At 26.0% G+C, this 72,089-nt stretch overlaps 4 protein-coding genes across 23 annotated transcripts in view; 2 read left to right on the top strand and 2 right to left on the bottom strand.

The window, feature by feature from the left end:
- The window catches only part of LOC129606639 (protein pangolin, isoforms A/H/I/S), a 220,703-nt gene extending 184,334 nt beyond the window's left edge, over positions 1-36,369 (bottom strand). For 2 of the 18 annotated variants that reach the window (XM_055517197.1, XM_055517204.1), the window contains exons 1-6: positions 33,715-33,884; positions 8,520-8,989; positions 6,220-6,419; positions 3,254-3,541; positions 219-267; positions 32-129 (exon numbers count right to left, since the gene is read on the bottom strand). In XM_055517197.1, coding sequence (XP_055373172.1) covers positions 32-129; positions 219-267; positions 3,254-3,439 — 333 coding nt within the window. In that variant the 5' untranslated portion in view covers positions 3,440-3,541; positions 6,220-6,419; positions 8,520-8,989; positions 33,715-33,884. Of the gene's footprint in view, positions 1-31; positions 130-218; positions 268-3,253; positions 3,542-6,031; positions 6,420-8,519; positions 8,990-33,714; positions 33,885-34,355; positions 34,734-36,100 lie in introns of those variants that run through there. The other 16 variants (XM_055517090.1, XM_055517122.1, XM_055517105.1 and 13 more) reach the window with 16 other exon arrangements.
- Positions 36,370-44,005: 7,636 nt separating this feature from the next.
- Positions 44,006-47,072, top strand: LOC129606490 (UBX domain-containing protein 7). The gene is made up of 6 exons (XM_055516835.1): positions 44,006-44,213; positions 44,493-44,564; positions 44,679-45,622; positions 45,683-45,868; positions 45,970-46,459; positions 46,522-47,072. The coding sequence occupies exons 2-6, from the start codon at positions 44,516-44,518 to the stop codon at positions 46,767-46,769; spliced, it is 1,917 nt and encodes a 638-aa protein (XP_055372810.1). The 5' UTR covers positions 44,006-44,213; positions 44,493-44,515; the 3' UTR covers positions 46,770-47,072.
- A 2,775-nt stretch (positions 47,073-49,847) lies between these two features.
- LOC129606181 (vacuolar protein sorting-associated protein 53 homolog) lies at positions 49,848-53,640 on the bottom strand. The gene is made up of 8 exons (XM_055516333.1): positions 53,167-53,640; positions 52,556-53,062; positions 52,311-52,497; positions 51,872-52,243; positions 51,599-51,770; positions 51,256-51,519; positions 50,925-51,162; positions 49,848-50,859 (listed from the first exon to the last, which is right to left on the bottom strand). Exons 1-8 carry the CDS (start codon positions 53,335-53,337, stop codon positions 49,918-49,920), a joined length of 2,853 nt encoding a protein of 950 aa, XP_055372308.1. The 5' UTR covers positions 53,338-53,640; the 3' UTR covers positions 49,848-49,917.
- A 1,992-nt stretch (positions 53,641-55,632) lies between these two features.
- LOC129605934 (plexin-B) lies at positions 55,633-71,862 on the top strand. Of its 3 annotated transcripts, XM_055515982.1 has the most exons (10): positions 55,633-55,787; positions 61,354-62,230; positions 62,297-66,472; positions 66,524-66,768; positions 66,834-66,967; positions 67,127-67,824; positions 67,934-68,490; positions 68,558-68,740; positions 69,102-69,225; positions 69,592-71,862. In XM_055515982.1, exons 2-9 carry the CDS (start codon positions 62,119-62,121, stop codon positions 69,207-69,209), a joined length of 6,213 nt encoding a protein of 2,070 aa, XP_055371957.1. In that variant the 5' UTR covers positions 55,633-55,787; positions 61,354-62,118; the 3' UTR covers positions 69,210-69,225; positions 69,592-71,862. The 3 variants fall into 3 exon arrangements, with proteins under 3 accessions (XP_055371957.1, XP_055371941.1, XP_055371950.1); XM_055515966.1 differs by having other exon boundaries at positions 62,297-66,768; XM_055515975.1 differs by having other exon boundaries at positions 55,633-55,883; positions 62,297-66,768.
- Positions 71,863-72,089: the final 227 nt, after the last annotated feature.

Below are 72,089 nucleotides of genomic sequence, written 5' to 3'. Positions count from 1 at the left end.
AATATTTAGAAAAGAAATTTTTTTGACTTACCATTGAAACCGGTAAACCTCCTGCCGCCCCATTTGTGTAAGAATAAGGAGAAACTAAGTAACCCATATTAAAACTAGACGCATGAGATTCAACTTTACCTTTAAAGAATTTGAAAAAAATAGAAAAAATTAAAAATTAATTTTTTGTTTTTTTTTTTATTAGAAATAAAAATTATATTAAAACTTACCAAAAACAGGACTAGGTTCCGATCTTGATGAAAGTTTCCCACTTTTCTCCTTGAAAAGAGATGAAAAAAAATTTTTTTAATTTTTGTAGAAAAAACAATGTTCATATTGGGGAGGAAGACCTCGAGTGTGTCTAAGTTAATATAGTTTTGGTAAATGGTTAAAGAAAATCAGATTTACAAAATTCTATCCAAAAAACAGCTTCGAAGATTTTGAAATTAGAGCGAATTATATTTTACAGTCTTCATTTTATATATTGCTAATGAATTAAAATTTAATTAAAATTTACAATAACAGAAACATGATTCATGGCTTGATGTGCAAAATTGTGCACTTACCCCAGGATGATTGTATATCTTTGATTTATAAGTACCTTGTACTTACATTTAAAACTTCAAAAATTTCTGCAATAATGAAAAATAACTTTCGAAATTGTATGACAGCTATCATAATCATTCATGATATCTTAACAACTTTTATCGAATATAGCTGCCATTTTACCACATTATTTTGGGTACTGTAGGTTGAACACTTTTTTAAGATATAGCCAAATATCTTTTCAGGTTGTAGCTACTAGAAGGAGCCAAGCAATTTTCACGATTTCCATCACACACAATGGCCTTAATGATATATTCGTTTATACGAAATTTCAATAGCCTGCCTTCTATATTTTCTGAGATATAGCCAAATTAATTTTCAAGTTGTGTGGCAGCTACCCGAACCAGTACCTTTATCATATCCAATTTAAACAATGTTCGGGAACTTACAATAATAAATTATTTAGCGAAATTAGCTCAATTAGTGTTTAAGTCATAGCATTTTTCACAAATTGCATACCTTTAGGATGAGGAATGTTGAATACATAGCGTTACAAACGGTAAGACAAATTTATAATACCCTATCGCACAAACTTTCGTACGGATATAATTGAAAATATAAAAAAAAAATTTTAACTGAATTTTAGAATTCGTCATCAGACTACAATTATAAGCTACAATTTATTTTTCATACATATATAAAGATTTTCGTATAATTTTCGTTTGAACAATATATTTCTTACATGTAATACACAAATTGTGTATTGCCTAGATTTACGATAAAAAGAAATAACGTACACAAAAGAAAAAAAAAAGAAAAGGGATAAGAGTTCTCTATTCTCATACATCCTATGAATATCGCATTCGTAGAATCGTATCGTATAAAGTTCAAATTGGAATATTAAAAAATTCATTCACGAATTGAATAAGCCTAATACGCAATAAAAGCCGTTACATATTAATCATTCTTAAAAATGTTACAAAAATTTTCTGTAAACTAAATTAAATCAGCGAAGAAATATAATTCGTGATTAATGAAATAAAGTTGTACTCAAAGATGAGAACTGAGTAAATTTTTTTTACTTTCTTCTTTTACTTATAAGTTTAAGTTACTTTAGTAAACTTTAACTTAAGTAATCAAAAAAGTTTTACAGAACTTTTCTCAAAAAATATTGTTTAAAAAAAAATCATACACCCTATGTGAGAACTCGGAAGTCTGGGGTAGTTTTGGAGGTTTAAAAAAATTGGATTTATCCGACGAAAATCCATTATAGCTTCGAAGCTTGAAACTAAAGCAGAGTTGTTTTTGGAAACTTTTTTATGAATTACATAAATTTTCACAATAAAGTGGTGAAAGTAAATGTAACGCATTGGAAAAAAATTACATTTAGGTGAAACCAATGGTTTTTAATTTAGCACTTTTCCCTTCAACAAGTGAAAATACTGCTTATAAAAACAATATAGGTATGTACTTTATTATTAAAATTAATTTCAATAATATACGAACATTTTTCACAAATTGCATACCTTTAGGATGAGCAATGTTGAATTGCAATAAATTTGAAAAAAATTGAAAGAGGCGTTAAAATAATGCTCGAATTTAAGGGTTAATTGCGAGTTAAGAAACATAATTATATTTCTTTTATTGGCACGGCATTTACCGTTAGCTTTCTGCATTTATAGAAACTTAGAAAAGCTTACAGTTTCGGAAATATAAGGTACCAAAAATTCGTATTTTACAAATTTCGAGAGGCGACAACTTAAGAGAGGATAGAGGTTGAAAAAAATTTTCTTCTAATGAAATGAACTAGTTATTAGTGTCTAAAAGCTGCTTACATTTCAGACTTGTACAATCTGGGGTGTAGAAAAAAACGACATAAAAAATTTGGGAAAAAACGGATTTTAGATCACGATAAATTTGAACGAGCACTTTCTTTTTTTAAAATTGAAATATCTTATCCCGCGGTAGAAGAAGCAACCCATTTTCACTTTTAGGATTTTTGGAGGGTACAACTTTTTCCGGGGGGGGGGGGGGGGGATGGGGGGGATATTAATCTATGTACATATAAAATTTCCGCTTTCTTCAAGGGTGTAGAAATTTTGTACTCGTAAGCATTTCCATGGACGGACGGGCGGCAAAAAACTTTTTCAGCTCTACCAAATTTTATTATTAAACTATTAAATTAACTTCGCCGGTTGACATATTGTTGAAATTTTACTTTAAGCATTTAATAAAAATAAATTTCAACACCAATGATTTTGCTTTTTTGTTGGATAAGTTAGAAATGTCAAATTCGAACTACCAAAAATAATTTGTTGCAATAAAGCATGCCATCAATCCCGGTTTTATGCAAAATTTTGTATACGAAAGTTGATATGCAAAAGTGTTTTTTTTTTTATCATTAATTAATTGTTACCGGTTGGTTGGTTGATAACCGTATCAAATGCATTTAATATTATCAATTACACCTATATAATTTGTAACAAAAAAGAGCATTCTATTTATTCATTATTATAGGAAGAGCTTTTTTAAGCTTTAAATTTAAAATAATAATGTAAATAAAAATTTGTAAAATACTGTAAATTACATGAATTCACCTGAAAAATTGAAAAATTCGAATACCGCAAAAATTTTTATAAATGTAATCATAAAATGAATATGAATATGGAGCAATTAAATTAAATTTTATCATTATCTACTTCATTCCTAAACTACTTACCTCACTTTCAGTTAAATCTATCAAACTAGATTTTTCTTCTAATAAATTTTCGGATGAAATTTTTTCATCTTCACGATCACCTTCATCTTTAAATATTTTAACTTCATCAGTGCTGCCTAAATCATCACCAGATGATCCAGTATGTGAATTATGACTAGTACTTATTGATATATCGTTATGTTTCATATTGAATCAAAAATAATTCAAAAAATAATATTATTTTTTGTTTGTTTTTTTTTTTTGGATTTTGATTTCGTTTTCTTATCTCTTATTTTTTATAATATTTTTCTGTTTTGTTTTATAAAAAATATTTTGATTTTTATTTTGATTTTTAATTAAAAAATTTTTTAAATTTAATTTTTTTTTTTTTTTGTAAATTTTAATTAATTTTTAAATAATAAAAATATTAAATATAAGGCCTCCATACTAAAATTAGTAAGGTAAAATTACTATTCTCCTAAAGAATTTCTGTCAAAGGATCATGTTTTTTCAAAAGCTTACCGAAAAGTATAAAAAACATTACCGTTTTCGCAACTTTTAAAAGGGAAGTTAATTAATATTTAATGACAAGAGAACACTTAAATAATATTGTTTAGCGCTGTATCAATGTATGTTTTATGTTTATAACATTATTTTACAATATAATTATAATATATAGGTAGATTTACATGTATATGTATATGTTTATCAGCTTTATACGTGCTTTAATTATCATTAGCTTTACTTTTTTTGAATTATTATCAATTACTGAAATTTTACTATGAAGTAAAGAAAAACGTGGATTGTATCCGAATTATTTAAATTGGAAGTATTATGACTATTGTAAATTGAATCATATTGAGTAATTACCTAGAATTTTTTTCTGTAATGCCAAAAAGGCGATAAAACGACAAATATAATTACTATCGTTAGATTTTATGAAACAAAAATTAAAAAAAAAATAAAAAAAAACATGTATATATATAATATATATATATCTAAACATCTATGTGTATATGTATCTTCTTCTAATTTTTTGGTTGTTGTTTTGTTTTTATTATTTTTGATTAAATTTGTTTTTTTTAATTAAAAAATTAAAAATTCAAGGGGGGGAAGGGGGCGGGGGGTGACATGTAGATATACTCGTTTTCGAGCTACAGCCTATTGAAAGAAAAAGGTAGCAGATTTTTCTGCATATAAATAAATGCTTATAACTGCGGAAGTATACAACAAAAAAGCAATAATCGAAAGCTTGTTTTCCAAGCAATTGATCACTCCTACTTTCGGTCTTTTAATAAATTTGATCTGAGTCATAGTTTTTTGATCTGAGGCATACAACTTCTTGTCAAAGTCAGAAATTTTTTTTTTGTTTTTTTTTTTTTATTTAAATTTTGTTTTTAAAATCTTTATTGTTAAAAACTTTTGTTTTGCCCCCCCCCCCCCCTTTGAAACCAAATTTATCAAGAATTTTGAACCGGTTTTCTTACACAATTATACTTTAAAGAAGAGACTACACTCTTAAATATTATTAAAATTAAGAAAATTAAATAGAAAATTCAAAAGATTTCAAAAAATAACTACTTTTTTTAAATTACATAAATTACGAGTATAAACCTACATACGTATAAGATCTATCTATATACTAATTAAATTAACAGAGATCCAAATCTGCCGTGATTCAAAATGAATGAGTAACACGAAGTCTATACAATTTATATTGTAATACAATAAATATTGTAAAAATGTTGCGCCTTTAATCCTTATACTAGGCTGTACTTGTTCAAATTATAGCGTTCATATATAAAAAATTATTATCGTATTACTATGGGGTTTAATTAACGTTATATGTTTTCAAATTGAAAACAAATCGTATCGTTCATTAACCGTTGTTGCTTATTTATTGATTTTCCGGAAATGGCAAAATTTTTTTTAGCCCGCCCTTTCTAATATTTTATAGTGGCGTTTCGTGCACACGATATACACAGATTTTTTTTTAAACGTATATAGTTACACTGCTATATATATATATATATATATATACATGTTTTTTATATTTTACATAAACATATATATGTATATGAATATATGTGTTTTTTATATTTTATTAAAAAAAAAAACTAAAATGATTTTGGTCTATTAGTTATTATTCTCCAAAATTACATCTATGAAAATCCAAAATATAAAAAAATAAATGAAAATAATTCTTTCCCGGAAAACTTTTTTTTTCAATCAATTAAAATTAGTATCGAATGGATACATTTTGGAGAGGGAAGGGGAGAATTTGATTTTTTTTTTTTTTGGTCAATTTACCACTACAACTCGATAACTCCATTTTTTTTTTTGTTCATATAGTAAAAATTTCATGAAATTGTGAAATTTTCGAGATATCGGGTTGTTTTTGAGTGGAAAATTTCTACCCAAACATGGTCTATCGATTATGTGTTTTAATAATTTACATATTTTTTTTTTAATTTTTATTTCTTAATTAAATGCAATTCTTAATTTTTCTTGTAAGAATATATTTTACAAAAAAATAAGGTGCATAATCGATAATGTAAAATGCGGGTTGAATTCTTTTCCAGCATAATTCAATTAACAAAAAAGTAATATGACAACTTTTAGTGTTCGTTAGCAGCGGTCTACATTTGTATACAGCGTAAACCGATAATTAATTTTGCACCGGTATCATATTGTTAATTTTGTTTTTGTAGTTTTGTTAATAAACAATGAATTTCAATAGCGCTGATATTTTTTTTTGGAATATTTTGAAAAGGACAAGTATAAAATGCAATTTCATACCATAAAAAAATTGTTGCTACAGCATGTGTTGTCAATCTCGGTTGTACGTTAAATTTTGCATACAATTAATTTGTTGCCGGTGGTGAACGTCAGATGTAATTTTTGTTGTCGACTGAGGGCATTTGACATTATCGATTACACCTACATATAATATATTTTTTATATAAATGTAAATACACTATTATTACCGTTTTTTCATTTTTAAGAAATTTATTTGTTAATTTTAAATAAAACTGCATATTGCTGTTCTCTTTTTAATAAATATTAAAAAAAAAAAATATTTTTTTTTTATAAATATAAAGAATTTGTTTTTTTCCTCTCTTCAATAAAAAAAAAAATCATGTTCTATAAATTTTTAATTTATACTCGTATTGTTGATTTATTTTTACTATTTTTTATTTAGTTTTTATTTAATTATTATGTTTTTTTTATTTATTTTAGTTTAAAAACAAAAAAATAAGATTCTAGTATTCCAAGTTGGTAATCAACAGTAAAACACGATTAAAATAATGAGAATGATCATTAAATCAGAAAACAACAGGAAGTTTAGAATGGGATGGAGGGAGTGATTTCAAGTATGAAGTCTTCGATGGATAACAATATGAAAGAGAACAAAAATTTCTTAAGTTCTTCATAATGTACGTGTATAATAATCATTTGCTATCTAATGTTCGTTAACCTTCACTCAAGATCTAAATAATATAGAGACTAAGAGTACCTACCCACCTGGCATTTTAAAATAATATTGGACAATCAAAAAATATTAATGTTCTTCTTGTAGATGTTCTATATATAGATATTTAAAAACCGATGTTTCTTGAAATCATAAATACATACTTCATTGATTTTAATTATAAGTCAACAAAATTAATAGCAACAATTATTGCGAGAGTATTTAGCAGCAATTATTAGAGAATTGAGAGAGTTTTTTAGAATGTTCCCTTTAATATAAGAGGTGTATGACCAATGCATATTGGCATTTTGAATGCAATAATGTATTTTAATTTTGCATTGAGTTTTTAAAAGATGATGTCAAGTGCATTTTTAAATATCTTGCATAATCGCGTTCTAAAAAAGCATTGAAAAATCTTTGAAAAAAAGTTCTAAAGGATTCATTGTTATAGACAACTTTTGTTGTGTGATATATGTATCACATCTATTACGAGTATATTCAACAATTGCCACTGATTCGAATTTTTTAAAATTTTGTTTCATTTTAAATTGTATGTTTCCTAATTGTCCAGAACTATATAAGATCAGAAATTTTGTTTTTTTTTTTTTTTGTCAACGACACACTACACTGTCTAAACAACCGCAACTTAGACATTCGATGTTTACATAGGTCCAAATTTTGGAAATCAAAAATTTGTATAAAATCGACAACTTTCATAAAACTTCTCTTATTTAAATTCTCTAAAAAAGAAATTTATCCGAATAAATTTTAAAATATAAAAAATCCTTTAAGATGTTTAAAGAGAGGAAACATTCATAATTATAATAAAACTAGCATGTTTGAGGGCGCCTGAGGCACCCGTCTTCCGTGTTTAAGGAATCGAATCGAAAGACAAATTTTTTTTAAGGAATTTTTTTTTCTGATAATTTAATCATAAACAACAATACATTGTAGATATATTGCAGCATCTTAAAAAAAAGCAAATAAAAAAAAACTTAGAAGTCCCCGTATCGCAGGAGGAATCCTACAATTTAAAGAAACTAAATAGTTAAAGAAGCATTAAAATTTTAGGTTTTTTCTTCCCTAAACAAATCAAACTTTTCTTTCTAGTTATTTAACTTTAAAAAAGTTGATGTTTCAAAAATGTTCACATTGGAATAAAGTTATTTTTGTGCTCACCGTTGAACATGGGCTGATTCATTTGAACTCAAAGTGTCAAAATATGAATAGAGTATATAATATGTATAAATACACATACATATTTATACAAATATATATAAATATGAATTATACCTTGCCCCTTAGCAATCTAAGTTTAAAACTTGTTTTTGAAATATCTAGGATTAGCTCTCATTGTTGTATACCAAGTATTCGAACCTGACAAACAATTCTCTAGAAACTGCATGAATATGTCTGACCTATAATTGGACACACAACTGCCAAGTTTTATGAGCCTAACTTTATTATTTTTCCAAATATTTAAAATTAGCTTTTGGAAGCTACCCAAACCTGCCAAAACTGACCTTACTTTGGCTAATATGTTATTAATAAGATAATAAAAGTTTTCCAATTTAATTAAATTTATTTTTTAATGAGGGAATAACTACAACACTTTTCGAATTTCAAAATTCAATTAAAAATTTTTTAAGCTTGGTCGTGTTTTACTGTAAATTATCAAAGAATCAAAAATGAGAAAAAAATAAATAAGATTGGTTGGGCCCGCGAAATTTAATTAACAAGAGAAAATGAATTGTGGTAATAAATAGAATTTTTTGCATGTCGCATGATTTATGAAGACAAATAAATAATAAACACTTTAGAATTAAAAAGCTCTCTTTCTCTATCCCTCTCTTTATTTCTATATTCCTTTCTCTTGTATTTTGATATTTGAAAATTCAAAATTAAATATTTTTATTATTTATTTAATTTGCATATTCTTTTGTTTTTATTAATTTTAATAGAAAATTTTAATTTTTAATCATCTATTTAGCATTTTGTTTATTTATATTTAATCATTTTTAATTTTATTAATAAGTTTTAATTATTTTTAATTAATGATCACACACACACATCAACAATTTTTTCAAATAATTCTTCTTCATGTTTTTTTTTGTTTTTTCATTTTATATCTCTTCTTTTTTTCTGCTCTCTGCTCTTCTACTCTTGTTATAAAAAATTGTGTTACCATCTTGGTAGTGTTTTTTTTTAGTTTTATTTTATTTTGATTTTGAATTTGTTTTTATTTATTTTTTATAGTTATTTCGTATAATTTTATCATCGAAGATCTGGAAAAAATAAAAACAAAACAAGAAATTAAAAACAGATATATTAATTTAAAAAATTAATAAGCATCATATGTTTCAAATATGGGGCAAAAACAAAAAAAAAAATCTATAATTAAAATTAGATTATATTTTGTGAAAATTAATCCACATCGGAAAATCTCCTCTAAACCACCGGATGTATGGACAATTAATCTTCTATTTGCGAAGGCTCTACTCTAGCTTGAAAACAGAACCACAGCAGGTGACCCGCAACAGCGAATGATTTTAACCGCTGTAAATTCAAACTAGCAGAGCGAAACGGCAAAATCAACTGTGCAATATTTTGCTCCGCGCACATGGAAAGGCATAATGTCAAAAAACTGCCGACGGTAAAATTCGGAATTAACGCTATTTTATGGCTCTTATTTATGTTTTGAACTTAAGTCGTAAACATTTCCGGACTAAGGAAAAATCGCAATTTCGGTAAGTATAAAATTTTTTAGGCAAAATTTTCAACAAACATCTCTTTTTTTTTAATTTATTTTGTCGTATTACAATTATTATGATAATACGCGTTTTGAAATTTTTCAACAAACAAATGTTCTTAACAAAGAATTCCAATGTTTTTCCAATCATAGGACAATTGAACAGGGATTTGCTTGCTAAGTGTTCATAAATAATAATATCTTTGCTAACATACATAACTTGTTCGAAAACATATGGCTAAATTTACGCAATATAGCGAAATTATTATTACGTGTATTTAGCGCATATGAATTGTTTTGGTTTTATACGTGACGGCATGTTTTTGCAGTATTGCATTTTACATATTTTATTTCGCAGTGTATTACGGTTATGAAAATCTCTATATAGCATTGGGCAATCCTTATAGAATCATTAACAATTTTGTCTATAAATATACATAAGTATATGTATAATATATACATACATATGTATATGTGGTTGGATGTAGTGCTGTTTTATATTTTGTTAAAAAAATGCAATGGCTGAAAAGGAAAACCTTATATTTTTACCGACCGCATTGTGTATACAATAGGTAGGTTATGTGATGGCAACAAATTTTGCATATCGATTGCTTGGTGGGAACGCACTTCTTCATGGTAGGGAAGTATAAATTAACTATTTTTAGCAACCTGTCGATCTGTCGGTCTGTCTGCCTGTGTGTGAACGCGTATATCTCAAGTTCGACTGAACTAATTTTGATGAAATTTTATATGTAAGTTTATTTTGACTATGGCATGGATTAGTCAACTTTTGGAATATATCAGACCTCGGGAACTGCACTTTTTAACAGGCCTGTTTTACATTTTTGATCAAATAAAGAAAATATTTTTTGATCAAATAAAGAAAATATTCAACAGATTTACTTGAAATTTTATATATGTATAAGCTTCATTCGACCATACGAGAAACCTTCTATCTTTTGGAAGATATGAGGCGTCAGTAACTAGACGTTTACTACGGGCCAAATATTCATTTTGGCGTATATAAAAAGAAATAATCAACCGATTTCATTGAAATTGAATAATTAAACTCAAGATGTTAAAACAATAAATCTGTTAATCTTTTGAGAAGATCAGGGCTCAGAAACTAATCTGAGGGCCGATTTTACATTTCTTACCATATCTACGGAACGAATTGATGGAATTTCTCGAAATTTGATATATGAATTCTGGCTGTTACCGAAACTAGCTGACGAGCTCATGACATTTCAGTGAATTCGGGTAGCACAAAGTGGATCCCTACTAATAGCGAAGTTATATTTTTCTAGGTATGTTAACTATAAGCTTACTAATACCCTAAAAATTAGAAAGAAGTATTTAACAGGCATTTTTGTAATATTCTATAATACCTTCACTTAACTAGACAATACGCATTGAAGTCGGTTATGTGCTGACCAGATCAAATTTTTTTTGTTGTTATTTATTTTTATATATGTATTTATTTTTTTATTATTTTTGCATTTTTTAATTAAATAAATTTTTTTCAAGAAAGTTTTAAAGCTTAACGTATGTACCGTAATATTTTTGTTTTTGTTTCTTTATATACATACATATGTGTGTATTGTGTGTATATGAAAAAATCTCATAGAATTCATGGATTTTTTTTACTTATACATAAACAAAAACAGAATAATATCTATGCATATATGCACATCCATACATATATATATACATACATAATGTATTTTAGTTAGTCATAAATTTTGAATCTGCATATACATATATGTAGTATGTGTGTGTGCTACAACTGTTACGCGTGTAGTGCTCATAAAAAATGTGCAGTTAATCGTGAAAACTACAAAAAAAAATTAAGAAAATAAAAGAATTTTTCTCAAAATGAAACCTTGTGCACACACACAGCCACACACATTTAGCGCAAATCCATGCGTATTCATGTTTATATATATATATATATAATCATTATATGATTGAGATATTTTTTTAAGGATAATAGAGATGTTGGCCTTTTTTCCCTTGTTTCTTGTTTCTTCTTCTGTGTTTTTCTCTGCATTCGTTTTCTTCCTCCTTCGTTCTTTCTTTTATATTAATATGTATGGGTATATGTATATATTTATATATATAGGGCTGTGTAGTATAGTTGTTGACGGGTTATTTCCATGTTTTTTTTAAAGAACTATATTCTGCGCATACACCACATAAAAACTCTTATGTTTGTAATATTTTGTATGAAAATATTGTTATAAGAATACATATAAGAAGGATTTACACTATATATTATACATAAATAACATGAATACATACCACATACACATAAATATATATAGAATAAGCCCGATATGACGACGTTTCCCTCTACATGCAGTCATCATAACCTGTCTATATGTGTGTTTATATGTACACATCTAAGGATGGGAATTTTTATATTGTTATTTATTTATGTATAGAGTCTATAAACAAGTGTAATTAATAACAAGTAAAAGCGTTTCAGTCGGTATAAACCGACAGAATAATACCCTGTCGAGTTTCATAAACCTACCCTTAATATTTTTCCAAATATTTAAAATTTTCTTTTGGAGTTGTATGACAACTACCCGAACCTATTAAATCTTACGACTTCCAAATTTCATGATTTTTGCTCCATTATTTTTTCGAATATTTTAAACTAGCTTTTGGAGCTCTATGATAGTTACCAGAACCTGTCAAGCCATTCGACAAATAATTTCAGAGTTATGTCTGATCTAGAATTGGACACACGATTGCAGAGTGTCATGAATCTAGCTTCATTGTTTTTCCAAATATTTAACATTAACTTTCGAAGTTGTATGGCAGCTACCCTAACCAGTGCAGTCGTTCTATTAAGATCTTCAGAATATACATAGGTAGAACATAATTGCACACACCTTTACAAAATTTAATATTAATACCTTTATTCACGAAGGTAGCTGCAGGATATAAAAAAAAGTATATATATATATATATATATAGGATGGCATTATTGTTCGTCGTATCTTTTATTAATGCATGTACATTGTGTCTATCAGCGAGAGTATACTTTAAAAGACGCAAATATTATTTGCGCGTAATTTAAAAAAAAAAAACTGATTTAATTTCTTTTTCTTTTAGTTCTTAAATTTTTTTTATTACAAAAATTGGCCACTTTATGTACATATATTGTTTTGCTATTACTCCCGACCAAAAGACCCCCATATGGGTGGGTCATTTTACGAGCTATAGTAACTATAGTTATAGACTCGAATTTGAATCTTCAACTCACTATAATATTTTGAACATTTTTAAAATATTAAAAAAACTTTCAGCCCATATGTTTAAGAGTACTGTCAATCAGTACGTCGATACCCTACATCTTTACTGATGATGGTATACTATTCCCAGTAGCACTAATTCTCTATTTTGGGAATAAAATTTCGTGTGTACAAAAATGTATACGATAGTATAAAGATATATAGTATCGTAAACTTTTGATTAATAGGACGTGATTATAAAGCTTTATAACTAACCCCTTATAAGTAATTTACATTTCTTTTAAAGGCTATACTCAATTTCAGGAATTGAGACAGCATGCTTCAAATTTAAGTTTCTTTTATGCGTCTTTATACTGTAAGTATATTTCTGTAATTAATAAAATTTTTCCTAAATCTATACAAAATTATACTTGTGACAATATTATTTATTTATTTATTTAATTTCAGACAATATCTATAAAATTGTGTATAAGAAATTAAAATCTGCAAACCAATCTTAAGAACTAATTTTACTAAGACACACGTTCATTCTGCATACATTAATTTCTTAAATTCTTTAAATATTTTTTAAGCCTAATTTTGAAATCATTTAAATTTTTACAATTCCTTATTTGATTTGATTTGACTGCATTTTTAACTATATAATTTCATAGTTGAAATCGCTCTAGGCACCAATAAATGTCCTCTTGCCTTGCTTACAGATTTACTTGAAATTTCATATATAAGAGTACGCAGAGCCTCCTAACTTTTGGAAGAAATAAGGTGTCAGCAACTAGAGGCTTACTACGGGCCAAATATACATTTTTAAGTATATAAAGAGAAATAATCAACCGATTTCCTCGAAATTTAACAATTAAATTCGGGGTGTCAAAACAATGAATCTATAAATTTATTGAAAAGATCAGGGCTCGGAATATCTTAAAATTCGAGTTTTTGTTGCTACTGAAACTAGCTAGTAAACTTTTCAGGGGATTCCGATGGCACAAAGTGAAATTCTACTAAAAACCAAATTTACACTTTTCTAGCTATGTTAACTAAATATCGCAGGGAAAGAAGTTCGCAAGCTTTTAATTAACATGCCTAGAAAAATGTAAATTAAAAGGAAGCGTTCAGGAAAATACAATATATCTTTGACATCGATATTGTACAGTAATGCTAATCTTGACTTCAAATTTGCAAAAATAAAGTATTAATACATAATTCAGTAGTTAAAATTCATAAGCTGAATTTTGATACCAAAATATACAAACCAACAATTACTATTCATAAACTAAATTATGATATCAATATCTACAATTCAGCAATTACAATTCATTATCTAAAATATACAAGGCAACAGAAAACAACAAAAAAATCTATACGTTAAGCATACAAATTCAATAACATTCAATTTGTTCACAGAACAAAATTTTGATTATTTTATATTTTTCGGTATATTGCAAAGTACGATATTATAACATGAGGAACATTATGTTATGAACTGAACTGAAGACATATACTGAATGAGCTGAAGACATATTTTCAGCGGCGAAATGTGTGTATATAAATGGAGCTTCCCAGAATAGAGCGTAGTTTACAGTTGGCGTTGAACGAGCCTAAAATCCCGTTATGCCGTTTGGTTTTGTTTTTACACTTTGATAGAGTATAATTTGCACATGGTGAGTATTTTACTTCATTTCAAATTATTACTAATTGATTAACCACTGCTGGTTTCGACTTCTTCATTAGATTGTGTATTTATGCACATAATATTCACCTATTCATATTTTGACACGTTGAGCTCAAATGAATCAGCTTATACGCAACGGTGAGCAAAAAAATAGCTTTATTTCAATGTGAAAATTTTTAGAACATCAATTTTTTTTTAAAATTGAATAACTAGAAAGATAAGTTTAATTTGTTTAGAAGAAGAAAAAACCTAAAATTTTAATGTTTCTTTAACTTTTTAGTTTTTTTTTAAATTCAAGGATCCCACCTACGATACGGCGGTGACTTGTAAGTTTTTTTTGATTTGCTAACTTTTTGAGATGCTGCAATATATGATCAATGTATTGTTGTTTCTTAAATTACAAAAATTTTTAAAGTATGTATGTGTAGTAGTTTTAATGGTCCGATTAAATGATCAGAAAAAAAAATTACTTAAAAAAATTTGTCTTTCGATTCGATTCCTTAAACAGCGAAGACGGGTGCCTCTGGCGCCCTCAAACATGCTAGTTATATGTATATTCGTCTATATTATACTATATTTTATTCGGAAGAATAACATAGAAAAAGAGAACGAAAAAAAAATTTACGCTGAATTTCCCAACATTTTAGGTATGTATATCGTATTATAAATTATACACAGATTTATTGCAGAACTTTTTTATTTTTCGTGTTATGTTTATTTTGTCATAAGCCATTTTCGTAGTCTTATGCAACATTTTAGCTAAACTAGCGAATGTCTTGGTGGGTTATGTGTTGACAATATCACATTTTTTTTAATGTCAATCAACATAATGCCTACAATAAATATTATATAGATAGCAAAGGTTAGATAATATATATTAAGCTTATATAGAACGTAATGTGTATATGACATCTGTATCTTTAGCTTCATTTCAATATGAGTTTATTCTTGAAGAGCATTACTGTTTTCATACTAAGCAATATAATAAATATGAAAGTTCTACTTTTTCTTTTGAATTTTAAGTTAATGTTCATTTCAAATCATTACTCATTGATTGGCTATAATGAGGTATATGGCTCTGGTATTGCTGGTATATGGATGTAAATTTTATATTTTGCGAGTCAACGACTTATCTTATCTAAGTTTTTATTTTTCTTCCTTCATCAAAAGAATTACTAATGTACATATATTAACACGTTGAGTCTCAATGTACTATACCGTGCATAATTGCAAATCTAAAATGCTAAAAATGGTGAACATAAGAAAACTTTTATGCATTGAATTATTGTTGAATATACGAATAACTAATGGCAACTCTTACGTAGAGATAAATTGGATTTCTACAAAGAAAAAAAAATCTTAAAATTTTGTATATGCAGCTCTTTTACTTATGCATATAGTTAGTTTCCTTAAATTGTACGATTACACCTGTTGTAAAGGGATTTAAAGTAAGTCGCTCACCTGTGAGCACTACGTAAGTATTGCAAAAACAATGAAACTCAACGTAAGTATTTTTTATATTTTTTATAGTCATGAAGCTTAACGTGTTAATTTTACTTTAAAATTTTCAAAAATATTTGAAATTAGTGCGATTTGCACTATGGGCTTCTAGTGACTCTAAATTATATTGATGCTTCTAGTGACTCTAAATTGTATGTGAATAATCATAATCCAATTTTTTTTCGGTAAATAAACACAATTTTATAATCAAGTAATAAATTCCGTGCAAGCGTAATAAATTTAAAAAAAAAATGACAAATTTGGATAATTTTTTTTATTTTGTTTCCTATTTATGTATGTACTAAGAAAATAAACCGTTTTTCATTCAAAAGAGAAATTACGTGAGTGTCCTGTATACAGTATACAGTCTACATATTTGTTTTTTTCTTCTATTGTTTTCTCTTTTTAACTCTTCTTTATTTTCGTAATATATTACATTTGCATGTACACATATTTTATAATATTGTTTTAAAAATGATATGAATGACATTGTAATAAAAGCAAAATGAAAAAGAAGGGATATGATGTACATAATAAACAGTGATAATGTATAATATATAACTGCTCTTATAAGTGTACCGATTTAAAAAAAATAAAGTTGGGTCAAACCAATGGTTTGTATTGTAGCACTTTTCCCCTCAACAAGTGAAAATACTTGTTTTTGAATGCAGTCTATATGTATACCTACCAAACTATTAAAATTATTTTCATTCATATATGAAACTACTTCTAGGATTGCATATATTTAGGATCAATTTATGTAGTCGTTGAAATAATGAAAAAATTAATTTAAAGAGGAGTAAACATAATGTTTGATTTTAAAGGTTACTTTTGTTAGTTAAGAAAAATAATTATATTTTTTAATGTCATCGAGTCTACCTTTAGCTTTTCGCGTTTATAGAAATTCGAAAACGCTTGCGCTTTCGGAAATATAAACCGTCAAAAATTCAAATTTTATAAATATTAAGAGGCGATAACTTGAGAGGGGATGAAGATGGAAAAAACTTTTCTTCTAACGAAATAAACTATTTGTTAGTGTCTAAAAGTGCTGAAATTTCAGGCTCCCACAACTTGGAGTGTAAAAGAAAATGTTAAGTTAGATTAAATTGCTGCTAGTTTATAAAATGTTCAATTAACAGTTATCGAAAAAAGAAATCGGAGCCTTCTGACTTTTCCATATGAAAAGCTTTGCCGACAAGGTAAACATGTTCTATAAACAATTATCTAAAAAGAAATTGAAGCTTTGTGATTTTTACATTTGAAAAACCTATCAACTTTTTCATTTGAAACTTTAATTAATCGAAGTCGGAATCTTCGATTAGGTTTAGCATTCACAAAGCTCTTAAAACTTTGACATTTAAAGCAGATGTAGTAGGTAAGCTTTGGAAACAACACAATCTACATAAAGATATTTTGCCACCAAGCAGAACAGACGTTGGTTTTTATTTATACTTTGACTTTCATAATTACATTATTACAATTTTTAATCCAGTATCCAGGTATATTTTAATAACTATCTATGAGTTACGATATCAAAATATATAAGGGTTCGCAAAACATCAATCTGACGATTCTGTGTCAATCACGTCAACCGTTTTCATTTGCGCAAATGATAGATACTCGTATATATGCAAATAAAGCTACTTTTGTCAACTGCTTGTCTTTTTACTTATTAAATAAAAATTAAATTTTTTTTACCAGTATTTTACTGGAATTAATGACATTCTCGTGTCCAGAAAATCGTTGGTGGAGTTCATGAGAGTTAATTATTTTACAAATTAATTCAATGAACTTCCCGAGAATAGTGCCCGGATTTTGAATGGAGTAAAACTTGTTGAAATATAAGGAATCGAAATTTTTTTGTAGCTCAAATAGTTTTCCGCGATGTTGCAACAAGTTAAAAAACAATTAGGTATTTTTGTTTAATGGTTAAATTACTAATTCTTTTCATAATTATTGTACCTAAAATTAAAGTATGATTAAAATTTTAGTTGTACTTGTATATTACCAATTAAATTACGATTATATACGTGTATGCTCCCCGTTCCGTTATCATAATATAATATACGCAATAACCGGCCAAAATATAATATGAAACAATCAGTAATGACATTTATACGACAGAAATTTCACAATTTCCGGCATATTGTCAGGTTGTAAATACGTATGTGAAATGCCCCAAAATTTACAAAAATTTCCTCCTTGCGTTTTGCAAGTTTTTTTCCATTTTTTAACATAGTTTATCTTTAACAAGTTTTATTGTACTATTAGAATACTAGCATGTTTGAGGGCGCCAGAGACACCCGTCTTCCATGTTTAAGTAATCGAATCGAAAGTCAAATTTTTTTAAGTAATTTGTTTTCTGACCATTTAGTCATAAACAACAATACATTGTACATATATTGCAGTATCCTAAAAAAAAAACAAATCAAAAAACTTACAGGTCCCCGTAATGCAATCCTTAAATTTAAAGAAACTAAATAATTAAAGAAGCATTAAAATTTTAGGTTTTTTCTTAATAAATACGATACGAATAAGACATAATATGTGCAGAATTGAGAATACATTGTTTTTCGTTTTCTGCATGTTATTCTTTTCCGTTTTTTTTGCGTGTTATTTCTTTTCCACGCGTTTGAGATCTTATTTGGGCTAATATTAATAAGAAGATTAATAAGTACTATATAAAATTCAGCTGCAATTATTCCTGAAATTGGAATTGTAATAATACTGTAATAATGCCGAATTCATCTTATATATTATGCCAATTGCTGAATTGTGTATCAATACGGTCTTATTACAATTCCGATTTCAGAGAATTATTAACAAGCTGAGTTTGTGTTTCCAATACCTCTCTTGTTATTTGCTCTGCAATTCAGGCAATTTCTTTATCATATATTTTTAAATAAATTTGTGGAAATAAATTAATACATAATAATCAAGGTGTATTTAACATATTTTTTTTTCTAAAATACATATTAATGTAATTATATTATATATACGAGTATATATACATTTATATGTAATAGAAATTTTATAATAAGGTAATGTTTTTCCTCCACCTACTCCTTATAAAGAATTGTATTCACAAATGTATACGTACACAAAATTTATGTACAAAGTCTATGTATATATATATTATATATCATAATAAAAAAAATATTTATATATGTATGTATGTATGTATGTTGGAATATATTTATTATCCAACCAAAAGTGAAACAAATATACGAAAAAATTCTTAAATAAAAATTCTTAAAAGGAGAAAAAAAACAAAAACAACAACAATAACAATACAGTAGTACAACTATAATAGAATAAAAAAATATCCTTATGCACATATAACACCGGGGTGGGTTATAGTAAAAGTAAAGGTATAAAATGGTAACGGCATCAACGACATCAACGACAAAAACAAAAATATCAGACATCATTAAGAACAAACACACACAATTACTTTTGGAAAAAAAAAAAGTAGTAGAAAAACAGCAGCACCCAACATTTTTTATTTATTTTTCATTCATTCATTTTTGTTTTTGTTTTTTCATTGAAAATTTTTAGCTTCTTTATATTTATATATATATATGCATAATATAATAATGTATGAATATCGGGGGTTTCATATTCAATAATATGAGCGGTAATCACTTTTCAGATGCAGAATATTGTACAGAAATAGATTGCTTAGGTATAACAATTGAACTCCTGACCGCAAATACTATACCTACTGGCAAAGGCAATTCTAGATAATTTTACTAACTCAACAATTATGTATAACGAATACAGCTGAATTTGTGTATATATTGATTTCGTGTTATTACGATTTTGAACTAAAAGTTTACAAATGTATTAATTAATCTGGATAGCCTGATAAAAGTAGAACATAATAAATGTACATTCCGTTTGACATCAGACTCTCATTTGTCCTGTAACAGCAAATAATATAGAAATCACTTTACATTCTTATCAGATTTCAGACGATCAGATTTTTTTTAAAGTAAAATGGCGACAATTAATTTGAGATAGTTTTGGAACCAGTGATTAGCTTATTATGGTTATAAATTTTCTTAACAAAATTATTAAATTTCAGACGTTATGTCTGAGTGAATGCCTTCAGTTATAATTTCAGTTCGGTATGTATAAACACAGCAATCATTAGACTTTATCTATACGATTTCATCTTAGATTTTGTCGTATAATGTAAATAGAACCTAACAGAGAAAACAGGATAACGATTATTAAAGAATTATAATTTAAAGTATTATAATTTTGTTAGAATTTTAAAATAGACTTAAAAGAAAAATTATCGGAATTCTATGCAATTTCAACAAATTTTCTTATGGAAAATATCTGAAAAGTAAATAAGAAGGAGAAAGTAATCAGGTGAACAACACTGATATGAAATTATTAGAAAATTTTTCTGATTTCTGATTTCATAAAATACAATTATGGGAGTATAAAATGGGGTTAAAAAATTTCTGAATTATATTTTAATAGCTCGTTTTTATTAAAATTTTGAATTTAAAAAAATAATGAAGCCTCGATTATTTTAAGAACACCATCGTATCTAGGACATCCTGTATATATCTATATAGTCATCATTGTTATACTTACATCATCCCCTTTAAATATTTCGTTGAAAATCGAGTTTTTTTATAATTTTCTTACTTTACCAATATAAAAAAAATTCAAAGACCTAATAAATGATTAGAAATGTATATGTATGTATAAATATAGCATGCGTTTAAATTTTCCAATAATTTTAAAATTGATCCAATAAATTTAAAATTTTTTATAAACATGAATTTCTTATATATAGAATTAATAGTTCGCAAAAAAATTTTGGTCCAATGACTGAAATTGTAAATAGACTTAATAACTTGAGATTTAATTTTCTATATTTATATTATATATATATACATAAGTACTAGCTGAGGATCGAATTTGGAATCGATTTATAAGCATGTCATTTTTAAATCCGTTTATCTATAAGTATTCGTTTTCTGTATTCAAAACATTTCCTCTTAAAAACTTATTCCCCTTGATTTATATAATTATTATTCAATCCCGTACTCATACTTATATTTTCAAAATCGCGACATATACTACTGTTCTCCTATACTACCATGGTTAAATTAGGCCTGCCATATACCGGAAGATAATTTTAAAGTAGCAAATTTAATCGTTTGTTTTCACTTTCCTTGGAGATTAAATTTTGTTAGAGATTGCGGTAAAATAAATTTCACAGAAAAAAAAAATTTTAAAATAAATAATCGTGCACTCTGAATTTTGTTTCCATTAAAACATCTAAAGAATTAGTAGCCAAATCGAAATGAAACATACCCAATTTCCTTTGTAAATTTTAACTTACCAAATATAATATTATTCCCATGCTTGAGATCTATGTATACACATCTCAAAGAATCTAATAATTTTCTTTAAAATAAAGTTGTTAGTAATTCTAGCCAAGTATATAATTTCAACACACACACACACACATTTTTCAAAATCCAAATAAAAACTGCAAAACATTTTTTAAAATTTCGTACCAATAAGTCTTGGATCCAGCTGCGAAAAACAATGGCCGTTATCGAAAATCCTTTTTTTTCAAATTTTTGATATAATTTTTCTTCTAGACAACTCAATGTGTGTACTAGAACACTAACAAATAATTTATTTCATAGAAGAAAAGCTTTTTCCAAAATTTGTAAAACTTTTATTTCCGCCATCTTATATTTCTATAAATGCAGAAAGCTAAAGTTAAATTCTATGTCATTAAAAACATAATTACTCGTATTGTTCTTAATTGACACAGTTATCCCTTGAGTTCAAGCATTATGTTAACGCCTTTTTCAAATTTTGTTTTTGCCTCATCCTAAATGCAGGCAATCTTTGAAATAACATATTTTGATATATTAATGAAGGTGATTTAAATAATGTCTTAAACAATCTATTGTTTTTGAAAGCAGTATTTTAACTTGGAAGGAAAAAGGAAGAAACGTCCTTTTGCATTAACAAACCCTTTAACAAAATTTTTCAAGCTTGGCAGTGTTTTGGATGTTATGAAATTAAATTATTAAAAAAATAAACTCCCCACCACCTCAGCTCCCCTATCATCCTTCTTCGCTTCATTTACCTCGCTTCCTCTTCCTTCCTGGCTTTTCAAACCCCCTTAGGTTTCTTTTAGGTTTCTATCCTCTCCCTCCTTCCTTTTCTCTACCTTTCTCTAAAATAATGATAAATTCTAGTCCGTTTTAAGAACGAGATGTTTTTCTGTGAATATATCATTTCTGCAAAAATCGTAGAAGGAACCAGCAGAATAACGTATAATAATGAAATCATAAAAACACGTGCAATATGTTGTTTTGCAAAGTACGAGTGAAAAATCAAGAGCTTCAAAAAATAATTTTAATATTAAGAAATTGTTATAGTAAGAAAAGGACAAGAAATACAACACAAGTAATGGCAATTCATCTACGAGTAAGTGTACAATAGAACAGTAAACGAAAAAATTAATAATTAATTAACATATGTAAATTATAAAATCGAATTTTTGCAAATCTATCGACAATATTATTTCGGACAGGATTGAACATTTCAACAAAAATATTAATATTTTGGAAATAGACCATATTATTCTCAACAAGCGTTATATGTATATGTTTGTATACGTATATTTTGTATGAGTAAATATTTATATGTAATTATGTACAAGATTCGCACATTTTTAAAATTAAAATTAACAAAAAAAAAGGAAAAACAAAAGGACCTTTTTTTTTTGTTTATATAAAAAATTATAGATGTCGCTGACTACACAATATTTATGATTTATATTTTGAAGGTATTTGTGTGTCTATTTACATTTATGTAAGTGTTTATATAATAGATATATACAATATAATAAATTTTTTAGCCCTAACCCATACACATTTACACAATACATGTAAATGTTTGTTTGGGTATGTGTGTCTACGAACATATTATTATATTATATATTTGTGTTTTTGCCCTAAAATATTCAAAATAGTACATTATGTATGTAAGTAAGTATATATATATGTATTTTGGGTCGATAAAAACAAAATTGATATATGCATATATTTTGTACATGTGTCAACATTATACATTCAAAAATACATATAATTTGTGAAAAAAAAGAAGTGAAGAGAATTTTAGTAATAATTTTAGTAATACAAAAAAAAAACAAAAAATAAGAAAAAAAGGAAGAACGTGGAAACAAAAACAAATAAAGTTGGGACAAACCAATGGTTTATAATGTAGCACTTTTTATTTCAACAAGTGAAAATTGTGCTTTTAAAAACAATCTATGTATCTACTACATTATTAAAACAACTTTCATTCATATACGAATATATTTCAAAGATTGCATACATTTAGGATGAGGACTGTATACAATCTTTGAAATAAAATTGAAAAAGGCGTTAACATAATGCTCAAATTTAAGGGTTAATTACATGAATTAAGAAAAAAAATTTTTTTCTAACAAAGTGAAATATTTATTAGTATATAAAAGTTGCTGGAATTTCAGAGTCCTGCAGCCTTAGATCTAGAAGAAATAAAAAATTTGGAAAGTGATTTTAAATAACGGTAAATTTTAATGGCTATTTCGTTTTTTTAAAGTTCAAATATGGTATGCCGCGATAAAAGAAATCAGCCACTGTCGTTCTACGTTCGCAGGATTTGAAAAATGCTTATTTCTACGGAAATAAGTTTCTAGTAAAGATCTGTGTACGTATTAAATTTCAGTTTTCTATCTTTAACGGTGTAGAAGTTTCGTAAACATGTCCACAGGCGGACTGACGGACTGATGGACAGAGTGAAATTAATAAGCACTTTTTTTCAAAATTTTTATGGAAAAGTGCTAAAAATAAACTAAAAATGTTTTGTTAAGACAGAAGAATAGAAATAGTATGCAAAAGAATAAGAAGAAGAAAAACAACTATTGTGTAATGAATATGTTTAAATTATGTGCGTGTGTGTTGATATATATATAACAATTGCATTTTATTTTGTAAATTGAAATATAATAGTTTTTAATAGTCTACTAAAAATAATATATAAATATGCATCTACAAAATAAAACTGAATTATATGTGTATGGTTATTGGGAAGTGCAGTGAAGAAGAAGAAAAGAGCATTAGTTAATTGCATGCACGCGCATAAACACACACACACGCACACATATAATATACACGTAACTCGCAAGTTATAATTCAACATTTAAGCACATAAGATGAAAAAAATATTTTTCTTTTCCTGCCTCTTCTCTTGTTCTTCTTCTTTAATTTTCTTTTTTTTCTTTTGTGTTTTTGTCCTTCCTCATCTTGTTTTTATAAAACCCCCCCGTACATCTATGTATTCATATATGTATTCATTTAATAATTTCTAAGCATTCATCATCCTACGTATATATTCAACACGAATCCTAGTTATAATTATATACATAACATAAATATACTCGTATACACTATACATACATACATAATTATGTATTTATTTTATACTATCATGTTTATATAATCATGGAATTATAAGTACAGGGTGCTGATATATGTTTCCCAAAAAATAAACAACAATCTTTGGTGACATACACACATGTGCACACTATTGCCTAAGGTCCTTGATTACGAATGTCGGCATTTTGTTCGTCGGAAGAGTTGTGTGAGCCGAACTATTATCTTAAAAGATTTTAGAATTTACGTATTCAAGAATATTGAACTTTCTTACGATAATTATTATACTCGTATTAGGTTTGAAATTCGAATTGAATCTCAGAATTAGCCCCCCCCTTTTGTAGACTTGTTAAACTTGTGTAGATTTAATTCTTTCTTATTTGTAGAATATCTTATTTATTATCTAGTCTAGTAGTATAATGCTCATACACGATAAATAATTTTGAAAAAGAAAAAAAAATCAAGAGGGGTGTCTACAACACTCTCGTTACACGTTTTTTTGAGTATATACATATAGATATATTCATAATTTCTTGCATATATACATATTTAACGTATAATGTTTGTGCATGTATTGTTTTTTTTCTTGTTTTTTCTTTTTTTTCTTGAAAGTTCACCCTTTTTTTATCATTTGCATTTTCTTATCTTTCTATCTCCAATTCTCCCCGTTTATTTCTCGCTCTCTCTCTCTCTATCTATCTAGGATTTCTCTCAATATATTATGTAGAATAATCGAAAAATTTTCTTTATAGCTTTTCCTTTTCTATTTTGTTTTGTCTCTTTTCCCTTTATATATGAATTCGATTTTTTTCCTCTTTTGTTTATATAACAATTCTCGTCGTTTTTTTTAACTTTAAAGTTTTCTTTTTCACATTTGAATTTTTTTGTTCTCATTTTTTTTAATTTTTATTTGTGCCCTTCCACCCTCATCCTTCCCTTACTCTCTTCCACCCCACTCCATTCCCTCACTCTATTCTGAATATAAAAACTCACCCTTCTTTCAATAAATATGAGTACATAAAATATTATATATATATTTATGAGTACATATATATATATATATATATATATATATATATATACATATACAAAGGTAAGTATATAAGCCATATTTATTTATATTTTAGCAACGATTCGATTTGTCCAACTTAGAAATGGCGTCTAAAACGGATACAAAAGGAAAGCAAAAAAGAGAAAAATTTTGTGTTTTTATTTATAAAATTTTTAATTTTTCCTTGTTTGTTGTTGTTGTTTTAAACATCGTTATCCTTGGTTGAATAGTTATTTTAGAAATTATGTTTGTTTTTATATCTATATATATGTATATATATATATATATATATATATATATTGTAAAAAGAGAGATCGCAAATCAAATGCAGCAGGGGAAAAATTAAATTTGTGAAAAAATACACATTTTTTTTGCTGAGGTAATTTTGAGAAAATGAAAAATTTTGTTGACAAAATGACGATAATATGAAAATAAAGAGAAGAGTGGGAGGATAGAAGATGACAAGAGAGATGATTTAATGAATGGCCGAATGAATAATAAAGTAGTAGAAGAGGTAAAAGAGGAAAGGATTCTCAAACATAATATATGGTAAGAAGAGTGTCACATATACACTAAATTACATTAATATTTAATAATTTAACCACTTCAATTAAGTTTTTAGGTGTATAAATATTTTAAATTAATTATCCATTTGTACAAAATGTAAATTCATACATATATACATATATATTTATATCATTTTAATATTGAAATCACGTGATGACGGAATAGATTTAGATTTTTATATTATATATTTATAAATAATATAAATTAGTAATTAATTAAACATACAAACATACAATATTGTCGCCCCGAAATTGTAACTGTTGTATTTTATAAAATGACAATAATAATAGTTTCACAGTTTTTCTTGTAATTCGTTAATACACGCCTGTAGAATATACGAATAAGTTATATCACATTTTCATAGTTCATTTTCGCATTGAATTTTTTGGCGCGTAATTTTCGATTTTTTTCATATATTTTCAATATTTTGTTAAGGTACGATATAATGGAAACTTAGGGTAACGTTATACGATGATAACAACTACATTCACCCATGTTCTAGTAAATGAAAGAAACAACAAAATTGAAATTTTACATTCTCCAGAATGCAAATCTATAGTTTTCCAAAATTCTCCTGAATTTGAATGTTTCGATTCCACTTTCGAAATTCAAAATTTAGAATGTTTTCGAACCTATCGCACTTCGCACTAAAATCTAGTTTACTGTAATATTTATTTTTCCGCAAACTCTGAACAGTATTTAGTGTGTCCGGAGCTCACCGCACTTCGCACTAGATTATCTGTCAAAAATTTTGTGTTGTTAAATCAACACTAGATGATCGCGCTTCGCACAAAATTTAAAGTAAATAAACAAGTCAAAGTAAATAAAAAAGTTAAAGAAATATTTTAAGAAAAAAAGTGAATATTTAGAGAAAAAAACAACATGAGTAATTCAATATTGCTTTAACCTTCACAAATATAGCCGAATAATGCTAAAGTAAAAGTTTTTTTCGGCACTGTCACAATAATTTTGACATACAAATGTTATGCAAATATGCACTGATGTAACACTTATTCTATTCCGAAAGTTTAATTAACTGTCACTAACTTTTAGTCCAAAAAATACTATAATGTTCAATAAATAATGCGCAGTAAAATATTTTTGGAAAGTAATAGTGTGAAGTACTAGTGCGATAGGTTTGCAAATGAAACGAGGCTGATTATCAAAACACATAACGTCACACATTTGAAAAGTTTTATAAGGTTTGCATTATGAATTTAATTAATTAAAAGAAACATAAAAATGCATACTGTTTTCTTACTATTTAATAAAGGAATTAAAAGAGTGAAAAATAAATAAAGTTGGACCAAACAAATGCTTTGCAATGTAGTATTTTTCCTTTAACTAGTGAAAGTATTGCTTTGAAAAACAATCTAGCTATTACTACATTGTTAAAATTACTTTCATTCATATACAAATATATTTCAAAGATTGCATACATTCAGGATGAGGACTGTATACAATCTTTGAAATAAAACAAAAATTGAAAAAGGCGTTAACTTAATGCTCAAATTTAAGGGTTAATTGCATGAGTTAAGAAAAAAAAATTATATTTTTTAATGGCGTGGAATTTGCCGTTAGCTTTCTTCAGTTATAGAAATTTGAAAAAGCTCACAGTTTTGGAAATATACGGTGGCGAATTTTACAAAATCCGAAACTGATAACTTGAAAGGGAGTGGAGGTGGAAAAAACCGAACTATTTACTAGTGTCTAAAAACTGCTAAAATTTCAGACTACTGCAACCTGAGGTCTAGAAGAGAAATGATATTAAAAATTTGGGAAAAACGGATTTTAGATAACTGAAAAATTTAAAGGCCATTATTGTTTTTGTAAAGTTCAAATACGGTAGGCGGCGGTAGAAGAAGCCAGGCACTAATATTTTGCATTTGCAAAAATTGAAAAGTGCTTATGGTTTAAACCCCTAAAAGTGTTTTTTTTTTTCAAATAGTCGAAAAATTGGCATTTTTAAGTTTTGGAGGGCTATAATTTCTAAAGAGGAGAAGGTAGGTAAAAGTTTTCTTCTACGGAAATAAATTTCGTAGAATGTATAAAGATCCTTGTACGTATGAAATTTCGGCTTTCTATCTTAAAGGATGTAGAAGTTTTGTAACAATGTCCACGGACTGACGGACAAAATTAAACAAATAGGCACCTTTTTTCAACAAATTTTTGGAAAATGCAAATGTTTAGATCTTCCTGATTTTATGTATTTTAAGTACATATTTTAAATAAAGTAACTTCAATAGGAGAACATTTTAAAATGATAAACAAAATTAAAATAAACTCGTTAAACTTTAATATTTCAATGACATTCGAAATAAAAAAAAGTTAATATTATGCCGTTCCAATTCTCTAAAAAGAGAATCGTGGAACACTATTGTTTACTTTCCATAATTTAATTTTTAAATATGAAAAATTTTTCCTATTTTTTCATATTCTCATTTTGAGAATTCTGGAACATGGGCGATTATATATACATTATATAAATAAAATATGTTATTTAATTGCATGTGTATGTTTTAATAGCACTTTCTAGAAAATAATATATTTGATAATATTCTTCTAGTGAGATATCAATGCAATAAAAATAAATTATGATGACGACAAGTAGAAAGGAAGAGATATAGGAAGAATAATTAAAATTTAGGAATTTGAGAATATAAGCGAGATTATTCTCTTATAGAAAATGTCAAAACTCTGAACGGAAACGCAAAACTTTCTTAATATATAAGATGTGTGTCGCATTTTTAAATATATAGCTCCCAACATAGTGTACTCTATAATATGTGCAATTATTATAGAAGAGTGTGTTTTTAAAAGTATTGCTATTATGTCAGCAAAATGTTAAGCTATTCTTGTAAGAAAGTTACCATAAACAGAACTACGTACATACGAGAATATTAGAAATCCAATCGAAATGGTAGTTTCATTTTGTTTGTTGTTGCCCAGCGACGGCTTTGTTATAACGAAGGATTCACAAACGAAGCTAATTTTTAGGAATAATATGGAGGTTTTTTTGGTCAGAGAGTTCCTGAGAACTATTTATTCATCAGAGTTTATTTTAATCATACCATTCATAGCCTTGTCGTCTGCATGTCTGTTATTCTATCTGTATACTAACATCTTGTTTTAATCTAGGATATATAGAAATTGGCTATCGAGTTTCGCCAATTATTTATGAAATCAGAAGTCACCCTAAATCAGCTTCAAAAAACTTAAAATTTTGTGTGTATTGACAAGCAACATGAAATCAAGTACCAATATACCTTCTAAATTATACAATGGTGCTCTTGGATATGACGAACATGTTATGTTATTAGTCACACATGTCACATATATATATATATATATATACACACATATACAGAGTACATGTATATATATGTATGTGTAAAAGAAAATTCAATTAATGCAAAACTGTATGATCAAGTGAAGTCTGTTAATCAAGTTAAGTATCAAGTGAAATATAATCAAGTATAATTTGTAGAAATCCCAAGAAAAAGCCATTAATGATAATGACAGCGTTAAATTACTTACTTTATTTTAATGTACGTTTTTTTCACTATAAAATCGAATAATCCCTAATTCTCCCTCCTCCCTCTCAACCGTTAATAATTGTCCAAATTAAAAACTCAATTGTATTGAATTATGAAAGATTTGAAGAACTAGAGAAAAATCGTCTAGTTTCCCGATGTCAAGGACATATTCCGGATAAAAGTCACGATTTTTGTATAACTTTTGGTTGGCTTAAAAAGCTCTTTACCATATTGTCACACATTACAATAATTGCTTAATACAAGTAAGTCATAAATTAAATTCCCTCATATTTTATTCGATTCTCTTATTTTTGTATGTCTCTTTTTTAAATTTATTAACAACATTTTTGGTGTAAAATAAATGTAAAAAATTAAAAGGGATAACACGAAACTAAATTAAAGAAAACAAGTTAAGAACATTTCAGTCGATCTAAACCGACTAAAGTATACCCTGCATCTTGAGCATAAAAACTTGTTTTTGAAATATTTGAATTTGAGCATAAAAACTTGTTTTTGAAATATTTTGAATTAGCTTTTATAGTTGTGTGACAGTTATCCTTCCGAGCCATTATACAAAAACTTGAAGGAATATTCTGGGCCCCTATAATTAAACACACTCTTGCCACATTTCATGCAGCTAGATTTGTTCTTTCATTAAATATTTAATATGTATTAGTTTTTAAAGTTGTATGGAAATTATCCGAACCAGTGCAGTAATTCCATTAAAATTCATCAACATACATAAAATATAATTGGACAGACTTTTGCAAAATTAAATATTAATATCTCTATTAATTTTTGAAATATTTATATCCTTATTAAGATCGGCGAAGCAAATCGTATGACATTTCAAATTATGATTGGCGAATGCTTTCATTCACCAGATTCAAAGCTACCGCAAGACATCCAAAAACATAGGGAAAATAATGAGGTTAACACCACACATATGTACATTGTTTTTGCTTTTTTGTAAAAACAATTGAATTTTCTTTTCTTTTAAGCAACGTAGGGGTTGTTCTCCATTAATTCAATTAAATGCTCGAACTGCATTTGATTCGTTTTTTTCATGCTTAAGTTATTTCAATATTTTTTACAATAATTTGTAGAATTTTGTAAACTTAATTTACAGATAGTTTAGATTTTTCCATTATATCACTATAAATGCTATAATGTCAAATACAAAAGAAACAGTTATGTATTTTGATTTTTGGTTTCATTCGTCAAGCTTATCACGCAGAATTTTCATTTGACAGATTTCACAGCTCATTCACCTAAAATTAAGGCGAATTCGCTAATTCTAATACCACAAATTTATATTCCCCAAAAATTTCATTCGCTTCGCCGATCATAATAAGTTCCTTAAAATAACCGCTTTGAGTTGTGTGGCAGTTGCCCGAACCACCCATTATCCGAATGAGTCCAATTACAATGGGGTCCGTTCTTTGCAAAAAAGAAAGAACTTGTGAAATTTTTGATACCGTTTGTTTTATTAAATTTTTAGTTATCCTGAATTCAGACGGACGAAGGATGTCTAAATCAAGGTAAAATTTTACGCTGAGCAAAAATTTACAAAAATACATCTCCACACCGTAGGTGACTTAATTCAAGTGGTTACAAACTCCATACCAAAGTTAATATGTATTCCCTTAATGAAGGTGCAGGGTATAAAAAAACGTATGAGAAGACGACAAGTGACAATAGTGTAAATTAGAATAAAAACAAAAAAAAATAAAGTATAAAATAATAAAAAAAAATTGTTTAGAAAATGAGAAAACACAGAGAAAAGATAGAAAACAATAAAAAAAACAGCAAAAATAAAATAAGGGAATAAACAAGGAAAAAGAAAAAATTAAATTAAAACAGAACAAACAACAACAAAACACAAACAGTACAAGAGACACAAACAAAACAAAAAAATTATAAATAAAATCAACAAAACAAAAAAAGGCAAGAGAAATAACAGTTATTTAAGAAAAATATAAACAAAAACAGAGCAACGGTAATATAGAGACAAAATAGAAAACAAAAAAAAGTAACCGTAAATTTAATCAAAATTTTAACATCTTCAAAAATTTGTACAAAAAGCACACACCGAACACAACAACACAAAAGAACCGAATAAATATAAATAAATGAATATATAAATAAATTAATAGATTTTTTGTATGTCTGTATGTACACACATAAATAATTTTATATATATGTGTATATGTAAATATGTTTTTATAAATTTATTGCCATTTTGCTCTCATGTAAGTGCAAAAATTTATTTATTTTTTTTTGCTTTGATTTCATTTCTTATTTTTTCGTTTTTTTTTTGCTGCTCCTTTCTTTTTCCGTAAATTTTTGTGGGTTATCATCATATTTTCAAGGCTAAAGCGAAACAAGAACAAAACAACCAAATAAAAAATGTCTGAATATAAAATAAAATTTTGAAAAAAAAAATTTATACCTAGAATTATTTTAATATGTACGTATATTTATATAGGCATTTATAATCTAAATGTATATATGTATATATATGTAAACATATTTAAATATACATACATATGACCTTATTTATAGATCGTGTAGTGTACGCATATTATATAATAATTATTAATGAAAATATGAAAGTAAATAATATGGTGTAAATCGAAAAGATGGTGAAGGGAGGGTAGAGAGTGGAGAAGGCGGGCGGGAATATTAATTTAAAAAATTAATTAAATATCGCAAATAAATAAAATATTTATATGTTACTTATCGAAATTGAATCATTTTAATACATAAAACTGTATACTTATGTACATATGCTTGTACATATATACAGTAAGGTTTCTTTTTACGCGATTTTGAAGATAATCCTGTTGCGGCATTTCATATCCAAATTAATTTCTTGGATAAACATATACTTAAAAAAGGTTGCTGTTTAGGAAGCTGGGGTATAAACAACGTCTTCAAAAAATTTTGGAATGTTTAAAGTTCACTCCTTTTGTTCGATTCGAAACATTGTAAAGATTGTATGGATATGCAAAAGACAGTCTACTTCAACTCTTCATTTTTGCAGGTGTCAGTGATTTTTTTTTAATGGAAGGTTTTGCAATTCCGGATATGCAACTTGTACATGATTACTTAAAACAAAAAATAATACGTCAAGATTTCTATGCACCTGATTAAAGGATTCGTAGAGATTTTTAGAAATCAATTTCTGATAACTAGCTTCGTATCAAAGAAGTTAAAATTAAAATAAATACTACAAGGTAACAACAAAATACTTGAACTTAATTGAGAAAAAGGGCAATGGGAGGCAGAATGGCAGATCTACTATAATAATTACATTTTATTATTTACATTTTGTAATCTCATTACTGAAAGAATTACTTTAAATGCTAACTTAATTGTCAGAGAAGCGATGGGAAGAAGCGAAGAATGTAATAGATCCTGTTATCTTCATCATATATATAGAGAGTCGGAAGTACACTGATGGCGTCAATCAAAATATATATAAGTCTATACAACATGTTCATATATAAAATTAAAATCAAGCAATATTAAAGAAAAAAGGCCTGTTTATTTAAAAATCATGCAAAAAATCAGTTTAATTTTTTATTTTTCCATTTTATAATTTATTTTAATAAAAAAAAAATATACTACATAAACTAAATACTACATTAACATAAACTCTTAATGTAATATATATATATACAGTCGGAACTCTTTTACACGAATCGCATCATTTATACCAAAAAACTATATATGAAGTTCGTTTTAGATATAAAATTCGCGGCAAAGGTGTGTATCAAAAATAAAATTACCGAATAGATAATTTTCATTTCATTTAATTTCTAAATGATAAAAAAATAAAATAAAGAAAAAATGTGTAACTCGTGTAAAATTTAAAATAACAAATTTCTCGGTAAAGTGGTTTGTTTCCTTTGATATTATACTGAAAACACCAATATAAAATCTTATGACAAGATCATCGAAACCTTTTCAGATATATTCGTTGTTTAGACTGTTTAAAGAGAATTTATATACAAAACAAATTTACTTATCGTCTTAAAAAAGCAGCAATCATCAAAATGACATAAAAACGAATTTTCATATTAAGGAAAATTTCGGTTTACGATGGGAGTTCGTGTTATATAGGATTTGACTGTATACATATGTTAAAGTATATAATTATATAACATTTAATTTAAAGTAGAAAAGAAAGTTTAATTACGATTTTACTTTTGCTCCTGCTCCTTTCTCTCTTTATTTATATATATATATATATATATAAGTAGTTGAATATCCAATTTATTTTTTACGATATTAATGTTGATTGAAGAAATTTAGTTTGAAAAAAATGTTGATTGAAGACAAAATTTTTGATATTAAATCCATTTTTTACTTTATGATTTTTCATTATTAGATTTTCATGTATATATGTATATACATATGTATTACTATATATATATATATATATTTACATATATATATATATATATATATATATATATATATATATATTTGTATATATAAGAGATACATGTTTTATTTATTGTGTAAATTAAAGTACTGAGTATTAACATATAAATATTATATACGAGTATGAATATGAAAATATAATAAAAAGTGATTAAAATGTAATGGCACATACATAAAAAAAAGTAAAATTTACCATAAGCGGGTTTACGATAAAATATCGATATTTAACTACATAAAAATAATAAACCATACATAAAGACATGTTAAGGAAGCCCGATAATGTAATCGATATTTCGGAATAATGCGACTTATTTTGAGTATCAAATAGTGATAATTGTGAAGGGATAGTGATAATTATCGTAAAAAGTTTGAATTATTATTATGAACACAAACCAATTCATACAAATTATTCGTGTCTATAATTAAGTTTTTCAAATTGTTTTAACAGCTCTTAACGAGAAATACAAACACTTAAAACGCAATTTTCAGGGGTGTACAAAATTAATTTTTTTAAATTTATTTTGATTCCTCTAATAAATTTTCCTTTCACAACTTGATTTGAAATTGAAATCTTTGTTAATTAGGTTTATGTTAAGTATATATGTATATGTTAGGGGAATCTGACCCTCTTTCATTCTTTCTTCTTTTCATGTTTTTTATGCAATCCAATTCATCACTTTTTATATAATACAATAATTTTATTAATATTTGTGGTAATAAAATTTAATTAGTGAAATATTTTTGTATTCAAAATTAAGAACCAACAACATCCTGTTTTAAATATAATGTATCCATATATTATGTACGTTTACATATATTTATTCATAAATAAATAAAAATGTATGCATGTATATATATATTTATATATATGTATATTATACGTATAAATATATAAATATATTTATGTACATTTATTTTTAGTACAAAATTTTTCAAATCGTCAACTCTAATCGATCACCATCAAATACATACTCGTATATAGATCAGGTGAAAGCGTGACCCAACTGCGGCTTTTTGAAGAAATATTGGTACGCTTTGACCCCTTCAACGCTCTTGTTTGTTAATTAATGGTGTACCATTACTTTTATTCAATGTTTTAAACTATATATTTAAAGCTTAAAGTTATTCTAACTTCAAGCTGAAAGAATTTTTTTTTCAGTGATTGACCCTCAAATCATGCAAAAAGTCAACTGCGCAAAAACTTATCGTTTGTTTTGTATATGTAGCAGTCAAAAGTTTTTGCATATCTTTATCTAAGTTATTTTTTTTTTTTTGATAATGCAGATCTAGTACCTATAAATCATTAAAATATTTGTCTTACATATGTACAAGTGGTCACATATTATGTACAAATTTGTCTTACACATAATATAAATGGAAGTAAAGTTTAAAAATTTTTTAATTCTATAAAAAATATCTTTTTTCTCTATCTTGTGTTTATTAATTATTAAAAATTGTGTGAAATGTCTTGAAGTTGCAGTTGTATACAGTTTTCAGAAAAAAACCTAGTATTGCACTTCTATAATATTTTAAAAGAGCGCATTATTTTTTACATTTTAAACAGTTTTTAAGAAATATGTACACACTCTTTTATGTATCTGTAGTAGTACTAAATTAGTATTTAGTGCTAAGTTTAAAAAAAAAGTGGTGGTGGATTAGACACACTTTAAGGAAACATATAAGTAACATTGCCAGAATAAAGTTAGAGTTAAAATTTACAAGAATCGAGAAAGCCCGGTCACCCCAGAAATGCTTGTCGCAGATTTGTAAGAACAGGACTAGAAAGCGCAGGTTTGACATAGGATTAAGTTAAGAAATGGCAAACAACAGAACTAGTATTGAGTTAGCATCTAGTATTGAGTTAATGTCAATATAATACTAAAGTTAGAACTCGTTTTTAGAAGAACTTTAAATACTTTTGTTAACGTAAAAATACGTTAAGAATGCTTTATTTTGTTTCATCAAATCAGAAACTATGAAATGAGCTGAAGCTATTGTATATCAAAAATTGATTTACAATAATGGCTTTTACATATTTTGATAAATTAAAAACGGGGTGGGGGATAGGGGGGAGTATGAATTCCTACTGTCAATGACACTTCAATACTTTTATAATACATATATACATACATACATACATTTCTTATTTTGAATGAAATTTTTTTTTAATTTTGATTATTTTTTTACTTTAAATATTTTCTTTTTTGGTGTGTGCTCGTGTTTTTTCGCGCAATGAAATCTTTATGTTTTTGAATTTTGAAATATAATTAATATTGCCGTTATTTCTCATACTTAATATATTGATTTTTTTATTTTTTTTACACCATTTAAATATATTGGGGAATTTTTTTTAAAATTAAAAACCCCTTAGTTTTTTTATGTAATTGTGTTTGTAATTTTATCATAATAAAAATAATAATAATTATTTTTTACCTTAAAATCTAATTAATTTTATTTTTTTCTTTTATCTTTAATATTTTCTCTCAATCTTCTTAAATTTTTTTAAATTTCACCATTTTATTACTTAATTAAAAATATATTTTTAAATATATCACATAAATTGGGTTTAATTTTTTTTAAATTTTTTTTTAAATAATTTTTTCTTAATTATATATTTAATTTATTAAATTTAAATAAAATACACTTGCATTCTTTTTTAATTCAATTTATATTTTTTTTTCATTTTCAACTTTAATATTTTTAATTAAATATATATATATATATATATATATATATATATATATATATATAGAAAATATTTCAAATATATTTATGTACATTTATGTATATAAGAGCATTTTGTTATTATTTATCACACGATGACGACATTAATATGGTGGTTTTGTTTTGTAACCAACATGTTTTGTGTTTTGTATATTGTTTTGTCGTCGACACACCACAAAAATTACCGTCTTATCCATAATATATACCATGTACGTATGTATAATTTTTTTTGCTCTTGATGTATTTTTCAATTTCTAACTCAAAAATTATAATTCACCATATGAGCAAGAAGAAATTGCGCGCAGCAAGTTTTATAAAAAAATAGATTTTAAAAAAGAAAAATTTAATGAATTTTTTAATTTGCAATATAATAAATAAATCAATTGTATTACAATTATATAAGAATAACATTAACGGTATATGGATGGAAGGAAGTCGCAGGAGGGGGAAGGGTATAGATTGAGTGTTAGTGAATACTGAATAGTGAGTGAAATATTATGAAACCATAATATTAAATATAACACTACGCTTGTACTAAAATAGATTATATGGAAATAATTACAATAATTTTGTAAATATTTTTGGGCGTACGTCGTCATTTAACCCTCTTCATTATATTGTATGTCAAAAATTTGTTGAATATTTATAAATTTTGTATATATAAATGTAAAATTTTTCAAAAAAAAACCCGCACACTTGTAATGGTATATAGTTATTTGTATATGATTAAGTTTATTATATTGGAATAAAATAAAAAATTTATTTTAAAATTAAATTGAAATTTGAAGTAAATTAATAAAGAAATGGGCTGCTAGTCACCTATGTATATCAAAAACTATTGCATGCCTTACTTTATGATATCTACATATTCCTCCCAAGGAGGAAGTAAAGAAGACTTTATATGGTACTTTTCATATAATATACAGTTTTCAACAATTTGACATTAGTCATATATAAATAACACTTTTAATAATCATATTTTGACGTTTCAATAATGATTTCGCCCCTTGAAAATAATATCGCAACTCAAAATAGTTAATTTTCTATCTTGAATTGTAGTTGAAATACAAAACATTATATTTTGCTCCAACGAACATTCCTTGTATCTTGAAAACTGCAACTATTATTTTTTGAGTTCAACTTTTTCCACTTTTTATAAGTGCTTTTTTTTTTGTTAAATTCAATACAGCTTTATTTCGAGATATCATTTAAATTCAGAAAATGATCCTAATTTAAACCCACGACATATTTTTCATAATTTGTTTTGCAAATGCAAAAAATTTTGCAACGAAATGTAACTTTATTTTTCATAATATATAATCAATAATTATAAATATTCAGTGTTATATTCATTTAAGTAGAATTAGAAATATTTACAACCTCTTAAGATAGAATTCAAATTTAATAATTACAATTTTATAAGATAATAATCGCTAAATGAATTCAAATATTTCATTACTAATTAACAAAAATGTTATTTTGTTGTTTCACCAACCATTTTTTGGTATCACTATATTTCACTATTATTTATATTGTACTGTTTTCAACTTCAGCCCGGTATATGTATAATATAGTCCAATATCGTAAATTTAATAATAAAATACAAGTGTGATTGCTTTAATCATATTTTTAAAGTATAATTAAAATTAAAATCACTGATTATATAATTATAAATTTATTAAATATCAAATTGCAAATTGGGTAAATATAATCAGTTATATAATATTTATTATACAACATTGTATAAATAAATTAATAACATCTCATTCAAGTGCTCCAAAAATTTAATTTCAGCTATTAGCGTTATAAATGAAAATTGTACATTTTAGTACTACATATGAATACCGCGGTATAAAATAGAATTAAAAGTTGCGACGGGAAATTTGAATATTATTTTTATTTTATAGAAAATTATACCACAAGTCATCAATTCGAAAATTAGTTAATTTTTGGAATAAATTCAATATATTTATACTTTATTTTTGATTTTTTCCCATTCAGTATATTTTGACTACATTTTCACATAACATAATCAAATTGAATTTAAATTTGAAATTTTATATTCATTAATAATTAAAAACTTTAACAGCACTTTTGAATAAAATCTATAAATTCACTGAAAAAATAAAGAATACGTTTGAATGATGCATTGAAAAATTCTATTGAAATTGAAATTTGCTCAACTGATTTATAAAATCTAGCAACTGAAATTTTCACTATATTCTATTAAAACAATTTTTTAATAATTCTTTTTGATTTTATATTGAATTTTTTTTTTGTTAAAATACACATTATGATGTTAAAATTAATATTTAATAAAATGCCGTAAAACGAGTGCGAAAATGCCGCAATCTAATATACAAAAAATTTCATTTTGTAAAATTGTATAAGTTTTTCTTATTTAGCTGCATATATTTTATAATATAAGCTCTTCGGTTGGCAGAAGTATAACAAGGAGCTTCTGTTGATTAAAGTTTCAACAGTTTTTTGTTTTTTTTTTTAACTTTTCCCAACAACGAATTATCGCCGTAGATATTGTTTTTCTGCTTCAAATAACTAACAAACATATTGACATACACGACTGATTGAGAGTTTTATCGTCACCGTCGCCAAAATTTATTACTTATTGCCTTTAATTTTCTCTATATTTTTATTATATTAAAAAAAAATTTTTTTTAATTAATATAATATAAACAATTCAATTTTAAAATACAGCTTGATTCTCCACTTCTCTTATATCGTTAAAACTCTTTCGCACCCTCTCCTCCTCCACTCCTCCTAACTATATTTTATTTTAAAAGAATTCTTCTTTAAAATAACACTTAATAATTTTCATTAAGCGGATATAATGTTAAAGCAGATATTATTTTAGGATATAATCCTTAAAATATATTCATATATATGTACGTATATACGGTATAGTAAAAGATTTTAAGGGTGGGGGTGGGCCCAGGGGGAGAATTTTTGTAAATATTGTTTACAAAATTAATTAATTTACATGTTTACAATTTAATTTAATTTCAATTTTTTTTTTGTTTATTTTTTTTGTTTTTGAATTTTGCAATTTTTATAAATTAACCTAAAATAACCCCATCCCTCCCCCAAGTTTTTTAGAAAATTTATGGCGGCAACAAACACATGAATTGAAAATTATTTTTTGCTAGTAAAACCCAGTGTAAACGGATTTAGTCCAATCATTTACTTAAGTTATAACAAAAAAAAAACACTGTTCGAAGGGGGATAGGAGTGCGGGCGGGAGGAATGGAGTGGCGGGATGGAGCAACAACAAATCAAAATCAACAACAATAGATATTAATATCACAATAAGAAATCACACGTTTTATACAATAAAAAATTTCAAAACATTTTTTTTGAACTCTAATTTTTAAGGTTTCATCTGGACTATCAAACTAAGTTATTATTATTTTCGGGATAAATAGAGGAGAATAACGGGAAAAAAGAGTAAAAATAAAAAAAAACATACTTTTTTTAAATTTTTTTTTTTAATTATTTTTAAAAAGATTTTTGACACTCTCTAATTTTATTTATTTATTTTATATTTTTAATTATTTAATATCCACACGTTTTTTTATGTATATTTATAATATGTATATATATTTGTAGGTACGTAAATATAATTTGTAGGATTTTTTTTTGATATATTTTCCTTTTTTTTTACTTTTTACTCTATTTTTTTATTTTATTTATTTTATATTTTTAATTTTTTATATTTAAATTTTTTTGTACACGTTGAATTTTTTTATTTTTTTTTAATATTCAAATATAATATATAATATGTGTGTATATGTTTTATCTATTATTTTTTCAAAAAAAAAAAAAAAAAACAAAAAAAAAACTAAAACAATTTTTTTGTAATAAAATTATTTTTTTTTTTTGTTAATCTTATTTTGCTATTATTGTTTTATTTATATTGTGTGTTGTGGACTCGGTCGTATCGCGATCGTATCGACACATAATCATTACACATTTACACCACGAGTACAATTGACTACTATGAACATGATATTTTTTTCAAACTTGTGAAAAACTATTAATAAAAATTGTTTTTTCCTATCATCAAGCAGCAGCACCACCAACAACACCAGTGCCACCAACCATCATATACTCGAACTCGAGGGTTCTTCGCTTTTCTTCTTCAAGTTCTTTTATATATAAAATTTTTATTTTTTTTTTATTCGTATTTTAGACGATGAAAATTGAAAGCACACAAAAGCAAAAACAACACAAATGCAAATATATATGTATATGTTCATAAGAGAGAACAAAAGGTAAAAACAAAAAAAAAAGAAAATAATTTTTTTGATTTTTTAAACATATAAAATGTCTATACATAAACATTGGGAATATATACAAAATATACAATATGTAAACAAAAAAATAATAATAAAGAAAACCCGATGAAGAAGAACAAAAATATATGAAAAATATGGCGCAACCATATATAACACATATAATATATAACTACTTTTTATATCACTACAGCTTCAAAACTGCTACTACTTCTACTCTATGACTATTTTACCACACAGCCGCTACTATAACACTTCTACTAACTACTGATTTGCTACACAGAACATCAACTACATAATAAATAACTTTGTCGCACGCGTATGTACATATGTATAATAAACTTTTATAACCTTTATCATAATAACTCCCCTCTGTCTTTCCTTCCATCTACGCTTTCTTCCAATATATGTAATTTAATAGTAATTATTAAAAAATTACCAAATTTTTGAAAGACATTAAAGACATATTATATTACAATTATTATATGTTATAATATTGTATGTGCATGTAGTAGGATCCAGAAATAATTACCTAAAAAATTTCTTATGCAATAAAAAAAAACGTGCCATTATTTTAATTAAATGCTTGTTAAAAAATTAATAACGTGAACTGTAAAAAAAACTCCCTCCCAATGCGATGATGAATATATAATTTACACAATTAATTATTCTTACTTAGAAATTACACAGTTATTATAATATAATAACATAAGTCAGCATTTATGATTTGTAATTCAGCTTATGATATAAATACCATATAACTGCAATTTTGAAATTAGGGTTAATTTGGTTTACAACAATCATCAATATATGGATTACCTTAAAGTTGCACATAATATTTCAAAAAGAAAATTTTAAAAACAAGAAACTGTTATGGTAAACTACATAAATTTTTAGTTTCTCAAAATGACAGCCGCGCTTCTAAGCATTTATGTGGTTTGGCAATTTACTAAAATAAAATTTTTCAAGTTTTGCTATTCCTCAAAAGGTGGCCTAATTATAAAAACGAAATGTTATTTTAAATTTATTTCATATTTATCGTAAAAATTTATCATGTACACAACCTTATTTTTTGACATAAAATAAACACAATGTACATGTATCGTAAATTTTTGAAAATAATATAAATAAATCCATTTTTTGTTATTACACTGTACAAAGAAGTTGATTTTAATTTTATAGTTTTGTGAAATTGCTGTCACAGAATTTGCGTACAATTGTACACAAAGCTGTTATTATTGATTCGGATGACATATTTATTTATTGAAATAACGGAAAAATCAAACCTTTTGAAGGTAGAAGTGGCAATTTATATAAATATAGAAACACCAGTGTTTTTTCGTAACAATGAAATTACAAACACATATCATATTTTTTATGAAGAAATCATAAAATTACAACAATTGAACTCATTAGTTTTGCTTGCAGGGTTAGAGCTTATTACAACAACCAATAACTGTTCGCTTATTCATGTAAAGCAGAACAACAAGCGTATGTTATGCATAGTTAATCGTTTCTTTACCAGTTTCGATTTATGCTGCCATTAAGAAATCTTTATCTTAAAGTTTTAAAAGGGTATTTTTTTTTTCTCAAAATTCGGGATATGTTACATTTAGATTATATGCTAGTTGTAACATACATACATATATGCATATTAATGATAGATTTCTTGTGAGGTTACCCCGAAAATTATGGCTCAAATCAAATTGATTGTAAGACCAAAAATAAAGAACAATCAATCGCCTGTAAAACAAGCTCACGGTTACTATAATATTGTACGGTTCCGAAATTATAAGCATTTATTTATATGCAGGAAAAGTCTGATACCTTTTTTTTCAACAGGCTGTAGCTCGAAAACGAGTATATCTGAAAGGTATTTATTTGTAATTTAATTTTGGAGTGCAAAATATCTACTGCTTTCTTATGTCACTTTTAATTCTTGATTTGATCTTCACACAACGGTAACACGTTTCTTTAGCGTAAGTATTTTGTTTTTTTTTCTCAATTTTCATTCATTTGTTTCTTTTTTTCTCAATTTCAGTATTTTTTTTTTGTGATGCGCGCTACCGAAAAAAACCATCAATTTATTCGATAACTATAAAAAATTCATTTATTCGATTGTTGTACAAAAAATATTCATTCGATAGTTTTTCATTTTCAAAAAATTTAAACTAAATGTAAAATAGTATTAGTGTGAAATTTATTAAATTTTCTGTTAACAATAACTATGTAAACCAAGATTTAAATGAAATCCATGTATATACGCACTTAGTATACATGTTACAAGAGCAACCGATAGCATTTTTATTAAGAAAAATGTAGATTTATTCGAGCAATTTTTATATGGAGGAAAATGAAAACTATCGAAGATTTTCGGAATGGAAAAAATATATAACCCTGTATAATAAAAACTATATTTTGTGATATAGAATATATCGACAGTTTCTTTATTATGAAAAACGTATGAATTATTTGCTTGATAAACTTTTTACGGAGGAAAAAAACTTATTAAATAAAACTTAAACTATTGACAGCTTTTATACAAATAATGTATTGACCAATGTATGTATTTTTTAAGTTTTTTTACCCTTAAATGTAAAATTAAATAGTGAAAAAATTTAAAATTAATAATAAATAAATTTTTGTAGTTTAATTTTTGTATTTTTTTTATAATATTAAAACGAAACGATATTGGAAATAAAAAAACTGAGGGATGACAGAAAATATGAATGTATATACGCGCGTACTTCCCAATGAACAAAAAAATTAGTTAAATTCCTTCGAATAAATAATATTATTCGACAGTTGCGATCAATCAGTTACTAATTACCGAAACTTCACTCAATAGTTCCCATCACTACTTGTTTTGGTCATGTACCAGAAAAGAGTAAGAGAGAGAAGGATGTATAAACGTATAGTTATAAAAGCATTGTGTATAGTGACTTTGTGTGTGCATTTATTTGCGTTCTCTTTGAAATAGGAAGGTTTTCATTTTATTTTTTTTTTTTTTTTATTATAAAGCTACGACAAAAAAGTTGCAATTTTGTCCATTTTTTGACAGAACGAAAACATTATATTTTTTTTGTATTTTTATTTTAAGCAAAATTAAAAATTAAAATTTTAAAATTTGAAAATTTTCATAAATATTGGATTAATTGAGTTAGGATTGGGTCAATATAAAAAAAAAATTTTTAAAAAAACTCATTTTGGCTCACAAGTAAGTAGAAAAAATAAAAGAATAAAAAAAAAAGAAAAAATAACCTCAAAATTTGTTTAGAGGGGCACCCATCCAACCTATACCTATCCTTTAATTCTTAGGTGGTCTTTTAATTGTTTAGTTTTCTTAATAATTAACATTCTGAAACTTGGTTATATTTGAGTTTAATACGGTAAAATGCATTAAGACCAAAATTGCTATAATTCAATAAAAAACATTAAACAATAAAAAGTGTAAATACATAATTTTTGAATTCTGCAATTTTTTTATGAAAAATAGGTACAAAAATCAAAAAATTCAAAATGAGTACTACACTGAATGAGTCAATAAAACAATTAATGGAAATAACAGGTGAGATTTATCTTACAAAAAAACCTTTTTCATTTTATTTAAAATGATATTATATTTATCAAAAAAAAAAAGAGTGGTATTAACAATAATTTTTATTTTTTTGCTATAATTAAGGGCTAGATGAATTGAGAGCAAATACTATCCTTGAATTGAATAATTTCAATTTGGAACAGGCAATTAATTATCATTTGGAAAATGCAGATTATATGGATTGTATATTAAATGATTCTGATTATAATAATATACAAACAAATAATGAATCTCGTATAATAAATAATAAAAATGAAATAAATAAAAAAAATAAGAATACAGATATTGCGTTAGATAATAGTAATGATACAAGTTATGTTAGTGAAAATGCTTCATTACCAGATATTATAGAAAATCCAAATGGTATATTTTCATCTAATACAATATCTGGCAGTAATTTAATTTTAGATGATAATATACGTGCACCGATTCCATCAAAACGTGAACAATTATTATTACCAGAAGAAGATCAATTTCGTTTACATTATGGTAGTGTTAATTCAAGGAAACGACGACCAAGTAGTTTGTTTACATTTTGCCCATTTAGAGATTTCGCAAGAGAAGCACAAATTCAAGAACAATTATCAGAAGAATTTAATAGTCTAGCATCATATGATACTATTGATTCATTAGCAACAACATCATCAATTAATAATCATAATACTGCTGGATTGTTAAATATAAATTTAAATGATAATGGTGAAATAATTAATAAAAAGACATCACGCCATAAAAAAAGATCATATATTAGTAATAGCAATAATGATTTTGATATTAAAGATAATACTGATAAAACATTAATAAGAGGTACTAAACGCAAAAGATTAGAAGATTTATTTCGTCCGCCAATTGATTTATTATATTGGGGCACATTTCAAGCTGCACGGGATCATGCTGTAAATCTTAATAGATGGCTTATTGTTAATTTACAAGATCAAAGAGAATTTAAATCACAAGTTCTTAATCGAGATGTTTGGTCCGATAAAGATATTAAAGATATAATTTTATCAAATTTTGTTTTATGGCAGGTAAGAAAATTAGAGAACATTTTTGTGGTTTAAATAATAAACAAAACCATTATTTTTAAGATATCAATGGAAAATCCGGAAGGATTACGTTTTAAAACTTTTTATCATGTTTCGGATTGCCCATACATTTGTATAATTGATCCAAGGACAGGCGAAGAAAGACTTACTTGTGATACAACAAGACCAAAAATTCTTTATGATGACCTCATGAAATTTCTTACAGAAAATGATTTTTGTTTAGACTTGGTAAATTATTAATTTTAAAAAAATTTAAATTTTTTATTGTATGTACTTACATGTTAATAACAGAAAACCTTTTTTTTTTAATTTCTTTTTGAATTTTGTAGAGTTTAAAAATTGTAAGACCTGTTACTTCCCGAACTGCTTCATCTACAGCAACAAGTAACAGTATTTCAACAACAATTCCATCACCTACAACGATAAATTCCAATAAAAGTAATAGTAATAATAATAATAATGTAATTGATATTGGTTGCTATAATAAAAACTTTAAATCAAAAGCATATAAAACATTAGATTTATCCGAAGAAGATCAATTAGAATTAGCAATTAAAAATTCACTAACAGAAACACAGTGCTCCACATTAAATGATTTAAATACGGACTGCAATGATAAATTTTTAAATAAATTAAACCAAACTAAAAGCAATAACTCTGCCTCTTTAAATAATATAAATGAAAGCAATGATTTTATTCATTCTCATAACAATGGACCTCCAAATATAAATAATTCAAATTATACATCAAATTTAAATGAGCAAATAAATGAAAAGTCTACTATAGTTTCATATAAAGATTTGATTGGAAATAACAAAGGTATTCAATATTAAAATATCAAATGAAAGTTTTAAATTTTACTTTATAATTTTTCTTTTTAGATTCAATTACAAAAATTCAGATTAGATTACCAAATGGTACAAGAAAAGATATTGAATGGCCATCTTCAAGTGTAGTAAAATGCTTAAAATTATACGTTTGTGAGAAATATCCAGATATTACAAATAATACATACAAATTAATACAATCGTATCCGCGAAAAAATATTCTTGAATTAGAAGACAATGTTACATTGGTTGAAGCAAAGTTACATCCAACGTCTATTTTATATTTGCATCCAGATGAATAAGTTTTCTTTTTTTGACTATATATACATAAGCATAAATTTTTTTTATTTGGTATCTCCCAAATCAATATTTTGAGATGATTTATGATAAAAGTGTCTGTATATTTAGAAAGTTATTAATTTTTCCTCCTTTTTTTATTTATTTCACTTTAATTAAGATTCTGTAATCAAGTATAACAAATGAATTTTTGTGTTAACACAAATAAAATGATCATGTATGTATTTAATTTTGTAAATGGCTTGAACATTCAAAATAAAAAAATAAAATTTTTGTAATCACTTTTTAAAACCAAACAAAAAACGAAAATAATTGTTTTTATTGTTTGAAACATTTGTAAATTTTAAAAGGAAATCTACGCCATTATTTAATTCTACGGCTTCTAAAATTATCGTTCTTTCAAAAAAAAACCCCCGGCCGTTATCTTGAAGCGGAAAACATCGTTTGATTTGTATTTCATAATGATTGTCATATTAGTACCAGTGTTGTTAATTTTAATACAATTGTAGTATTTTACTAAATTTTGGTATTCTATACTACTATACTACTGTAAATCCATTTTTATTACTTTTTTACCTTTATACTAAAATGTTATTATTTGCATTGGTTGATGAAAATGCCATTATTGTATTGTTTAAAAAACCACTTGCACAAAAATAAAGAGACCTAAAAATATATTTTTTTAAAACAAATTTTTTTTATATAAAATTTTTGTTTTTCTAAAATTAAAAATTATTTTCCAATATTGTTTATTGCGCTTTACGCAATATGTGAATTGACAGTAACCAGATTAATTTGACACAAAACAAAAACAATGAAAAAACACAAATAAAGTGTACCTTATCGAAATTATCAATACATTGCGTAGGCGCGTAGCTCATTTGGGTGACTTAATTTTACATGTAGGAATATAAAAACATTTGTACGCAAGCACTTCCTGCTTCAATCTATTTATTTAGATGTCTTACTATTTGTTTGATGTTAAGTATAACCCCAAATTACTACGCTAAAACTTTCCATACTACCTTTTTTAAGACAAAATGCTACTGAAAAACAAATTGAAATTAACAACACTGATTAGTACTCTTATTATGATCAGCGAATCAAATGAGTAGACGCCAGATTAAAAGTGTTGCTACCGTAAGACATCAAAAAACTTACCGAAAATTATAACGTTAACACCACACATACATATGTACATGCAAAAACAATTGAATTTCTCTATTTCTTTAGCAATATTAATTTAATAAAATGCTCGAATTGTTCTTGGTCATGCTTAATTATAACAACACGTCAACAAAATAATTTGTAGAATTTTATGAACTTTGTTTAGAGATAGTTTAGATATTTTTATTAACAATAATATAACAATATTTGCTATAATATAAAATATAAAAAAACACTTACATACATACATATGTATTATTTTGATTTTTGGTTCCATTCGCAAAAATGAAAAATTCACACAGAATTTTCATTCAACATTTCATCCGCCTAAAGTTTAGGCGGATTCGGTAATCATAATACCAAAAACTCATATTCGCCAAAATTTTCATTCGCTCATAATAAGGACCTAGATAGGATAAACTAAATTATAGCTTACTGAACTTTACGCGTTTTGATTAAGTGGTTTTTCGATAACGATTTTGCTCCCCAAATTTGGCCCTCTTAAATATTAAGTTCCAACAAGATTTACAAGATAACCAGAAATTATAATCTAATGGTCAAGACAACTAAAGAAGAATTTATTGAAAATAAGGTAAAGAATTGTAGAGGATGCAGTAAAGAAATGTGTACATGTTTGGAAACTGGCGAAAAAGAACAATTTTGTTATTGCGATATTTTAAACTTTAAACAGCCTTCGAAACTGTAGACAGGAAAATTTAAAAAATATAGCGTGGAAAATATAGAACTCTAGTGGTTTTAATTTTTCTTCAAAACAGAACGCGAGAAAACAAATACTCGTGAAAATTTTTTAAGATCAGAATTGATAAGCGATGCTGTGCCACAGGGAATAGGATATATTAGGAGTTGTATGTTTTTCTCTTACTCTTATTTAAATTAATGTCAGAAATATCTAGGAGCTAATAAAGACTTAAAAAATTTATTTTAATTTTAGGTTAAGCTAAATTTAGATAAAACGAAATGAATGGTATTTAATAGAACTGATGATACCGCCAAAATAAAAATGAATGATGAAATAATGGAGGAGGTTCAAGTTATTAAATACCTAGGTGTGTAGATCGACAATAAACTGACTTCAGATAACCATGCAGAATATAAGTGCAACAAAATAGCGCAAAAAATTTAATATCTTGGTAGAATTCCAAATAGTAGAAGCTGCAACAACAATGTAAAATATTATGATTTTGCCTTATTTTGTTTATTGCTCTTCACTCCTATTTATATGTATTGAAGCTAAAAAAGACAGACTGCAAATTTTACAGGACAAGGCATGCGAGTAATGTTAAAATGTAGTAGGAGAACAAATATAAATTACATGTTAGGTAAACTGCGGTGGGTGCCAGTAAAGCAAAGGCTAAAATTCAACATCTTAGCTTTTATATTTAAATTGAAAAATGACATTTTACCTGACTATCTGACTGAACTAGTAAGTTATGTGGGAGACTCAGTAAACTACAATTTAAGATCAACAAGCTTGTTTAGACTACCACTCTTCAAAAGAAATAATACGCAGACAAACATTTTTTATATGGGCTTCAGTTATTTAAATGAATTACATATCATCATCAATAAAAAAGAAATTATGGTTAATATAAATAGTATTATTTTATACTAATAAAAAATAATAAAAAAAAATTGGCAATTTTTTTCTAAAGTGCAGCACTTGATTTCAAAAATACTACCATACATTTTTTGTGACTGGTCAGTGGTAGTATTAAAACTTAAAGTTATTCTCTGTTTTACACCTTGTATGTGTTGTTGTGTTGCTAAAAAAAAATTCGCTTTTGCAAATTCAAATCTAGATAACCCAACAAAATCAACTTAATTGCATCACATAAAAGATGAAATTACATACTACATATCTTTATATAAAAAAGAAATAAAAATCACGTTTTTAAATTAAAAAAAAATTATATACATAATTATATTTTAACATATTTGATTTTTATAACATTTTAATAAACATTTTTAATTTGGTAATCTTTTTTTAATTAATTTTTCTAATTTCTTTATTCGTCCGCGATCATTTTGATTGCTACTATTTGCCATATTTTGAGAAGTTGAATTTGATGAGGCTGTTACGACAGCATGTCCGACTGCCGAACTAATTTGTTGTACACCAGAAATACCGCCACTTAATATTGATGCAAATTTACTTTTATGATTTTCATTTAAATTAATACCAGTTTTATTAGTATTATCAAAATTTGTTGAAATAGATTTGTAGTTAAGATCATTTTCATTATTATCAAAAATGATATCATTTGTAGAATTATTTATATTAATGTTGCTATTATTATTATTATTAGATGAAACATCAGATGCTGTTATAGATGATGATGATGATGCTATAACGTTATTTTCTTTAATTTCTGGCATAGCTTTCTTAAATATTTCAATAAGATTCAATTGATCGGTACGTTTTAAACCTTTCATATCAAGTATTTTCTGATATTCCTGAACTGTAATTTCTGGTAATAATTTTAAGATTTGATTATTAAAATTTGTATGAGGCTGAATTGGTGTCATTACAGTTTTAATTATCATTTCTGCATGAGTCATTCCTTTAATTACAACTTTCGTATAAGATGTTGGCGCTTTTCGATTAATTTGTGATCCAATTGATGGTAAATCTAACAATATTGTTTTTAAACTATGTGTATCTAATAATAATTGTTCACACCCTAGTATATTGTTTTGCCCTTCTGAATTTGTTAATTTACATTTGTATATATTATTAAGAAATTTTGGAATGAATTGATTTATAAATTTATGACAAAATTGTGTATAATATTTTCTTGACGATGATAAGTTATCACGTATAATTGGTATTGTTTGCTTAAAATTTTGATTCATTGAATTAACAAATGAACTTTGATCACCCACATTAGTAATATTCTGCCATTGAATCTAAAAAATTTTAAGAAAAGTATATATAGATATATAAATACAAAACTATCATAGGTCTTCCTCACTTTACTCATTATTGTAAGAGCCGGTTCACATCCATTTTCCAAATCTTGTACCATTAATTGAATACAAGTTGATATTATTCTGTGATAAATATCTTGTTCCTCTGACAAATCAATTTTATCAATGTAGAAATTGTCAATTTTTTCCTTTAATTTGTCTTCTAGCTGTTGAACTGTTTCAAGACAATATTCGGACGTTGTTAGAACACAACAAATGCGTATCAGCTCATCCTTAGCTAATCTACGAATTCACACGTAAACCACGTATATATAATTTTCAAGAAAATAATTTTAATTTGATTATATTGATCATATATTGATAGTATGTAGGTACCTATGAGATTCTCCCTCCTTTAGAAAATTGTGAATTACTTGACCAGCTGCTGTTGATAAATTTTGTAAATCTCTAAACGACATAGTACCACCCAATGCACTTTGTGTTGAAGTTGATTTTGGAATGTTAGATTCTAATACTTTTGATGCATACTCTCGTAAATATTTTTTGAATATCATAGCCAAATCATACATTGGCTTTGAATTGCTTAGGTGTGAACATTGAACCATGCATTTTTTATAAAAGACAAATAAGTCTGCACAACTATATTTAAAAAAAAATAATAAAACAAACGTAACTTATAAAAAAAAAATTTTTCAATGCAAACAAAATGTAAAAATACCTTGAAAAAACAGTTGATCCAGCAGCGATTGGATCAAAATATTCATTTGCTTGTTCAACAAATCTATCTAATAGTTCTGTTAAATTTCTATCAATACTTTCTGTATATATATCCAAATGACTCTTGAAACAAACACCAATTATATCCGTAAAGCCATTGTTGAGTTCATAATCTACAAAAAATTGAATATTGAATGATTCAATATAAATCTTTATTTGATAACATAGTTTTTCGGAAATTAAATGTTGAGAGCTTTGAAAAAAAATAATTTACCTTTGTTTGAGGAAATATTTTCTTCTTTTACATTTTTCTGTTGATCATTTTCTATTAATGTTGTGCCAGTAAAACGTTTCGCCAATAATTGTTCAAAACTTTGTGTTTTTGTCATAGCAAATAATAATAATTTCACATCAATTTCATTTCGACGTTTACTCATTATTTTTGAAAGTTCATCTTTTGTTATATTACAAAATTGTACTGTTATTCTTTCGGAAACTTCCCAATCAATTGGAAAAATTGTTCCAAATTTTCCCTCAAAATCAAGTAAATGACGTTTTAACCACGCATATCTTTTATCAATTTTGTCTAACCAAGCTATATCTTGATTTTCGTGAAATAACTGAATGTATTCTTCTAACTGGAGATCTGAATTGAACAAAAAAAAAGAATATTGAAAATAACATAATAAGTTAGTCATCTTGTTTTTGTTTACTTAAAAACCATTTTAGTAAATCCTTTTTCACTTTAGGATCCAGAACAGATACTACTTTGCATGCATCTGATAGTTGAGCTAGTGGAATTTTAGGTGAAGTTACATTTGGACCAAAATAACTATGAAAATCTTCAGTAATTTCTGCAGATAATGTGCGTTGAATTTGATTTACAGTATTTGATAAATCCTTTAGTAAAAAATTAGTATTCAAATAAATTTTATTTTATTTTTTAAACTGTAAGTACCTTTATTTGTGATACATTGCAATATTGTTGAAAATGATTATTAACTTCAATTATTGCTTGAAGTGGATTTAAAATTTCGCCATATAAACGTTTTTCAATTAATTTATTTAAACTTTCAACACCACCAACAAGCATATGTAAATGATTTAATGTTGTTATAGCCGTTGTTAAATTACGTTTTGCGCAATCTAATTGTTTTATATCTCTTGTTATTTCTTTTACCATTTCTTCTGTTTGTTCTGCACGATTTTGTATATCACTTATTTGTAAACACATTTGATTTATTGTCTTTTGTGCTTCATCTAATGCTAAACGACCATCCTGACTAACATTAGTTTGACCACGTACAACACTACGTATATTATCATCAATTACAGTAACTTCACATTCCATTTTTGAAATAACTTCATCAATATTTGATAATGATTGTTCATTTGGAAATAATTGATTGATATAATCAACAGCATTAAAATCTGGTGAATCCAAAGGATCATTACTTTGTAAAACCTTAAAAATGTTAAATATCCATTAATTCAATAATATTCCATTGAAAATTAAAGTTTAATTAATATAAGTAAAAAATTTGTTTTAATTAATCAATTAATTTCAACCTGATCAATAGCTGTTTGTACATTATTTGAAAAAATTATTCTTCTTGATTGTAAATCTTCAATATTCAAATCATCTACTCCTTCAGCTAATTGCAATAAACGTTGTATTTGTTTATCATCATTTTCAATTGAATTTTCACGAGAATTTCCTTGATTCACCTGATATGCCATATTTAAAATATACTTTTATCTAATTGGAATTTGTATATATTAAATAAACTTATTAAAATAAATAATTTAATTTCGTATTAAAAACTTTTCGCAAAATTGATTTTTATTATGAGAAATTTATACGTAGGTACTTAATAGACTTAAAATTCAAAGTTATTTCTATTCTTCCTTTTCTTTTGCGTAGGTTCTTACGAAATTTCAATTCATCGCAATTTAAGATTTTAAAAAATCAAATTAATATTTCTTGAAAATCTATTTTACCAAATTGAAAACATGTTCTCAAAATTTTTTTCACACTTTAAGTTCGTTACATATAACATATTATGACGAAATTGTCAATTTATTTGACATTCAAAAAAATAATATCAAAATGTCAAAACATTACACAAAACAAAATGTCTACAAATTTGTTTTGTAATAGAATGGCTAAGTTTATGCTAGTATAATATTTAAGATTGACCAGAAAATTGTAAACTAAAATAGTACAAGTTTATTAAAAATGCTAGAATTCAAATAGAAAAATGATTCAGGGAAAAGTCAAATACAGAGTCAGCAGTAATTGATGTGATAACGTACAAAAATTAAAAGATGAGATAAAAATAGTATTAATTCTTTTTATTGACTTAACAAAATCTGTCGATACTGTTGATCATAACATTTTACTGAAAAAAATCTACAGGGACGGTATTAAGGTTTTACTAAAGATTCAACTCATTTTTAAACGATCCCCTTTTGACACAAGCGTCAAAAAAATAGTAAACTTTGGTGTTGCACCGGAGAGTATTTTAGGTCTAATACTTTTTAAAATATTCATAGACGATATAGCTGACACTAAAATAGATGCTAAAATAGTACTATACGCTGATGATGTTTGTTTTATTTTCGGCGCTAAAAATTATTGTAAGTTGCAATTAAAAATGATTCGTGAAGTTGAAAAGATTAAGTTGTAGATAGAATATCAAAAACTAACTATCAACGCAAAAAAAAAACTGAATACATGGTTATAAATGCTTTTACATCGTTACTGAATAATTCTTCATTCTTCATTGGAATACAAACAGCCTTAGTCTACACAGAAACGAACTTAAAACATTTATGAATGAAAACAACATTGCAATATTTATATATACAACTACATATTTACTTTATTTTACAAATCATCCAAACGGCAAAGCTCATGGTGGCTCCGGAATTTTAATAAGAAAAAACATCAAACACCAGGAAATAAATATATATATAACGGGTCATATACAAGCAACCAGTATTGTAATAGAAGATTGGGCTGGTCCTATTGCAGTTTCAGCAATATATAGTCCGCCCATAAATACCTTCGCTTTACACCTGGAGAAAACTTTTCTTCCAAACATTTTAACCAAGTTTTTAGAAGCACCTCTTCAGATGGATTTTCTTATTAAAAAGATCAAAAAACACGAAATTAAAAAGGTAATAAAAAATCTTGACCTGAAAAAGTTCATTCATTTCAATAATTAAAAGAAATATTTATTCAATAGTGCAAAATATAGTTATAACAAAATTTTTAACTTATCCTTCTTCACTCCTGTTATGATTTTGACAATACTCGGAACGAAGAAAGAGAGGACTAGAAAATTTTGGTTTTATTGTTTTTTCAAGATGCTCGTTCCTTTAGTATTTCTAATTCGTTGCGTTAAATGTTGTTTTTTTTTTTGTGTATGCGCATACTTCGTCTATTGTAACAGTCATTTTATAGAAATTAAGTGTTCAGGCAGACACGTAATTTTCAGTTTTCCAACTGTTTGATTGCATGTTTGTATTCCATAGTTTAATATTCAAACGCGCACGCATGCAACTGTGCAATCACCTGCATTTAAACAATCAAATAGTTTACAAACCGATTGCAATATTTAGATAACGCAATCGATTTGAGTTGACGCAATAGTTTAGTTGATTAGATATTACAATCGAGCAGTACTTGCAAAATTACATTTCTTCCTGAATCCTAGATATTTACATATTAAAGTATTATATAACAATTGCATAGTTTTTGTTCGAAAATATTTCTTCACGTTCTTCTCTCAAAAATGATATCAAAAATTTCAACGGATTATACACCCCTAGCCTTTTTGAATTTGTGAATTACTTTTATTTCGTCTTCCTTCTAATTCCAGCCCTTGTTTGCATAAAAGAATATAAAACATAAAATTTATGATATTGACATTTACAAATCAAATATTCTATTACATTTTGAATTTCTATGTTAAATTGTCATTTTAATATTAATTGACAGTATTTGCCTTAAATGTGTGTACTGTGTAGTGTAAAATAAATTGTGTGAAAAAATTAAAAAACTTTTTGCGAAAGAGAAAAATTAAAAACAAGATTTCTAAATAAGATTTTTTTTTCAAATTTCATACAATTTGTGTACTTTGTGTAAAATATAAAAAAAAAAAAGAATTTTATGAAATTCAAATGTAAGCTTTTCATATTTTAAGAAAATTTGGGGTTGGTATGGGTTTGAAATTTGGTGTTCTTTTTTTAGTTCTTAAATAAATCAGAAAATTTTAAACGTGAGTTTTGAAAATGTTAAAAAATAATTATTTTAAATTTATGCTCTTGTACTAACTGTAGAGCTAAAAATTTTTCTGTTTTATTTTATTGATTGAGATTTATTCAGAAAAAAGAAGAAAAAGTACAAAAAAAAAGAAATACATTGGTATTGTTTGAAATTTCAAAAAAAAAAAAGGGAATTTTTTCCTTGTAAGGTTTTTTTTGTCAAAAAGTTCTTAAAAAAACAATGAAAGGGTGTTTTTAAAAAAATTTTATTTCATTATTTTTTTATTGAAATTTTAAAAAATAAGACTTTAATTTAGCATCCAAACAACAATAACGAAGAAAAAACACGCTAAAAAGCGAGGATTTCATTTCTTTAATTGTCATATTTTTAATAAGTACACATATACACGTGCACACATATATACTTTTATAATATTCTCGTAGAGCCATTGTAAATTGTTATATTTGTAAATATATATAATTTGCACATATGCAAGAAGAACACAATAACAAAAAAATTTATAGAGTTGAAAGATTGGCGATAATTAGTGTTGCGATATTAAGATTTCTGAATTTCTCACAACAAAATAAGACGTTAGCAACATTTCAATGTTTAATTAAGATTTTCCCGACAAAACATTTTAAAAATTCTGACTTTCACGAAACAAATTAAAAGTGCACTCATAAGAATTCGACAATGAAAATAAAATGGTACATTGTGACAAACCATTGTAACAGTTGATGATTTAACGTAGTAAAACTTTAACCCTTCAAACTTTTAAAATTCAAAAAAGGTTATTTTGATTTTAATTTTTTAATTAATGAATCTTTTTCTAATCAGCAACAAAACTAGTCTTATAAATAAATTTCAAGTTTCAGCACCACAAAAATTACAAATTCATTTAATTCAATTTTCGTATTCGAAAAAATGGTGAAGTAGCAACAATCAATTTGTATGGACCTTTACATTTCAATTCATTAGCAATTTTCAATTTCATTCATTACTGACTGCTTTTTTTTAAAGTCCAGGGAAAATTTTCTTTAAAATTCTGAAAGTTTTCGAATACTGTTAGTTTTCTTTCAAATGTGCAATTTATATATGTTTGTGTTTAGTTTATTGACGCTAGAAGAGAACGAAACAAAATTTTTTTTTGTTTTATGTTTTGTGTTAAATAAAAGAAAGAAGAGCAAAAGAGGTAAAAGAAATTAAGAAAACATGAAAGAGATAAAAATAAAACAAAAACAGAGAGAATTTTATTACGATAAAAGAAACACAGTGTGTTTAATGTTTCTCAATAGTAAAATTTCATATTTAAAACTTCATATTTAATTTTCAACATAACAATATTTCTAAATTTTGTCATAAATATAAAAAATTTACCAATATTTTTAACATAACATGTTATAAGAGTATTATAACTTCTCTCTTTATTTAAGTTTTATTTTCATAAATGTTTCAAAACTCGAAAGATTGTTGAGATTCTTTTTTTTTTTGTAATATGAATCTTTGCTTGTGTTTTTGTAATTATAAAGTCAAGTAAGTCTTTGATTTATTTTTTTTTTGTTTTGTTTTTCAAAAGAAATGTTATTGAACTTCTACCGACCGACGAGTCCTTCTTCTTAAATATATATACAAATGTGTATGCATATATGTATTTTTTTTTAATTGTAAATCCTCATTACTGTTCATATAATAGATGTGTTTAAAATGGTAACATGTATTTATAAACATATAGATGTGTGCATGAAATTATGAGTTCATAATATAGAATGTATTTTTGTTTGTAACAACATTACAAATTATCAAACTTGGTAGGATTAAATTTTGATGGGACTATAATTATTATTAATGTTTTTTATTGAAATTATAAAGAAATTAGTATTATGTACCTAATTATATCACATCTCAAAATTTATATTATCCATATGTATTTAGAAATGGATCAGGTACCTACATACATATGTTTTAAATAAATATTTACATAAGTAAATTGTATACCATGTCTTAAATAAAATGAAAATGTTAAAATAAATATTATAATTCTTGTCAAATTATCCCGTTAGGTACTTAAATATTATCTCGGTCAGAATGATTGTAAAAACAGTACTTAAGCGGTAAACGGCAACGGCGGTTCTAAAAAAAAAATTTCCAGCTGCAAAATAAGATTTTAGGTATTTTTTTTTCCCTTTATTAGTACAAAATACTATTTAAAAATTTAGTTCAATAAATAATTTTAAAATTTAGTTAAGAAATCTGTGCATATTAAAAATATAATAAATGCTTAGAATCAATATAAAATTACTTAAGAACAATAATATTTAAAATCAAAATTTAATATATGTACAATCTGTTTCAAAATTTGAGTAAAAAATTCATTAAGGCTTAAAAAAAGCTCATTAACAATAAATAATTTAAATTTCATTGTGTATTAAATATGTAATCAAAATTCTTTTAAAGCTATCAACATAATTTTTGTTACGAATTTCTGGAGGTAGTTCATTGAACAATTGAAGACCCTTATAAAAGATATTATTTTGAGTTTTATTTCTTATAAACAGTAGAAGCCGAAATAAGTTTGCTGACTTCAAATTATATGCCACAGTATCACCCACATAACTCAGTAGACTGCTTAGATAAATCGGTAATAAATTATTTTTCATTTTGAATACAAAAACCAAAGTGTTAAAATTAAGTCTTTGCCTTATTGACATCTACTTTAATTGATCCAACATGTAGTTTATATTTGTTCTTCTGCCACATTGTAAAAGGATACGCACATCTTTATTTTGCAAAATTTGGAGTCTACTTTTTTTTGTTTCGCTACACAAAAATAATAATGAAGAACAGTAATCAAGATGTGGTAAAATCATACTGTTATTATATTGTTAGAACACAGTTCGATGTTAGACTGCTTTTAATTCTTCCAAGATAACCAAGTTTTTTGACTGATTTTACTGCTAATATATTCCGCATGATTATCTAGACTCAATTTATTGTCAATCTGTACCTCCAAATATTTAATTTTTGCTACACTTTCAATTTCTTCATTATTTATTTTAATGCTGACAACATCGTTGATTCTATAATTAAGTATCATACATTTCGTTTTATCTAAGTTTAATTTTAATTTATTCATACATAACCATTTAAACAAATTTTGCAAATCTGCATTCATTCTATTGCAACATTCTTGTGCATTACGGCCAATTGTGTAAATGAGTGTATCATCTGCAAACAATACTATTTTACCCACCGTAATGCATGATTTGATGTCATTTATCTAAAGTAAGAAACACAATACTCCTAGTATTGTTCCTTGTGGAACTCCATTACCAATTAATTCAGAGCGTGATAAATAACCATCTACATTAGTTCTTTGCGTTCTGCCTCTTAAATAACTCGAACCAATCCAATTCGGTGTCACATATACCATATTCTTCCATACCATATCGCCAGCAAAATATTACGGTCAACGGTTTCAAATGCCTTTTTGAAATCGAAGAATATTGCTGCTATAACTAAATTTTTCTCTTTTGCCAGCTTCCAATCATACAGAACGAAATTGAGTGCCGTTTCGCAAGAATGGTTCCCCCTGAATCCACTCTGTTCGTTACATAATATGTTATTTTCATTCAAGTACTCAAGTAGTTGTAAGTTTATAACCTGTTTTAGAATTTTTTCATAAAGTGGTGTCATGTTAATTGGTCTTAACTCATTTGGTAGTTTTGGACGATTTAGTTTTGGTATAGGCTTCACTATAGTTTCCTTCTATGTTAAAGGAAAAACTCCTTGCTTCATTGACAAATTAATAATATGCACTAAAATGTCCCCCAAATAATGAAAGCAATCTATCACTAGTTTTTTGCTCATTCCTTGATAGTCCAATTTGTTATTCATAGCATAATTCATTCGAAATGTTGATCGGTTCGTTTATTTCTACATCATTCAATAGGATTCTTTTAATGACTGTATTTTTGTTTGGTTTGGTTATATATTTCTGAATTGTTTTCCACATTGCTTTACTATTACCTGCACAATTTTTCAAATTGTTCTCAATGAACTCATTTTATTGACATCAGTTGAATTCGCGATGGTAATTTCACTTAATTTTCGGCATTCCCATTTAAATATGTACAGTATGTTAAATCCGTATTGGTACACCTCGTTTTTTTAAGTTCTCTTTGAATTTAGAGGAAAAAATTAAATTATGCTAAAAAAACACAGTTTTTATAAAGCAATGATAAAAATAATTTATTTAAAACAAAATAACAATCAAATCATTTTATTAACAAAAATAAAACAAGAATTTTCGGTGTTGTCAAATTCGTATTCGTATACATTCAACTTTCGTAAAATCTTAATCCTTTAATTCTTTTCGTCTCAAACATTTTTCTAATATCTTTTTGCGTTTCTAATATTGTAATTTTTGAGCTTTTTGAGCTTTATAGGATTCACGTGAAGGCTCTGTGGTTCGTGAGAACAATTTTACAACAGTCAAAGTCTGGTATTTAAAGCTGTGTGATTTTGGGTAGTTTTTTTGTTGAAAGATGAACTTCATTTTCAGACCCATTTTCTTGGCACTTTTTTTTTACACGTTAATATATTTTGTGGATTTCATAATTCCATAAATAAATATTAATTTTCCTACTCCTGCTGCAATGAAACAATCCCATGCCAAACAACCCCCTCCAATTTCGAAATTTGATTATAGTAAGTGTATATGAAAGTTGAAAAGTTGGTTATCTATTTTAATTGCGCTTAGATTTTTTTTAGAAATTCCTTCAGTTTTATATTTTTTTAATACTTACTAGATATTAGAGTGCCTTCTTTTAAAATTTTCTCCTATTTCTGTTACGAAATTCCTTCATTAAATAAAAAAAAACTATTCATTTTCTAGTGGAGTTCGACAACTCATAGATTTCCCACCCATTTTGCCAGTTATGCATAAAAACTAAATGAATAAGGTAAACAATAAGTTTTAAGTGATGGAAATGGTTCACATGAATAACTAAAAGTGTACGAATTCGAATTTGACATCACCAAAACTTTTTGTTTTATTTTAATTTTTTTTTTTGTTAATAAAATGAATTGAATGTTGTTTTGTTTAAAATAAATTATTTTTAATATTACTTTATAAAAACGGTGTTTGTTGGTCATAATTTAATTTTTACTTCAAACTTAAAGGTTTAATTTAAGGATTTGACATACCGTGTGTAATCGCTCGTGTTCTGTTTTTAATAGCTTTGGATATGTTCTTGACAAGTTAATTTCATTCTGGTTAGCACTTAATATTCGGAGAACAACTTATGGATAATTTCTTTATACGTTTGAAGTTAAGTTAGTAGCGTTAGGTTACAGTTCGAGTTTTCTTCTTTTAGGCTATGTTCTTTTTTTTTGTTTTTTAATTAAATATTTTATATAACATGCATCGTTTTTATGTGTTTATATATATACATTTATTGTTTTGTTTTTTTTCATTTTAGGTACTTAAACCATTATTTTTGAGGTGATGGTGGTGATATACTTAAGATTGAAGACAAAGAAAAATTATAAAAAATTTCCCACTATACATACATATTTTAATTTTTAGGGTTGCATAATAAATATTATGTAAATTTTAGCTATTTATGTGTACATAAACGAAATATAACCATTCCAGTACATTTTAGTATATTTATGAAAAAAACAATTAATTAATTCTTATTTAATAACTTTTAATTTAAAATAAAACAAAAAAATGCTTATTTTTATAAAATTTAATAATATGATGTAGTTATTTATAAAAATTTTTTATATTATGTATAATAAAACAAAGTTTAAATATGCTGTATTTAATTAAATGCACATGAATAAAGATAGATTCCACATAAGTAATTAATAAAAATCTTATAATATTTAAGTGTAATACGGAAAAATAGAAAAATTTCGTAAATATATAGAAAAAAATTTGTATAGACAATATTAATACTTAATTATGCAAAAAGTTAAAATATGAACTGAATCTTAAATTAAGAACCTTTAATTGCAATAAGATAAAATGCCTCGGAGTGTATCCTTCAGTTTTAGAAATGATGAAATTAATAAAGAAAATACAAATAGACTTTCATTTAAAAAAAAATAAAAATATAAAATTATGTCAAGCACAAAAAAAATGTTAAACATTAAGTAAAAAAAAAAGACAAGTTAAAAAAACTACTAATTAAAAAATAAAAAATAAAATACAAAAACAAATAAAAAAAGAACTAAATATGTCCGTCCTTAGAATATTATACAGATTAATGGCAATAACTTCATTGCTTTTAGATGTTGTACCGAATACAATTCAACAAAAAACAAAACATCCTATAAATGGCCTATCAGGTTTGTGGTCATAATTATGTTGTATTTCATTATATTTTAATTAAAATTTAAAATTTTGATTTTTAGATATTGTTGCACAATTTACAATTCCAACAATTAATAATAATGCTGTAAATATTCCTGGTTCTACATCTGGTGGTAACAGTATTAATGGTGGTATTAATAATAATATTGGTTATTTTACACATTTAGCATATGATAGAAAACGTGGATTTTTTTATGCTGGTGCTACAAATAAAATATTTCAATTAAATGATAATTTAAATGTATTATCACAAGCTATTACTGGACCAAAACATGATTCACCACAATGTCATACAGGTGGTTGTCCAGATGATGCTGAAACAATATTAACAAATAATCATAATAAAATTTTAATTGTTAATTATATTGGTGATACATTAATTGTATGCGGTAGTATTAGACAGGGTGCTTGTGAAATATATGATTTATATAAATTTCCAGAATCACCACAGTATATTGGTATAACATTGGCAGCAAATGATGAATATTCATCAACTTATGCATTCATTGGTCCATCACAATATCATTCATGGCAAAAAGATGACATATTGTATGTTGGTACAACATTTACAAATGTTGGTGATTATCGCCATGATGTACCAGCAATATCATCACGTAAATTAGATGATTTAAATTATGCTGAATTTTCAATACAACAGTCAATTATTAATATTGATGTTAAATATCGTGATCATTTTTTAGTTGATTATATATATGGCTTTAATTCATCTGAATATGCATATTTTGCTATTGTACAAAAGAAATCACATTTAGCTGAAGAAGCTGGTTTTATAACACGTTTAGCTAGAATATGTATAACCGATTCAAATTACGATAGTTACACTGAAATAACAATACAATGTCAGGCAACTCATTCAAATATTGACTATAATATATTGCGTGATGCTAAAATAACAGTAGCAGGACAAAAATTGGCGCAACAATTAGGTATAAAAAAAGATGATCATGTTTTGGTAACAATATTTTCACCATCAAAAGAAATAACAAACCAACCTGAATCAAAATCAGCTATGTGTATATATAGTTTAAAAGAAATTGAAGAAATTTTTATTGAAAATATACATATGTGTTTTAATGGCACAATTAAAGATAGGAATTTGGGTTACATAAGCGGTACAATAAATGATGGAAGATGTCCAGTTGTTGGTAGTATTGGAAATGTTTATAATTTTTGTACTGTTGGCTTAAAAATTAGTGGAGTATCACCAATCACTGCACATGCGCTATTTCATTTTGAAAATGAATCAATAACATCTGTAACGGCAACAACAACTGGTCCTCATTCATTAGCATTCCTTGGTACAGAATCAGGTAAAATAAAAAAAGTTCTAATATCGGGACAAATGCCTGGTCAATATGAGGAAGTTCTGGTTGATCCCGGTAATGAAATTTTACCAGATACAATGATGTCACCAAAAAAAGATTTCTTATATGTTTTATCACGTAAAAAAATAACGAAACTGCGTGTTGAACACTGTTCAATTTATACAAATTGTTCATCTTGTTTAGAATCCAGAGATCCTTTTTGTGGATGGTGTTCATTAGAAAAACGCTGCACAGTAAGAAATGCTTGCCAAAAAGATACAAGTGCAGCAAGATGGCTATCATTAGGTAGTGGGCAGCAGTGTATTGATTTTGAATCAATTATTCCGGATAAAATTCCTTTAACAGAACTGACTCAAGTTCAACTAATAATTAGAACTTTACCAGAACCATTGAATGCTAAATATCGTTGTGTATTTGGTAATTCGACCCCAATTGATGCTGAAGTGATTGAAAATGGTTTATCATGCTCTACTCCGCCAATTAATCAACGCCCTTATATTGATTTAGATCAAGATCATGTTTTAGTTCCATTATCAGTACGTAGTTCTGAAACAAATAAAGATTTTGTATCAAGATCATTTGCATTTTATGATTGTTCCCGTCACAATACATGCCGTAAATGTGTACAATCACAGTGGGATTGCAATTGGTGTATATTCGACAATAAATGTGTACATAAACAGGAGCAATGTCGAAATATGGAGAATGTCATATTAAATGAAGAAATATGTCCCCATATCAAATCACCATCACAACCAATTTTGCTACCAGTTAAAGTTCCGAAAGAAATACGTTTAGACGTCATTAATTTACCAAAACCTAAATCTGCGCATAGCGGATTTTTATGTACAGTTCATATCGAGGGTGCACATATGTTACTACCAGCTCGTGTGGAAAATCAAAAAACTATTGTGTGCGAAAAAACAGAGTATTTTTATGAAAATAAAACTAATGAATATGTTGCGAAGGTTGATGTTACTTGGAATCGACAACACTATATTGATACGGCTGAAATCATTTTGTATAAATGTGATCAGTTAGGTTCGCATCGTGAACATGCTGATTGTAGTTTATGTGTAACTCGTGATGCAAAGTATCAATGCTCATGGTGTGGCACTCAATGTAAATATAACGAATCATGTTCCTTAGCTGATAGAAAAAATGAATGTCCAAAACCACGTATTGATATGATAAAACCTTTGACTGGACCTATTGAAGGTGGTACATTACTAACAGTAGAAGGTAGTAATTTAGGTATACGGGAAGAAGATGTTCGTGGTAAAATATCAATTGGTAATATACCCTGTGAGTTAGAAAACTACGAAATATCAGTTAAAATTCAATGTCGTACTGGAGCTGTCGGTCACGAATTAACAGCCCCAATAAAAGTTATTAATGAAGCTGGTTATACAGAGTCTAGTGTACATTTTCAATTTAAGGATATTAAATTAGAAGGATTAACACCAAAATTAGGCCCGAAATCTGGTGGAACCCATGTTACTTTATACGGTAAATATTTAAATATTGGTTCTAAAATACGTGCATATTTAGATGATTATGAATGTAATATAAATATTACACAAGCATCAAATTCAAGATTAACATGTATAACATCAGCTGCACGTCAACCAGAATCTATTAGAACGTTAACTCTATCAGTTGATGGTGCAAATCGAACCTACAGTTGTACGAATTTTGATAATCAAAATTTAAACAATTATAATCAATTTAATCGATATAATCAAATTCAACAGCAACCAACATGCAGTATTTTTAATTATACACAAGATCCAAGAATTATGCAAATAAAACCATTAAGAAGTTTCAGCAGTGGTGGTAGAATGATTACAATACATGGTACAAATTTTGACTCCATTCAAAAACCAGAAATTGAAGTTTATTATGATGAGGAAAAAATTAATAAATCGTTATGTTTTGTTATTAATTCAAATCAAATGGAATGTCCTTCACCACCTGTAAATCAAAAGTTTTTAAGGTATAAGAAAATAATTGAAAAATTACAGATGACAAATGGTGATATATCATCTACATCAGATATTTCGTTAACTAGTTTAAAAAAGCGAAGTCTTTCAGCAAATAATTATTATAAAAATGATGGTAATAATAATAATAATAGTAATAGTATTAAAGAAAAAAATAGCATAGGTATAGCATCAGTACAGGCAACATCTAGTGATACAACAAGTAATTTTTCGAATAATATATTTACAACAGTTGGTTATTTTAATTCATTAGTAACACGTTCTCTTTCAACCGTAATTGGAGGAACACAAAACTCTCCCTCTTCAACTATTCCAGTGACATCAATAAATAATGGGCCAAATGGTAACAGTATAATAATTGGGAACGGAAATAGTAATCATAACAATAATAATAATATAGCTGACACAGCTTCAGCATTGAAAATACATGGTACCCAATTAATTTTGCAAATTGGCTTTAAAATGGATAATGTACAATCTGTGCGTGATTTAAGCAAACATTTTCAAAGTATTCGAAGTACAATAGTTTATGTTGATGATCCAAAATATTTTTCATTTCCTAATGGCTTGAAATTATACAAAGGTGATACATTAGTCATTGAAGGTGAATATTTAAATGGCGCATCTGATGAAACTGATGTTAATGTTACAATTGGACAACAACAATGTAATGTTACTAGCTTAGCTTTAACTCAATTAGTATGTACACCACCTGAACAACAGCCGTTACCGACAGATGAGTTCGGTATTGAAACACAATTAAATTTGCCGCTTGTTGTTGTAAGAGTGGGAAAAAATTTGCGTTTTCCAATTGGTTACTTAAAATATGATTTATTAAAACCATATATATTTTCTCATGCAATGTGGGGTATTGCTTTTGGTATCTGTATAATTGTTATACTATTAATTATTATCTTAGTTGTATATAGAAGAAAAAGTACACAAGCTGAACGTGAATATAAACGTATACAAATACAAATGGATACATTAGAAAGTAATGTTAGATTAGAATGCAAACAAGCCTTTGCTGAATTACAAACCGATATGACTGATTTAACTGCCGATTTAGAAAGTACTGGAATACCAACATTAGATCATGTTAATTACATAATGAAAGTGTTCTTTCCTGGTGTTTCGGATCATCCAGTGTTAAATTCACCTAAAGTATGTAAAAGTATTTTATATAATTTGAATTTTTTAAACTATAATTGTTAAATTTATATTAATAGTTACGTTTAAATACACCAAGAACAAATTATGATACAGCAATGATTCAATTTGAGCTATTAATAAGCAATAAGTACTTTGTGCTAGCTTTTATAGAAACTTTAGAAGCACAAAAATCATTTAACATACGTGACAAGTAAGTTAAAAATAAAAAATTTAGTTAAACAAAAAAAATAAAACTTAGAGTTAAAAATCAGTCGTTTGTATAAAATACGTATTCCGTATTTATACTCGTAATTTTGTCCACTTTCTTCAAAAAATAAAGGGCAAACATACCTTTTTTTTTAATTTTCAGAGTAAATGTAGCATCACTTTTAATGATAGTTCTTATGAATAAAATGGAATACGCAACTGAAATATTAAAATGTTTATTACTCCGTCTAATTGACAAATCTGTGATGACAAAACATCCCCAACTAATGTTACGTCGCACCGAAAGTGTTGTTGAGAAAATGCTTACAAATTACATGGCAATATGCATGTACGATTATTTGAAAGAATATGCTGGTTCATCTTTATTCTTGCTATTTAAAGCTATTAAACATCAAATTGAAAAAGGATTAGTTGATGCTGTTACAAATGACGCAAGATATTCATTGTCTGAAGAACGTTTATTGCGTGAGCAAATTGAGCATTCAGTTGTAACATTACATATTGTACAAGATGATTTAGATGAAAAAGTACAATGTAAAGTATTGGATTGGGATACAATATCCCAAGTAAAATCAAAAATTTTAGATGCATTATTTAAAAACACACCATTTTCAATGCGTCCATCTATTCACGAAGTTGATTTGGAATGGCGACATGGTAGGGGTGGTCATTTAACATTACAAGATGAAGATTTAACAACAAAAACAATTAATGGTTGGAAACGTTTAAATACATTAGCTCATTATGGCGTTAAGGAGTCAGCTGTGATGTCATTAATTGCAAGACAAAATGATAGTTATAATATTACATATGGTAAACATCAACCTTATCATAATAATTGTAAGTCAATTAATTATAGATATAATAAACTTATAATATTCCTTTTCTAATCTTTAATATATTGCTTTTTTTAAAATGTTATTTGTATATATTTTTTTTTAAATTTAAGTTTATTACATCAATAATTCACAATCACACATAATTATAAACGGTGACTTAGAATCTGGTTTACAACAACCAAGAATATTTCATTTAGTAAAACCAATGGTAGCTGATCATCATATGAATTTGAAAAATTCAGCTGTATCAGCTCAAACAACATCAACAGAACGTACACATAAAGCTATACCAGAAATATTTTTAACACGTTTATTAGCAACTAAGGGTACAATACAAAAATTTGTTGATGATTTTTTTGCAACAATATTAACAGTTAATGAAGAATTGCCACCGGCTGTTAAATGGTTATTTGATTTATTAGATGAAGCAGCTAAACGACATGGTATTAATGATCAAGAAATTGTTCATGCATGGAAATCGAATAGTCTTCCTTTACGTTTTTGGGTTAATTTCATTAAAAATCCAGATTTCATATTTGATATAAACAAAACGACAACAGTCGATGCCTGCCTTAGCGTAATAGCGCAAACATTTATGGATGCTTGTTCAACAACCGAACATCGGTTAGGGAAAGATTCGCCATCGAATAAATTATTATTTGCAAAAGTACAAAAAAAACAATGATTTTTTTTCTTTCTTATTAATGTATTTATTTTTTTTTTGAATAATTAAGGATATTCCACAATATAGAGAAATGGTAAAACAATTTTATAGTGAAGTGGCAAATTTACCACAAATTAGCGATCAAGAAATGGGGACAGCAATGCAACAATTATCTGTACAACAAAATGAAGAATTCGATACGATAGCAGCATTAAAAGAATTATATATTTATGTTACAAAATATAGAGATCAGGTAATTAGCGATTAAAAAAGTTTGTTTATTCTTTTTTTTTTATGGGTATGAAAAGAAAACTTCCTTTTATTCGGAATAAAATACTTTTTTATTTTTTGCTAATATCTTTCGTGCGCACTTTATCAAAGCTGATTTTCTTTTCAGCTTCTTTGAAAAAAATCAGTTTTGATAAAGTGCGTATGTAGCGCACGAAATATATTAGCAAAAAATAAAAAAGTATTTTATTCCGAATAAAAGGAAGTTTTCTTTTCATACCAATAAAAAAAAAGAAGAATTACATTTCGGAAAAATTATCAACCATTGAGAAAAAAAAATTTTTTGAAGTTTGTTTATATTTTTTAATATTTAATTTATTCTATAGATTATGAATACACTAGAGGTAGATCAAAACTGCAAAAAAATGCATTTAGCTCATAAGTTAGAAAATGTTGCATGCACATTAGATGGAGAAGAAACTTCAGCCTGCTGACATCAAGATTTAATTAGTAAGTTATTAGATTGAATATTAATTACATAATAAATTTAATATTTCCATATATGTATATTAAGTACCAAAAAAAATAATAATAAATTATTCCATTAAAATTAATGCCATTTAGAATTATTTGTAATATTATAAACATAAACGGATAAAATAAATGATAATTTATTTTTTTGCCATTTCTTACCTATGTATATAGTATATGTATTTGTGATACTTAAATAGATTATTAAATTTACTTAAGTTTAATAAAAAAATTAAAAATCATATAAATTTATTAAAAAATATGGTATTTAATATATTTATTTTCATCATCTTCTTCTTTATTTTCTTCTTTGTTATTCAATAATTTTTTTTGTTGAAATTACAGAAATGTTCTACTCAAATGATTACATTAATAAAGACTATCATTTATTTAGTAAAACCGATAACACAAATAATATGAATTTTAATAGTAATTATAAAATTTCGGATGACAAAATAGTTATCTCAAATTTGCCATTGACGTCGTCAACGACTGATTTACAACGCTTGTTGGTGAAATACTAAAATTAAAAATAAAAAAATAAGTAAAAAAAAAATGAAAAATGAAAAAGGAAAGTGAATACGCCAAAAAAAAAATTATTGAAAAAATTTTAATTTTAATTATAAAAAGTGCTAATAAGAATTTCATCTATGTAACGTTATAATTATAAGAGATACGCAAAAAAAATGAAAGATCAAAATAGATGATTTTTCAATTTTAACAAAAATTAAATTTTCTCAAAGAACTCTCTCCTCTTCTTTCCCCTTCAGCGGTTCAACTAGTAGGGCTTATTAATTAATATAAAATTACTACATTAGTTAAAAATAAAATAATTTATTAGCTAAAATTAACTAATTAGTTGAAGTTCATTGAAATCATTTAAGTTAAACAAAAAAAATAGTAAGCACAATTAATTTTTGCAAAACTTTATTAGTGTTAATTTAATTATTACCGGGCCTGGTTTGTGTAATACATTGTAATTATTTATAATTTGGGCCCTAAAAGCCATATTTTTAATATTTATTTATTATTATTGAATATAGGAATTCTGTAGGAATGTTGTTTTTAATTTTGCCATTAATTGTAAAATATTAATGTAGATTTTTTATAATGCCTTAAACAATATTGTCTAAATTGAATACTTATCAAACACAAACTACACTCTTATTTTGTTGACAGATATTCGTATTAGAATGATAATAAGAATATTATTCAAAAACTCTAGTAATTTTCTTCGAAAAAACATTCACCCTTCATTTTTGTAGTGAAATACTTTGTAATATTTTGCATAATCTTAAAGGATATTTGTGAATGATTATTACATGAAAATGTGCTTATTGAAGATACATAGTTAGGATTTTTCCTATTTGGTTGATATTGATTATTGAGTTCAGACACCAGTTGAACTAAAGGGGTTGAACAGTATTACCAAAAAAAACTCTCCACCCTATTAAAATTCTTAAACGTTAACTACGAAAAAAAAACAAAAGTAAAACATTTATTTGAAAAAAAAAGAAAAAAAAACGAAAAAAAACTTGTGTGAACTTATAAAAAATTTTTTTTATCTATGCTATATGCTTATCTAATTATTTTATTTTAAAAAAATATGTTAATTTAATTCTAGTATACTTTGATAAAATTAAATAACACTTATCTTTTATGCTTTAAGAAAACTTTTGTTGAAATAAGAGTTTTAAAATCTAAACGGAATCAGAAAGAAAAAGCAAAATACAAGTGACTCTACAAGGCGGCAAAAAATAAATCAAAATAGCATTCGAGGAAAAATTTTTAAGAGATTTCGATAGACCAAAATCGAAAATTTTAATATAGAATAACAGCTGCTGTAAATTTTTAAAAACAATAATCTGTAGATAGGCTAATATAGATTTTTCTGCCTAACAAGTGTGCTGTTTGTTATTCGCACAACAAAAAAAAAAAGAAAAATTGAAACTCTTGGGTGCTCTTTCATATAAAACTTTAAACAATATTATCCAGAAACTATATTAAAATTAAATATAATTGTAAAAATTTCACACACAAAACTAGTTTACATGGAAAAATAACTATATACTAATCGAACAAAAAATTTTTTTGTAAAAGGAACTGTAAATTCTATTTAGTGCATTACTATTTGTATTTTATCATTTTTTTTTTATTAATTTTGTAATCTTTCTAATCAGTATTATACACAAAAAGAAAAAAGGAAAAATTAAATTTCAATAATTACTCCATTTTCAAAGACTGCAAAATACTACATCGTTTTTTTAAATTGAATAATTTTCAAAACAAGGAGAGTGCTTATTCATAAGTTTTTTTTACATTAAAAAAAATATTTTAATTGTACTGGCAATAAAACACTCACCACAACTTCACAAATTGCAATAATACTACGTACAACATATTTCAGCAATTATAATCTATGAAGCTGAATTGTGTATGTGAATTGTATTCAATACTTTTAATGCTATTTGAAGCCATGGTTATACTATATTATCAAAATATACTGCTAATTATATAATATATTTATGTAGAGAATTAAAGTTTTAAGAAACCATATTTTTTTAAAATATTACAATACAAAAAAATACTCATTTTGTAAAACTGAATTAAATTAATAATCTCCAATAATGAAAAAATTAATATTATTTTTACTGTAATTGTTTTTGTTTCATTTTTAGATTTATAGGAAATTACAATTTTTTATTTTTATTTATTTAATAATTTACTTATATTATTGCTACAGTTAAAAGTTTTTGTTGAATGTTTCTTTTAAGCTTAAAAAAAAAACATTTAACAAAAAATTGTAATCAAAATCATACTACTCAAAATATCACATAATCTCG

Source organism: Condylostylus longicornis, unplaced genomic scaffold, assembly GCF_029603195.1.
Source record: "Condylostylus longicornis isolate FDR11 unplaced genomic scaffold, ASM2960319v2 ptg000003l, whole genome shotgun sequence".
Lineage (NCBI taxonomy): Eukaryota > Metazoa > Arthropoda > Insecta > Diptera > Dolichopodidae > Condylostylus > Condylostylus longicornis.
The sequence above is the reverse complement of the archived record's forward strand: the minus strand, read 5'-3'. Positions and strand labels throughout refer to the sequence as shown.

Coding starts and splice junctions, on each gene's coding strand:
- LOC129606490 (XM_055516835.1), top strand. CDS start 44,516: ATGAGTACTACACTGAATGAGTCAATAAAACAATTAATGGAAATAACA. Junction 45,623..45,682: donor CAAATTTTGTTTTATGGCAG/GTAAGAAAATTA, acceptor ATTATTTTTAAG/ATATCAATGGAAAATCCGGA. Junction 46,460..46,521: donor TTTGATTGGAAATAACAAAG/GTATTCAATATT, acceptor TTTTCTTTTTAG/ATTCAATTACAAAAATTCAG.
- LOC129606181 (XM_055516333.1), bottom strand. CDS start 53,337: ATGGCATATCAGGTGAATCAAGGAAATTCTCGTGAAAATTCAATTGAA. Junction 51,520..51,598: donor GGATCAACTGTTTTTTCAAG/GTATTTTTACAT, acceptor TTTTAAATATAG/TTGTGCAGACTTATTTGTCT. Junction 50,860..50,924: donor CTCTTACAATAATGAGTAAA/GTGAGGAAGACC, acceptor AAAATTTTTTAG/ATTCAATGGCAGAATATTAC.
- LOC129605934 (XM_055515966.1), top strand. CDS start 62,119: ATGTCCGTCCTTAGAATATTATACAGATTAATGGCAATAACTTCATTG. Junction 62,231..62,296: donor TCCTATAAATGGCCTATCAG/GTTTGTGGTCAT, acceptor TTTGATTTTTAG/ATATTGTTGCACAATTTACA. Junction 66,769..66,833: donor CAGTGTTAAATTCACCTAAA/GTATGTAAAAGT, acceptor TTATATTAATAG/TTACGTTTAAATACACCAAG.